At 43.3% G+C, this 72089-nt stretch overlaps 1 protein-coding gene across 2 annotated transcripts; it reads left to right on the top strand.

Moving 5' to 3' along the window:
• Positions 1-21759: 21759 nt before the first annotated feature.
• HLF (HLF transcription factor, PAR bZIP family member) lies at positions 21760-59162 on the top strand. Of its 2 annotated transcripts, none has more exons than XM_040435553.1 (4): positions 21760-22025; positions 22930-23265; positions 52388-52608; positions 56750-59162. In XM_040435553.1, the coding sequence occupies exons 1-4, from the start codon at positions 21911-21913 to the stop codon at positions 56963-56965; spliced, it is 888 nt and encodes a 295-aa protein (XP_040291487.1). In that variant the 5' UTR covers positions 21760-21910; the 3' UTR covers positions 56966-59162. The 2 variants fall into 2 exon arrangements, with proteins under 2 accessions (XP_040291487.1, XP_040291486.1); XM_040435552.1 differs by having other exon boundaries at positions 56747-59162.
• Positions 59163-72089: the final 12927 nt, after the last annotated feature.

The raw sequence follows: 72089 nt of genomic DNA, 5'->3' as shown, positions 1-72089 counted from the left end.
ATAGCTCTAATGTCCCTTTGCAGTATAACTCCCCTGTAGTGCCCCCTTTATTATAATGCCCTGTATTGTGCCTATTAGTATTTAACGAATCGAGCTTGGGATCAGAGATCCGAAGTTGATTCGTTCAAACACTTCAGTTTTAATGCTGTCTCCGCGTACAGCAAATTGTTTCAGTATATAATGCTCCTCCGCCCCATCCCCATCCCCTGTACTTACCACCAGTATATAATGCTCCTCCGCCCCATCCCCATCCCCTGTACTTACCACCAGTATATAATGCTCCTCCGCCCCATCCCCTGTAGTTAGCACCAGTATATAATGCTCATCTGTCCCCCATAGTGCCAGTATATACATGTATATGATGACCCCCATAGTACCAGAATATAATGCTCCTCCATCCATATAGAGCCAGTATATAATGCTCCCCCTCCCTTTACAGCCAATATGCAATGCTCCCCCTTATGCAGCCAGTATATAATGCCCCCCAGTGCCTTTATATAATGTTCTCCCATAGCATTACCCTTAGTACCAGCAAGTATATAATGCCCCATGCACAGACGGTATATAATGCTCCCCCCATTGCCAGTATATAATGCTTCCCCCAGTCCCAGTATTTAATGCACCCCCAGTGCCTTGATACTCCCAGTGCCTGTATATAATGCTCCCTCCAGTGCCAGTGCCTTGATGCCCCCAATGTCAGTATATGATGCTCCCCCAGTGCCAGTGCCTTGGTGCCCCTAGTATGCCACTTCTTAGTGTTAAAAAAAAACACTTACCTAACTCCCGTTCCCCCCCTGCACAGACAGTATATAATGCCCCCCCTCAGTGTCAGCACATAATGCTCCCCCCATTGCTAGTATATAATGCTTCCCCAGTGCCAGAATATAATGCTCCCCCAGTGCCAGAATATAATGCTCCCCCAGTGCCAGTATATAAAGCTTCCCCAGTGCCAGTATATAATGCTCCCCCAGTGCCAGTATATAAAGCTTCCCCAGTGCCAGTATATAAAGCTTCCCCAGTGCCAGTATATAAAGCTTCCCCAGTGCCAGTATATAATGCTCCCCCAGTGCCAGTATATAATTCTCCCCCCAGTGCCAGTATATAAAGCTTCCCCAATGCCAGTATATAATGTTCTCCCCAGTGCCAGTGCCTTGGTGCCCCCAGTTCCAGTATATCATGCTCCCCCTAGTGCCTTGGTGCCCCCAGTATGCCACTGCTTAGTGTTTAAAAAAAACACTTACCTCACTCCCGTTCCACCACCACCCTTTAGCGCTGCAGGCCACAGACCTCTTCCGATCCGTGGCCTGCGTTGCCGCATCCCAGCGCAGGTAGTCCACATGACATCACGGCACCAGTGACATCATCACAGCCTCTTGCGCCGTTCTACTGCCACAGATGCGGCCATGACAGCGCCCCCTCTTACGGGTAGCGTGGTGGTGATAACTTTGTCATCAAATGTAACTTTTGACGTATTAGGTAAACTCTCTGTCATTGTTCCTTTTCCTTCGGGTCTCTCCATATACAGGATCCTCCAAGCTTTGTATTTGCAAGGTGCAAACATATCATCTGAGTGCACGTCATTCTCTCTCCATTTATTTAGTGGAGAATAATGAGCCTGTGGGAGGGTATTGTCCCTGATTAGCTTTTCTTTTTATACTTGAGTGATTATGACAAAAGCAGGACGGTAATTGAGGGTCTTCATTAAGCTTTTGTGATTCATTCACACTGTGTAATAAATGAGGTGAAAGAGAGTTATTACTAGGCGACTTAGGAGGCAAAGGAGTCGGAAATTCTCCATTTAAACCCGTGTCACAGGGTTATTTCACTGCAACAGAGCTAATATTTATATCATAGCACGGTAACACGGAGAGAGTCAACACCAAGCGTAAAGGGGTCGTCCGCGCTTTTAATATTGATGACCTATCCTCAGGCGGGGGTCCGACACCGATCAGCTATATGAGGAGATGGCACGTGCAGTGCTCCCGTGCTCCTGCTGTGCAGTGTGTCTATGGCGAGCAGGAAGCACGCGTGCACTGCTCGCTCCTTCCCTTCATACAGCTTATCGGCGGGGTTGCCGGGTATCGGACCCCCGCAGATCTGATATCGTTTACCTATCCTCAGGATAAGTCATCAATATTAAAAGCCCAGAGAACCCCTTTACAGGGAACCTGTCTCCAGTTTTATGGTGTCCTAACTAAGGGCAACACAGGGCCGATCCTAGGGTCACAGGCGCCTGGGTGCAGAAATATTTCTGGCGCCCCCACATGGGCGTGGTTATCTTACTAACTCCTCCCCTTTACAATGTAGTGGTAATAGAGTCTCAAGGGTCTATAAAAGCAGCTACACTATTTTTACAAAGCATTGAAACTCTATTAACACTACTATCAACATAAGGTCATCTAGAGAAACCGTAGGTTTTTATTTATTTTTTCTTTCTCTTTAGGTGTTAAAACATAACTTTAATTAGATTGCTCTAACACCTAAATGGGAAAAATAAGAATTTTAAAAACCTGCTTTTTCTAGTCTAGATGACCTTATGTTAATAGTTAATAGTAGTGTTAATAGAGTCTCAAAGGTCTGTAAAAATAGTGTAGCTGCTTTTATAGACCATTGAGACTCTATTACCACTACCATAAACATAAGGTCATCTAGAGAAACAGCAGGTTTTTAAAATAATTTGGGGGATCTGTGGATGACACATTGTTATGGGAGATCTGTGGATGACACATTGTTATGGGGGACCTGTGAATAACACACACTGTTATGGGGGACATTATACAGGGGTAATATAACTGAGGGGTATCAGGTAAATTATACAGGGGGTAATATAACTAAGGGGTATCAGGGTACACTATACAGGGGTAATATAAGTTATATTACCCCTGTATAATAATGTCCCCTGATACCCCTTAGTTATATTACCCCTGTATAATAATGTACACTGATACCCCTTAGTTATATTACCCCGCCCTGTATATTTTAACCTGATACCCCTCAGTTATATTATATAACTGAGGGGTATCAGGGTACATTATACAGAGGTAATATAACTAAGGGGTTATCTATCAGGGTACATTATACAGGGGTAATATAAGTGAGGAGGGCTATATCAGGGACATAATACAGGGGTGAGGGGTAAGATAAGTTATATTACCCCTGTATAATGTCTGATAGTAGCCTAGCCCTCCTCAGTTATATTACCCCTCATGTACCCTGATACCCCTAGTTATATTACCCCCTGTATAATTTACCCTGATACCCCTCAGATATATTATATAACTGATGGGTATCAGGGTAATACAGGGGACAACAGAGGATTCGTAGCACTGTGGGACAGGGGGGGGTACATACTTCTTCTTTTATATGCCCTCACCTCACCAGCTAGCAGGCGGCCAGGCGCGCAGGGTACTCAGATGTAGCGTAACGTGACGTGACCTCAGCCTGCGCCGCACAGCACGCACTCCCTCTCTGCCTCCGGCGGGTCCAAAACTCCGCCCCCCTATTTGAATACTAGCCACCGCCCACCGGCAGCCCACAGCCAGGTATTGTAAATGAACTGGGCGGGCGGCGTCAGCCAGCAAAACAGCGGGGGAATCAGCTGGGGGCCGGCCAGGGGCGTAGCTATAGGCTCATGGGCCCTGGTGCAAGAGTTCAGTTTGGGCCCCCCCTACCCTCAATACCGTTTCATAACACCACCAGACCCTGATTTTAATTGCTAATATATTTACAAATTAAATTCAGGGCGAAATTTGATAGATGTGCAGTGAAAAAATTCTTCAGACAGCACATGGTGTGCAATAATGCTGGACTGACCCATCAACCGGCTATATACGGACGGACTGGTAATATCGTATATAGCCGATGTATGGGTCAGTCCAGCATTATTGCACACAAGGCTCACAGTCACTGCCTACCCCAGGGCCAGTGTCTGGCACACACACACACTGTCATTAATTTAAGTGCCCAGCGCCAGTCAGCAACAGATCATGCTGGGGGCCTGGGCCGCTGCCTGCAGCCTGCCCCTGGCAGGCTGGCACAGTGGCATGCACCCACACTTGCTTGCAGTGCACTGCTTCTCCTGGCTCACAGTAACAGCAGTCGCCAGTGCCCCTGCCTGGTGCAGGCCCACACACTGCCTGCCTGCGGCCTGCCCCTTGGGCCTGGCACACACACACAGTAAGTAGTGTGGCCAGTAACCACTTCAGAGACAGATTTCCACAGAATTCAGAGTGAGAGTCCCAGACTCCCACTGGCCACTCCATGATCCCATTCCATAATGCCGCCCAAATCCCATTCCCATCAAGTGATTCCCATGATCCCATCCCATCATCAAGTGATTCCCATGATCCCATCCCATCATCAAGTGATTCCCATGATCCCATCCCATCATCAAGTGATTCCCATGATCCCATCCCATCATCAAAAGTGATTCCCATGATCCCATCCCATCATCAAAAGTGATTCCCATGATCCCATCCCATCATCAAGCTGATCTGATCCCTGGGCTGGGCTCTGCACTGCCGCCGCCTGCCACTCAGAGATCCCAGATTCCCAGGCCATCCCATCATCAAGCTGGGCTAGCTAGCGCCTCTGCTCACTGCGCTGCCGCCGCCTGTCACTAGTCTCAGACTCAGAGTCAGAGAGAGTAGAGCCGAGGGCCGTGCCGAGGCTAGTCAAGAAAACTCACCTCGCGCCGCACAGTCACTGCCGCTGCCGCCTGCTGCTTCTTCTGACAGTATCTGACTGGGAGCCGGAGATGCACGGAAACCACGCCTCCGGCTCCCAGACCCAGTCACTCAGACCTCATGTCTGCTTCCGGGGCCGGCGCCGCCCCCTCTGACACACGTGGTGAGCTGAGCTGCCTAGTGCCTGCCTACTAGAGCCTGCGCTGCGCCGTGCGCAATGCCCCGGGCCCCGGCACTATTAGATAACATTTTGAATAGGAGGCGGTGGGGGGGCCGTGGGCCCCCCTGGCTCAGGGGCCCGGTCGCAATTGCGACCGCTGCAACCCCTGTAGCTACGCCACTGGGGCCGGCACAGCTGAGTGAGCGGGCATTATAAAATAAAAAAAATAAAAAGTCAAAAAAAAAAAAGTTCCGGCGGCTCGCTCGGCGCCTTTCGGGTGACAGCGCTGGGGTGCGGGGCACCCACTGCACCCCGTGTAGGATCGGCCCTGGGGCAACATAAATAAGTGATTGATTCTCTTAGCACAATGCTGGGTCACTTTCTTTAATTGACCCAGTCAATCTGCCAACATCTTGTATTGAAAAGCTCCAGCTGATAATGATGAGTCCTGAATATTCATGAGCTCCTGACTCTCCCCGCCCACCTGCTGCTGATTGACAGTTATTTTCTATATGAATCAGCAGCAGGTGGGCAGGGGAGTGGCTATAGCTGTTAATTAAATAAACGCTGGACTCAATGACATCACGCTGGACTCAAATCAGCTCATTAGCATGCGGCATCTTTGTGTGTATATTATGAGGTAACCATGTGTCACACCAGTAAGTGAATACATCTAAGGCACTTTTTAGTAGTTAATAATTGTATATAATTAGTTAGATTATAATCAAATATCCACATGACAGGTTCCCTTTAAGGCCTCTTTCACACAACCATTTTTTTTCCCCGTTTACTGGCCGTTTTTTGCGTTCCATATATGGTCCGTATACGGTCCGTATACGGAACCATTCATTTCAATGGTTCCGCAAAAAAAACTAAATGTACTCCGTATGCATTCCGTTTCCGTATTTCCGTTTTTCCGTTCCGTTGAAAGAAAGAACATGTCTTATTATCGCCCGCAAATCACGTTCCATGGCTCCATTCAAGTCAATGGGTCCGCAAAAAAAACGGAACACATACGGAAATGCATCCGTATGTCTTCCGTATCTGTTCCGTTTTTGTGGAACCATCTATTGAAAATGTTATGCCCAGCCCAATTTTTTCTATGTAATTACTGTATACTGCATATGCCATACGGAAAAACGGAACGGAAATGGAAACACAACGGAAACAAAAAACGGAACAACGGATCTGTTTAAAACGGGCCGCAAAACACTGAAAAAGCCAAGCGGTCGTGTAAAAGAGGCCTTAGGCTGGGGCTGCTCGGTGATCTTGAGCACGGCAGATGTTGCATGACCAAGGATCGCAGCTATAGAAGTGAATCGGGTCGCAGCTGCGACCGTGACCCCAGAATTGCAAAAAATGCAACCCTGCTGGATTTTGTTTTTTTATTCTGGGGTTGCTGTCACATCAGACTTGCGATCCTGTTCTTTTCTATGGTTGCACTGCGATCCTTGATCACGCGACTGCTGTCACGCCCAAGATTGCTGTGTAGACCCAACTTAACCCCTTTCCACACCGTACTGGTGCTGACAGGATGCCGGTAATATATAGCGCTGTATAATGCTGTGATTGCACGGCCACAGAAACCGTAAGAAGAATTAGCGGGGATCAGAGGTTTATTATTGCCACAGTCAATACTGACCATGATATAATCAAAGGGATCTCATAAACAGTGATGGCCAGTTCGCAGTGTTCACCAGCGAACACATGCGGGCTGCCATCTTGACTCACAAGTCCGGCGATGCACAGGTAAGCCCTTACCTGTGTCTGTGCCGGGAGCCGGTCTGAAATCAAATGCGGTCACCGGGAGCAGGCAGTTCAGAGAACAGCCGCCGGGGGCCTTCATCGGGCTGTTCTCGGAACTGCCTGCTCCCGGTGACCGCATTTGCAAGGGCTTACCTGTGCCTCGCCGGACTTGTGAGTCAAGATGGCAGCCCGCATGTGTTCGCTGCCGAACACTGCGAACTGGCGATCACTGATCATGAACAGGGAATAGCTATATACAGTTATGCCTGGGGTCCTAGAAAGGGCCACTCAGAATACTTAGATTTACAGAAATTTTACATAATATTTAACATAAAGCAACATGCATACAAGGGGTTAAAATGCTGAAGGGTAAATCCTCATACAGAAATTAATATGATATATCGCTTATTTAGCGTGTCATTTTCTTAACGCACTTCATTAGCAGCTTTTCTTTTACTTTTGCAGATATGTCAGCCTGTATCTTCAGTGATCTGTGCTGCATGCCATTCATAAGGGCTCGTTCACACGACCGTTGGTGTCCCGTTCCCGTATTGCGGACCGCATTTGCGGACCGCAAGCAATTTGCGGTCCACAGCTTCACACGGTCGTGTGAACGAGCCCTAAATCATAGATTTGGCTCAGGATCCTTACACAGAATCTATCACCAGCAACCAGCATAGTCACAGAGCTGTGGTTCACCTGATTAAAACGCTGTTTTTCTTTTCTTAAGGTCCGAAGCTCCGTTCCCGAGTTATTATACTTTCTCTTAATATTGTTAGTGTCAGATAACCCCTTTAGGCCTATTGCACACGACCGTATGACTTTTTCAGTATTTTGCTGTCTGCAAAAAAAAACGGATCCGCAAAAAAATACGGATGACGTCCGTGTGCATTCTGTTTTTTTGCGGAACGGAACAGCTGGCTCCTAATAGAACAGTACTATCCTTGTCCGTTATGCGGACAATAATAGGACATGTTCTATCTTTGAACGGAACGGAAAAATGGAAATATGGAAACGGAAGGCATACGGAGTACCTTAATTTTTTTTTGCGGATCCATTGAAATGAATGGTTCCGTATACGGACCATATACGAAACGCAAAAAAAACGGAACGGAAACGGAAAAAAACGTTCGTGTGCATGAGGCCTTAATAAGATCTTCAGTGCCCAAGTGGCGGATCTAGCCCTCCGAGCACTGCCAACCTCCCCTTCCCATTAGTGACAGGACCAGACATTAACATTGTCTTCCTGTCTGTCCCTCTAATTCTTGCATTTCCTGGTGAATTTTCAATCGGCGCATGCGCAGTTAGAAATTCAGCATCGGGGAAAGTCGACTGGGATGTGCTGATTGAGGAATCCCCAGCATGTGAGGGGATTACAGGGCCTAGCAGGAGGACAGTGAGTATGCCTGGCTCTTGTGAGGTGTGTCTAAAGGGTTAAGGTGGAGGTGCAGCGGTGCTCTGAGGGTCTAGACCTACTCCTCGGTGCACTCCAGACCACATATGAAATGAAAAACTATCTTCTCAAAGGCCTCTTTCACACAGTCAGTATTTGGTCAGTATTTTTGCATCAGTAAATATAAAATAATGTCGCACTAGAATGAGGTGGGGATCCAACAGAGGTGCTCCCACTGACAGACAACACCCAGTCTGAAAAAGTAGGATAATTATAAAAATGGAAGTGGGCCACTTCCATTTTTATAATTTTTGCATCAGTATTTGTAAGCCAGAACCGGGAGTGGGTCCAAAACACAGAAGAGGCACAAATATTTCTATTCTACCTTTACTCTATAAGTTCCACTTCTGGTTTGGCTTACAAATACTGACCAAATACTGATGCAAAATACTGACCATGTGAAATAGGCCAAAACCGGAGATATGGATTTGAACAAGAAAGGGGTCGTTTCTCTCAGCAGGATTAACCCTACCAGGCAGCATGCCTAGTTTTCCCAGGGTTGATCCTGCTGACAGATGTTCTTTAAGGTGGCCATACACTTTAGATCAATGTCGGCCGAATTCGTCAGTTTAAGCAGGAACGGCCAACCATCCAATGTGCGTGCGTGGGGTCTCAATTCTCTCCCAGTGGCTGATGAATCTGAGCCTTAGGGCTCATTCACACGACCGTATGTATTTTGCGGTCTACAAAAAATACGGATGACGTCCGTGTGCATTCCCTATTTTGCAAAACTGAACAGCCGGCCCCTAATAGAACAGTACTATCCTTGTCCGTAATGTGGACAATAATAGGACGTGTTCTATTTTTTTGCGGGAACGGACATACGGAAACAGAATGCACACGGAGTAACTTGCGTTTTTTTGCGGACCCATTGAAATGAATGTTTCCGCATACGGTCCGCAAAAAAAACGGAACGGACACAGAAAGAAAATACATTCGTGTGCATGAGCCTTATAGGAATGAATAGACAAAGTTACTTCTGCTCAACACAAAGCGCTGATGGTGTATTATAATCTCTTCAGTCATTTTTGACCATTTTATCATTTTTGACCAGAGGAATAATTTTACGAGTAATTCCACCCAACTGATGTAGGAAGGCTACATAGCGCTATCATTATCCTGCTAGTTTCCCTTTCTTCCCAGTCGGAGCAGTCTGAGGCTACCTCTGCCAGGCGTCTTGAACCATGCATGTGGTAGTGGGTGGAGGCGCCAGGCCACCGATTGTCGGGCTGGAAGTGCAGCTTATTTTCTCATCGATTTGGCCACTGAAGTTCTTCTGGCCCTACAGCGTTTGATGACCATCTTTAACCCCTTCTACCCAGGAGGTTTATTTTTCATTTTGCGTTTTCGTTTTGCGCTCCCTGCCTTCCCAGAGCCATAACGTTTTTATTTTTCTGTTCACATAGCCGTATGAGGGCTTTTTTTTTTTTTTGCAGGACAAGTTGTACTTTCCAACGCCACCATTTATTATTGCTTATGATGTATGGGGAAGCAGGAACAAAATTCCTAAATGGGGTGAAATTAGAAAAAAAAAAGCAATTCTGCCACAGTTTTAAGTTTTTTATTTTTTTTATTTATGACGTTCAATGTGGGATAAATCTGACCAGTTACTTTCATTCTACATATCAGTACAAATCCAGCAATACCTTATATGTATAGCTTTTCTTGTGTTTTGATAGTGATAAAATAATAAAAATGTTTAAAAAAAATCAAATTGTTGCTATAGTTTGACCCCTATAACGTTTTTGCAGTTATGTGTACGGAGCTGTGTGGGGGCGATCTGTACTTTTCATTGATAACATTCTGGGGTGTGTATGACTTCTTGATGTTTTGTATAAAATGAAGCTACCAAAAACGGCGAATCCGCCATTTTGATGCTTTTTGAACATTTTGCCGTTTGCCATATGAGGAAGATATTTTTATATTTTAATTTTTTATTATTTTATTTTTATTTTGGGGAAAGGGGGGTGATTTAAATTTTTATGTTTTTTTTTTTACTTTATTTATTTATTTTTTACACTTTTTTTTTAGAATTCCCATAGGCTATTCTCATAGACCCCAATGCATTAGCATTGTATAGACATAGCATACATCACCGGAAGCGGAAGCATGCGTTTCCAGCATTTTGCCCACTCAGATGCCATGGTCAGGATTAACCACGGCATCTGAAGTGTAAAATGTAACATTAGCCTCAGGTGTCTGCTGTATGTAACAGCAGGCACCCCGTAGCTATGGCGCTCATGCCGCTCAGGAGCAGGCGCCATCTTTAAAGACCCGGCCAGTTCCGTACTAGTAGAGTCGAGTAGAGTCGGGAAGGGGCTAAAGGGATTTTCCAAGTGTTTTATACTTATGACCTATCTTCAGGATAGCTCATCAGTATCTGATTGGTGGGGGTCTGACTCCCAGCACCCCTACAGATCAACTGTTTGAAGAGGCTTCTTCTTAGGCCGATGACGTTATGGTCATCGGTCACATGGCTTAGGCGTGGCCCAGTCCCGTTCAAGTGCCTCAGGCAGCACCAGGGGGGCAGCATAAGGGGTATTATCTGTTTCTGCAGTATAGTATTGGGAAGCACAGTGGGCACAGTATGTGGCGCTGTATTATCCTGTATGATTTGTAGCTCTGTATGAAATGTTTTTCAAGTATGTCTTTAACAGTAGGGCTGGATGGAACGGGTTAGGTTTAAAAATTGGCATTGGGGGGGGTGGGAGGGGTAGGGGGGGGGGTGGGAGGGGTACGGCGCCGTTTTAGTTTTGTTTCTCAGGCAGCAGGAAAAGCTAGATGCACCCCTGTCACAGATGTATGCTGTCAGTGTTTTCCACCGACAGCACATGGTACCCATTGATTTTAATATGTTTATTCACACATCAGTGTTTTCCACTGCCCATAAGTCTGTGGAGACATGCACTACTGTGGTCCATGATGTGGACCAAAAATGCTTCTTGAAGTCTGGGTCCATGAAAACTACTGACACAACACAGATGGCCTCCTTATTCTGTCGGTAGTATTCATGGACATGCTCTTTAAACTAATTTTCAGATGAGACACGGACCAAAAACAGATCCTTCATGGATATCTTCACAGATGAACCACTGACCATCTTGACACAGATGTCATCGCTGACACGGACGTGTGAAAGAGGCCTAACTCTTTTGACAATCTTCTAAGAACTGAATGACTTTTTTTTTATTCAGAATGATTTAGATGTTTCAGTCAGCGCAACTAAATCCCAGCCGTTCCAGCACCATGAATGTGAAAATTGCATACTCGATTGTCGACATTCTGTAGAGCTCTTATACTTCTTGATGAATTTGATTTAATAAATAATTTGTACCATGTAAATCTGTTAATGAAAGTCTTAAGAGCGAGTGCTTTGCCTTTTGTGGTCCTGTCTTTGCAGCAGAACCTGCTTTTGTGTTCTCCATCGCGTCACCGTCTTATAAATCAAGTAAAGTTGATGAGGAACTGAAGAATCAACCCTGGGTCTTCAAACTGTATCCATTTGATTTGCTTTTTAACAAAGTCAGAATAAATAAACGCTGTAATCAGTAAAAAGATTTGCCTACAGTTTTTGATGGCACTGTATGCTTTGTATTCAGGGAATCCAATTACAGGTTAATGTGTTTCTTTAGAGCCACCAAGGTTCCTATTTTATCTCTCATCGAGGATTGGAGATCTCAGCAGACATCTACGTTTTCAACAGCCTAATAATGGTTCATAATTACACTCAAACTCTGAATATTTTCAGCTGGGTATTTCATGCACCTGTTCCAAAGCAAAACACTGTGATTTGGTCTTGTAGGGTCTTATCCGTAAGAACTCTTTTTCTGTTTTTCATGCTTGGACTTGGCTGGGTTCGAAAGGAAAAGCATCAAGCTTTTTTTGCATCCATGAGTCACAAACATATTACTTTTCCATATATACAGGTTACTTTGCACTTGACATCAGCATAATTTGCAGGCAGGTAATAATAGGAAGAAGAAGGTTTTTCTTTTTACAAAAAACAATTAAGCTTTACTAGCAGAAAAGAAAACCAGAGGTGCCACTTGACATGCACTTAACTGCCCACTGGGCAATTGTGAGGGGATTGAAGAGTTAGGCAAAATAAATCTCTTAATTTCATGGCAAAAACACTGTTAGTAGGAGGGAGATATGTAGTATCACAACAGAAAAAAATATCTCCAACCCTCCTTTATGCATGGTTTTAAAGTTTACCTACACTATCAAATGAATTTTTAGATTAAAGTGGCCATGTACGATGGCCATTATGTCATGTGTATCCTGCATTTTGCAGCTTTTACCCTCTTCAGACGTTATATTTAATTATCAGTTCTTGAGCTGGTGGGTGGAGACTGCACATGGTAAAATCAAGAAATTCCACTTCCTAACTTCCATTCACTCACTCACTCACCAAAAATCATTTAGAAGCACCATATAGAGACATATATAGAAGTTCTGAACAGTAATGATGTGAATAAAGCACTTGTGGGCAGATATAGCACTATTAGTGTGTCTCTCACTGTATCTCATTCCTCCTCTCCATAGACTTGTATGGGCATATGTTGTTTAATTCTTCAGAGAACTAATAGTCAGTCTAGTCTTTCAAGATGGAATGAACAGAGAAATCAGAGTGGGTGTTAGTTTAAGATAGGGGGAGGAAGAAAAGAGCTGATAAGAGGAGAAGCAGGCATTTTTCCTGTTATGAATTTTCTTCTTTCTTTGCCCGTTCTAAGGATTTATGCAAAACAGCCATTTAAAGAGGTCGTCCACGATTAGAAACAAGGGTTCCTGAAATAGTGCCACTCATATGCTTAGATTGTATCTGGTATTGTAGCTTAGCCATATTTAAGTCCATTTTGACTGCAAAATTAGGGAGTCATTTATTAAGACCGGCGTTTTAGACGCCGGTGTTAATACCCATTTAGTTGGTGGTGGATGCTCCGAATTTATGTAAAGACACCGGCCTCTACATAACTTTGGTGTATCCACCCTCTGTCTAAATCTATTCCAGCTTCCTTTCAGGTGTAGATTTAGACCATTTTTGTGCTTAAAATAGGTGTAGAAAATGATAAATCAGATGGCCCTGCCGGCCCGTCCCCTTCCCTGCCCACGCCATGCCCCCTTCCCCATCCATGCTATACCTCCTTATTTAGACCTGGCATGAGCTGGAAAAAGTCACAGATTGCGGCGCAAATAACTTTCTGTCACAATCTGCGACAGATATACGCTAAAAAGTGGCATATATCTGTTAGTATATGACCCCCTAATAGTCTAGAATAGATACTCATAGAAGACAGGCAGGAAATTCAAGGCTCAGGGCCCATGTGAAAAAGTTCAGTTCAGCTCCCTTCCCAAGGTGAATATTATTCAGGCTGATTGCGGCCTGCGTGTAACTAGCCATGTTCGTTTTTGTAGCTGCAAAGTGGGGCAGTTAGGGGCCTTTCTCTAAGCTAGGCTAGTTTAGTGTCAGTTTTATTGGTTGTCTAGGGCTGTGAAAGGTTTTATTCCAGCATTCATGGAGGTCTAAAATCGTGAAGGGGTTAAAGCAAGGATCCTCGGTGGTCTAGAGTAGTGAATGGGCCAATATTTGGATCCCTGGTGCAGCAAAGTTAAAGGGTTGATGCTCCAGTGGTCCTAGTGTTTGTTTACCTGTCCTCCAGGGATGATGTCACTTACTAGTGAATGCTCAATCACTACACTCAATAATTTTATGCGATCATCAATGCTGAGGTCAGGGATGGCTTCAGTGATCACGTGGATGTACAGCCCATCATCATTGCAGCAAAATTCACAAAGAAAGATAGGGACCATTGGTGAGTCTACGCTGGAGTGGTGGGGACTCTATAGAGGTTCTGCATCCCGGCAGGATCTTTACAAGCAGAACTTCCTGTTTTCATCAGCTTCCTGTTTGGTTGTCTAAACAAACCCAGCATTGTTTCCCCTGTAATGTTTGTTAAAGTCTGACACCCCGCCGATCAGCTGTTAGGGTGTAGCTCCGGCACTGAAGGCCAGCTCCAGAACTACATTGCTATGTCCATTGTGTGGTAGATGGTTACTGCAGTATTCACTTCAACAGGAGCAGTTCTGCAGTAACCAGCTCCGTCCACTACACAATGGTTGGAGCTGTGTAATTCCAGCACTGGAGCTACAAGGTAATAGCTGATCAGCATATAAAAACCCTGGACAACCCCTAATGAATGTGGTGCACAGCATGTCTGGCAAAATTCTGGCACATTTCCATAAGTAAATCTGCCCTTCTGACTCCTTCTTTCAGAAATATATACTTCCAAACTATACCTCTGACAGAAGGCACTAATGTATGTCATTATCTATACATACAGAGGCATATATGGTTCCATTGTAAAAAGAAAAAAAAAAATTAAGGTGGAATGACGCAGTAAGGATGAGGGGGGGCACTCTTAAAGGGGAGGGGCCCTGTGCAGGTCAATGTTTAGGGGGCGGGCCACTGTGCAGGGCACTGTGGGGGGTAATTGTTAAATGGACGGGTCGCTGTGGGGGGGTCACTGTTAAAGGGAACCTGTCACCGGGATTTTGTGTATAGAGCTGAGGACATGGGTTGCTAGATGGCCGCTAGCACATCCGCAATACCCAGTCACCATAACTCTGTGTGCTTTCATTGTGTCAAAAAAACTATTTGATACATATGCAAATAAACCTGAGATGAGTCCTGTCCCTGACTCATATACAGGACTCATCTCAGGGACAGGACTCATCTCAGGTTAACTTTCATATGTATCAAATAGTTTTTTTTACACAATAAAAGCACACAGAGCTATGGGGACTGGGTATTGCGGATGTGCTAGCGGCCATCTAGCAACCCATGGGGGCGAGCTGCTGTGGAGGTCAGTGTTAAGGGGACGGGTACCGTGGAGGTCAGTGTTATGGGGTAGTTTGCTGTGGAGGCTCACTGTAAAGGGTGTGGGCCACTGTGGAGGTCTGTATTAAGGGGGCGGGTTACTGTTGAGGTCAATGTTAAGGGGGCGAGGTGCTGTGGAGGTCAATGTTAAGGGGGCAAGGTGCTGTAGAGGTCACTGTTAAGGGGACGAGCTATGTGAAGATCACTGTTAAGGGGACAGGGTGCTGTAGAAGTTACTTTTAAGGGGGCAGGGCATTGTGGTGTGACTGTTAAGGGGGGACTGTGGAGGTCACGTTTAAGGGGTGGGCCACTGTGTAGGTCAGTGTAAAGGGGTAGGGCACTGTGGAGGTCACAGTTAAGGGGACAGGGTTCTGTGGAGGTCACTGTTAAGGGGGTTAGCTGCTGTGAAGGTCAAAGTTAAGGGGACAGGCCGCTGTGGAGAACACTGTTATGAGGAGGGGGGCTTTGAAGGTCACAGTTAGTGGGGTGGGACACTGTGGAGGTCAAAGTTAAGGGGGTGGGCTGCTGTGGCGGTCACTATTAAGGGTAAGGGGTGCTGTAGAGGTCACTGTTAGGCTGGGTTCACACGGGCGTTGCGGGAAAATGTGCGGGTGCGTTGCGGGAACACCCGCAATTTTTCCGCGCGAGTGCAAAACATTGTAATGCGTTTTGCACTCGCGTGAGAAAAATCACGCATGTTTGGTACCCAAACCCAAACTTCTTCACAGAATTTCGGGATTGGGATCGGTGTTCTGTAGATTGTATTATTTCCCCTTATAACATAGTTATAAGGGAAAATAATAGCATTCTGAATACAGAATGCATAGTAAACTAGCGCTGGAGGGGTTAAAAATAAATAAAAAATAATTTAACTCACCTTAGTCCACTTGATCGCGTAGCCCGGCATCTCCTTCTGTCTCCTTTGCTGAACAGGACCTGTGGTGAGCATTCATTACAGGTAAAGGACCTTTGGTGACGTCACTCCGGTCATCACATGATCCATCACCATGGTAAAAGATCATGTGATGGATCATGTGATGACCGGAGTGACGTCACCACAGGTCCTTTACCTGTAATGAATGCTCACCACAGGTCCTGTTCAGCAAAGGAGACAGAAGGAGATGCCGGGCTACGCGATCAAGTGGATTAAGGTGAGTTAAATTATTTTTTATTTTTTTTAACCCCTCCAGCGCTAGTTTACTATGCATTCTGTATTCAGAATGCTATTATTTTCCCTTATAACCATGTTATAAGGGAAAATAATAATGATCGGGTCTCCATCCCGATCGTCTCCTAGCAACCGTGCGTGAAAATCGCACCGCATCAGCACTTGCTTGCGGATGCTTGCGATTTTCACGCAACCCCATTCACTTCTATGGAAGAATATAGGCATGCTGAGATTTTCACGCAACGCACAAGTGATGCGTGAAAATCACCGCTCATCTGAACAGCCCCATTGAAATGAATGGGTCGGGATTCAGTGCGGGTGCAATACGTTCACCTACCGCATTGCACCTGCGCGGAAATCTTGCCCGTGTGAACGCAGCCTTAAGGAGAACACTATTTATATCTTTTAACCTCACAGACAAACATTAAATGAAATAGTCGGAATATTCCCATGCGAAGCTGGATCATTATGCTAATATATATATTTCAAAGGTTTTCACTTCACAGGTGTGCCCTGTCAGGTTTAATAAGTGGTATTTCTTGCCTTATAAATGGGGTTGGGACCATCAGTTGCGTTGAGGAGAAGTCAGGTGGATACACAGCTGATAGTCCGACTGAATAGACTGTTAGAATTTGTATTATGGCAAGAAAAAAGCAGCTAAGTAAAGAAAAACGAGTGGCCATCATTACTTTAGGAAATGAAGGTCAGTCAGTCAGCCGAAAAATTGGGAAAACTTTGAAAGTAAGGGCTATTTGACCATGAAGGAGAGTGATGGGGTGCTGCGCCAGATGACCTGGCCTCCACAGTCACCGGACCTGAACCCAATCGAGATGGTTTGGGGTGAGCTGGACCGCAGAGTGAAGGCAAAAGGGCCAACAAGTGCTAAGCATCTCTGGGAACTCCTTCAAGACTGTTGGAAGACCATTTCAGGGGACTACCTCTTGAAGCTCATCAAGAGAATGTCAAGAGTGTGCAAAGCAGTAATCAAAGCAAAAGGTGGCTACTTTGAAGAACCTAGAATATGACATATTTTCAGTTGTTTCACACTTGTTTGTTATGTATATAATTCCACATGTGTTAATTCATAGTTTTGATGCCTTCATAGTCATGAAAATAAAGAAAACTCTTTGAATGAGAAGGTGTGTCCAAACTTTTGGTCTGTACTGTATGTAATGACAGATCATGTGACACTTAGATTGCACACAGGTGGACATCATTTCACTAATTATGTGACTTCTGAAGGTAATTGGTTGCACCAGAGATTTTTATGGGCTTCCTAACAATGGGGGTGAATACATACACACATGCCAATTTTCTGTTTTCTATTTCTAAACAATAGTTTTATTTACCGTATATACCGGCGTATAAGACGACTTTTAAGCCCTAGAAAATATTTTCTAGAGTGGGGGGTCGTCTGATACGCCGGGTATGGCGGGCGCTGCAGTGCCAGGATGCCCGAATTATCAACAGAGAGAGCCCGGGCCAGGGGCGGACTGACCGGTCGGGCACTTCGGACATGGTTCGAGGGCCCGGCCGGGATGGGGGCCCGCCCCAGAATAACATAACACCGGGCCCCGCTCACTGTAATAGTAATATTCCTATGCGATCCTCTCCCTCTCACTCTCTGTACTCACAACCTCAGTAGCAGGCCGGGCGGCAGCAGGCAGTGTAATAGGAGCCGACAGTGGAAGCTAGCCCCGCCCCTCCCTGCCGTCCAACCAATCAGAGGCAGCCAGCAGTCCAGCACTGACTCACAGCACAGGGGGAGGAGTTGCAGGGACTAAGAGAATCGTCTGAGTTTATTAGTTAAAAGAATCGAATGAGTCAGAGACTGTGTCACCGAGTCCCTGCCAGGCTTCCTGCTCTGCGGCTCCCTGTCTCCTGACAAGTCCGTTCGGGGGGGTGGTATAGTATTGCATGTAGCAGAGCTGTGTGTGTACAGGGTGCTTGCAGCAATGTAGCAGAGCTGTGTGTGTACAGGGTGCTTGCAGCAATGTAGCAGAACTGTGTGTGTACAGGGTGCTTGCAGCAATGTAGCAGAGCTGTGTGTGTACAGGGTGCTTGCAGCAATGTAGCAGAGCTGTGTGTGTGTACAGGGTGCTTGCAGTAATGTAGCAGAGCTGTGTGTGTACAGGGTGCTTGCAGCAATGTAGCAGAGCTGTGTGTGTACAGGGTGCTTGCAGCAATGTAGCAGAGCTGTGTGTGTACAGGGTGCTTGCAGCAATGTAGCAGAGCTGTGTGTGTGTACAGGGTGCTTGCAGCAATGTAGCAGAGCTGTGTGTGTGTACAGGGTGCTTGCAGCAATGTAGCAGAGCTGTGTGTACAGGGTGCTTGCAGCAATGTAGCAGAGCAGTGTGTGTACAGGGTGCTTGCAGCAATGTAGCAGAGCTGTGTGTGTGTACAGGGTGCTTGCAGCAATGTAGCAGAGCTGTGTGTGTACAGGGTGCTTGCAGCAATGTAGCAGAGCTGTGTGTGTACAGGGTGCTTGCAGCAATGTAGCAGAGCAGGAAGCCTGGCAGGGAGTAGTCTTATACGGCGAGTATATCCCAAACTCTATATTTTCAGTGTAAAAGTTGGGGGTCGTCTTATACGCCCAGTTGTCTTATACGCCGGCATATACGGTATATATTTTTCTCATTTCACTTCAGCAACTTAGACTATTATGTTCTGATCCATCACATAAAATTCAGATTAACAAAACATTGAACTTAAGGCTGTAATGTAACAAAACACAAAAAAAGTCAAGGGGGGTGAATAGTTTTGCAAGGCACTGTAAACCCCTTTTTCTATGTACAGAACCCTGGCAGTAATAGTGCTATAATATAAGTAATAATAATTCAATCAGGACAGTTCGCTGTACGACCTTCCAGGGTGATGCTTCCACTGCCAGGTGTTATTATGGGTGGCTCAGTTCCAGTTTCCTATGCCTTAGAAGGTACAGCTCAGCCACCAGTGACTCAGGAGGACTAATGTTCTGTACACTGTGTAACCTGAGAAATTGCGGATGTTTTCCTTCGTAATGTAGGGAGCGATAAGCCAGAAGAACATGTGCCGGTCGCCTGTGTCACCTGCACGTTTTCAAAAGCTGGATTTCTGCATCAATCTCATATGCAGCAGGGAGTCAAAAACATTTAATCATCCCAACATATTAACTGCTACTCAAACCTCCCCCAGGCAGGGATGAGAATAATTACTCTATCCATACAAGCTATGGCACCACATACTGTAATTTGGCTAATAGATTTTTGGTTAAAAAAATATAACTTTTTTGTACTTTAGACAAAACACAGTTTTGTTTCCTCCTACAAGCAAACCATCCATATTTCCTTATGTTTTGTGTCAGCAATTAAAGGGGAAATAACCAAAAGCTTAAAGGGAACCTGTCATCAACTTTATGCTGACCTCACTGAGGGCAGCATAAAATAGTGACAGAAATGCTGATGTCAGCGGTGTGTCACTCATGAGCTAAAAGTAAGTGGTTGCTGAGAACCAGCATCGTAATCATTGGAGCTCAGGCCTTGAAAAGAGTCACATCTACCTGAGAAGAGTCCTGGTTATTCCTAATCTCCTGCTCTCTCACCCATCTGCTGATGATTGGCAGTTCTCTCCTAGAAAGAAAGGGGGAAAACTAGGTAGAAGACTGTCAGTCATCAGCAGGAGAGCAGGAATTCATGAGTAACCATGACTCTTCTCAGGTGGCCGGGACTCTTTTCCAGGCCCAGTCTGCAATGATTGTGATGTTGGTTCTCAGCAACCACTTACTTTTAACTTTTAAATGACAGACCTCTGAAATCAACTCACCTGTCTCTACTTTATACTGTCGTTAGTATGGGCAGCATAAAGATGATGACAGGTTCCCTTTAAAGGGGATTTCCATTGGAATACATTTATTTAAAAAGAAAGATAGAACAGGTGATCATTACTCACCTCCACCGATCCCCCACCACTGCTGTTCCGCCGTAGCTCTGGTTTCTGCTACTCTCCACTTCCTAGTGTCAGCTTCGAGAAGCAGGAATCCCCGGCTGAGGCAGGTCACCACTACAGCCAGTGATTGGCTGTAGTCAGCCATTTTTTTGCATGTTGAGACTGAGACTAGGAAGTGAAGAGCAGCAGGGACTGGAGCATCGGCAGAACACCATCGTTGAGGGATCGACAGAGGTGAGTAATGACTGTTATTTTTAATCCCTTCTGCCCCGGCTTTTCAAATAAAATGAATCCCCTTAGATGGCTAATAAAGAAAGTGACTAATGTCATTCTTGCCAAGGTTCTCAAGGTGACTATATTCTTAAGATGAATGTTGGCTAAAACCCACAATTTCAGTGGAACCATCAGACCAATGTGCATGGGGCTTCCCTGACCCCCCCGATGGCATTTCTCAGAAGGAAGAAGGGTAGTTCATGGTCAAGCTGTCCAAATCTTTTGCTCTGACAGAGGCATATCCCCCTCTCCCTATTGAGAATACATGCATGCTTCAGCAACCTAAGCGTATATGTATATGGATATGGGGGTGTCTGGAGGAATAGCAGTCAGCTGAAGGAACATTTGTAGGAACAGAAAAAAATGAAACTGATGGACTCAATCTATGCTGCACTATTGACTCAGGCGTATGTGATGGAATGATCACCTTAACAATTGTCCGGGCACATACAATGCAGATGGAGCTGAGCTAAACATGCGGTATCGACGATCGGCACCCTTTTCGAGCAAAAAATCTGTCCGTGCAAAAGGAAACCAAAGTGCATTTTGCAATATCTGTGTTAAAGCTTTAGCACAGGGACATTTGTTTTTCCTGTCTGTAATCTCTTGAAAGAGAAATGGCTGATAACAGAGAACAGTTCATTACGTTCAACAGGTTTTGAAGACATTCACTCTTCATGACCTTCTCTCAGCCATCCATGACTATTATCATAGACTGTGCAGCCCCTTTTAAAAGCATCATATAATTCTTCTCTCTTAAAGGGGTTGTGCCAAGATATCGACTGTAAGCATCTGATCCAAGCTCAGCTCCAGTAGTATATCCGGCAGTCCCAAAGAAATGGTGCAATGCTCCACCTGCCACTTCATTCATCCAGGTGCGTAGGACCCCCATTCTCATGTCGTAGAACCCCCACTGATCACATGCTTATTCTCGGATATTGATATTTTGTCACAGCCCTTTATATAAAATGTCTAAATTGGACCTCAGCCACAGAAAAGCAATGCTTTTCTAACACGTTTTGGGCTTTTAGTGGCCCTTCTATTAACAAGACAGCATGAGGGCAGTCCATGGACCAGTCAGAGACAAGGTGTGCACCCCTGGAGTACATGCAGGCTGAGAACCTAGGTTTTAAAATCATACATTCTAGGGCGTTGTGCATTTTTGAGCATCTGTTATTCAGTCTGTATAATAATGGGCTAGATCTCACTTTTTCTATTCTTATTTACCATAGTGCAGGATGCATGGACTGCAGGGTTAATGTCTAGTAACTAGCAGCTGTAATGTGCAATCAAGTAGCAGCCAGCTTGAGCTAAACAAAAGCAACGAGCCGGCAACTAGAAGCAAGGAATCGACGTACAGTAAGTGGAACAGTAAGAGAACACTCCCAGCTCTTCCTTTTTAGGAGGGGAGGTGTGACTGTGATGTCACGCCTGTCAGCTGCTGCACATGGACATGGGGATGATGATCACAGCCTCGCAGCACAGATCTGCATTTGCAGTGGTAGAAGCAGGAGTAGCAGTGTGACGGGTCACCGGGTTGCGCAGTACCTGTAATATACGGTGCACACTTCAGCCTGCTCTTTCCTGGCTTCACCACCTTGAAATCCCTGCACAAAAATCAAAGATGGAGAAGATGTCGAGGGTCTTACCGCTCAACCCAACTTTTATGCCTCCAACGTACGGGGTGCTGAAATCTCTGCTGGAGAACCCTCTAAAACTACCGCTACATCACGAAGATGGTAAGAAATGTTTAAGGATTACAAATGACTTAACTGTTCGATAGAGATGACATTAATTATGCTAGCCACCAAATGTTGCAAGGGATGTAGCAGAGCTGATGGCTGCATTGCCATGTTGCGATAATGTAGTGTAGTAATCATGGAGAGTTGTGCCAAATACCAGACTCATCCCGGCTATGTTTCTGTGTATTACAAGATGAAATATGAATAAACTCCACATCTTATTCTAGTCAAAGTACCGTAATGTCAATCAGCAGGTAAATGTGGAATCAGTTCTCGGTATGTTCAGAACAAATTGTGATTTTTTTTATTTTATTACAGCTTTCAAGTCATTTGCTTCTTAAAAGTTGACTTTGTGAATGTAGTAAATTGTGGTCACAGATTTCATATGCGACTTTTCTCTTGGTTGCCGCGGTAGGGCAGTCTTATCAATGTTTTTTCAGAAATCTATAGCTTTGTGAGGGCGTTGAATGGTCTGTGCGGCATGGCTATAGTTAACCAAAGGGGTAGAATGTAGCATGCAAGCACATGATTTCCACTTAATGAGATTACAGCCAACTATCCAGCAAATCTGAAGCATAATGTAGGCACAACCTGAAAACTCTGTTCGCTAACTTTTTGGGTGCCTTATCCAACATCCCACAAAATGTGTTAATAAAGACAGACAAAAAGTTTGCTTCAATGAGTGCAAAGATTAGTTCTCTCACTGACGTATGAAAAGCAACATCTGACATTGAAATATTTCTATATGTCTTTCGATGTTTTCGTATTTGCTCTACGCGTTTCATTATGTTTCTGTCAGACGGCTTACATGATGAGACATCCACTTTTCTATTCTTTTGACATCTTGCTTTGTTTTAGCATCTTGATGAAACCTTAAACGATTCCATCTTTACCCATTTAGCCTTCTATAAAGAAAAAGACAAAGAGAAGAAACTTGAAGATGAAACCACAGGTTCAACTGTCCCACAGTCGGCTTTCTTGGGGCCAACGCTCTGGGACAAGACCTTGCCATATGATGGAGATACCTTCCAGCTGGAATACATGGACCTGGAAGAGTTTCTCTCAGAAAATGGTATTCCACCAAGTCAGTCCTCGCATGACCTGAGTTCCCATCAGCCTAACCTTCAACAAACTCCGGTGACATCACCCTCTGTCATTGATCTGAGCAGTCGAGCATCCACATCTGTCTTACCAGGATTGGTTCCCCAAAACTGTATGCACAGTCCAGTAAGACCTTGTAAGTATTTTCTTTTCATAAAAAAAATATTTCCAATATTAATATTGTAGAAGACACTATAGATGACCATGACAACTCTGAAATATTGTGCCCATAATAATTTGTGAACTATACATGGTCCAGTGCATTACGTACAGGGAAGTATCTATGCCGTACTCTACTATAACTTTATGTCCAAGCTTAACACCCTCATCCATAATTCAAGAGCTGATTCGTAGCAGAATCTTTCTATGTTTTATTACACTTAATATCCAGTAAGAAGATACTGTCATATGTAAGAAGATCACATTGGTGAAGTCTATGATGTTGGACCACAATGGGTTTTCATAATAAAATAACCTTATAGAGAGATCACACCCCTTTGACAATGCTGGACTGTTACTGGAAATCTAAAAAGACACCCTAAAGGTCCACTCTTTAGTATATTGCGTCATTAACAATAACAAAAATCTCTGAGTAGTACTAAAGTGGTATAAAGCCCTTTCTTTCTCCAAATCAGTGGTAGTCTGGGATCGCAGACTTTATGAATGTTAGCTTTTTACACGCATGTCTAACATATCAGAAGAGACAAAATTAAAAAGAAGAAGAAAATCAGACTAGAAGCTATGCTTGAAGTTTTTTAGGCTTTCAGAACTGGACAGTTGTACAGTATTGTACATTTTGGAAACCTGAAGAAGGAACAAGTCCGGTTTAGTTTGTAGCTGTTTTAACTTGAATAAAGTCTTAAAAACTTCAAGCATTACATCTTGATCTTAAATCCATGAGTAACACCAGAAAAGGGTCTAATTTTCTACTTCTCTTTGGTTTTGACCCTTGTTCTGGGCAATAAATGACCTTGAATGGACTTTCCTTACAGGCTTTCTAAGACAAACTCCTCCTATCATAACAACAGTTTAGAATAATTTTACCCTTGCGACCACTACTTGGTTTTATCCAGGTAATGCCCTTTGTGTACATTTGCATCTTTTTTTAACTTTCAAATACAGTCTCTGTCTGACATATCAGAACATCATTTTGAATGCATTTCCCCTTTGAAACTGATCTGGCCACATCCTTAATGAACTATTCAGAAAATTAGGTGTATGTTCTTAGAACCAATCTCCCATATTCTGCACCGTTTTACATGTATGTGACCAGTTACTGTTATTCACAAACAATCATTTTCTCAGCTTGATGGACACATTTTGAGAGATGTACAGTATCCTTCTCAACGCTGGCCGTAACCAAGGATTGCGCACACTCTTATGTAGAAACCACCAAGCTTTGTTGAAGCACCGTGTCCTTATAAAGACATAACTCTAAATAGCTGCATGCATCAAGGCAACTCAAGCACTTAGCTATTTAGCCTTCTCGTAACATACAGTAGGTTATAAGAATGTCTTGGTTGGTCAAGAGTAGCCTGACTTTCAATATGTTATTATCAGCCAATTATGGTTACAGACGTTGTCGAACTTTCATCATGGTGGATAACCCAACATTGCATTAGCTTTGGTTCATAAAATCTCATCGGAAACTGCAGCTCAAAGTGTGATAGCAAAACTCCATGGAAAATTTAGAATTATGTTATGAAAATCTCTAAGGGTGACCATAGACATTAAATAAATGTTGGCCAAACTCAAAAATGTTGGTAAGGACAGCCAACCATCAAATATATGACTTTCCCCCATTGACAGATGTCAGGGGTTGGACATGTTGAATTCCAACATTCCTGATCCTTTTTTCCAAAGCAAGATAAGCCAGTACCAGTAGCTGATCTCCATATGGGTATGGGGAGGTCGGGAAGAACAGCTGTTGGCTAAATCTAAAGTGTGTGGCTCTCTTAAGTGTTGTTGAGCTTTGAGCAACATCATTTTGGAAACTATTGGAAGTACAATCCGATTAGAATTTAGAGATTTCCTCTCTAAATACCCAGTGAACGTATGACATGTAGTAGAAATGATCAAATTTCCTAAAAATTTGTTTTGTTTTAGATTTTTTCGAAATTTGAACAAATCGATTCTACCTAAATCGAAAGTACTTTAATTGGAAAATCTCGCTCACTCTTTAATTTATAGCAATGCTTGTTTTATGTGTATGTTTAATAGGTAAGGTTGCTGTTGGACTATATCATGTAGACATATGTGGGTTGAACTTGCTGCTTGTCCAAGTAAACAACGAGGAATGATGTCACATGGACATACAGTCAAACATAGGCTCTTTTTTTTACCTTGGTCACAGTCAAATCAAAGAATAGTTGTTCAGAAATTTTAATAGCCATATCTCATAAATTGCTGCCATCTTTGAGTAAACACATGTTTTTTTTTATTAAAAAAAGTATACATGTCAAACTCATATGTACATCCACATATCTACTGCACAATTCTTGGCTTCAGTGCAAAGCTAAAAAAGAACCACCACTATGTCAGCGAGTCAGCCATTATCTCCCAGATACTTGTTAAATCACTCATGATGTTTGTATGTACTTTTCACCAAGACATGGTTATGCAATTTATGAGTCAGATAGTGTATAGTCAATGATACGCTCTACAAATATCTTAGTACAAAATATATTGTCCACATGGCAGAAAGTAGCCTTTAGGCTAGAGCGCTATTACTTTTATTAGCACAGTATAATAAAAGAACTATTCATGAATACTCATGATCTAGGATGCATAAAGTGGAAATGCAACAAGGAAATATTGATCTTGGTTGCATCCATAAAGACAGTGATGACCCATGATTTTTGTAGATTGCATTCTCTTCTTATGCTGTTCACTCTAGGTATAGGCGGCATCTTTTACAAGTATGTATATGTATGTTGTTTTTACTGTTGTACAGATTCCCAAATTACTTTCTAAGTGATTTGTCCTTGTGATAAATTGTACTTCTGTAGCTTCTATTGGAACAACTGACACAGTAATTTAAAGTTTCTTGAGACTCTCTAGATTTCAAGGTTGATGTAAATATATTTTATTTATTATATTTTTAATATTACGCAGAGCATTTTGTTGGGAGAAGCATCTCAGTAAATCTTGGAAAGCAAGACAGAAATTTCCCCTTAGGATAAAATAAATACCTGGAGCTATAAATCTTCTAATCCGAAATGTTCTAAAATACAATGGGGTTTTCTTGGTCTTCAAGATGTCTAAGAAATTCCATGTAAAAACCACTAGTGAAAACTATTATTGAGGTTGCCACCCAAGTGTCCAGATGGAAATGCATGGATAACGATTGTATCTCCAGCATGTGACCATTAGATCTTTGGTAATCAGTAAGGACATTAAAGTTAGGCTCAGCTAAGAGTTCATGTTCATATCAATAGGTTGTCAGGGTTCTGGTGTAGCTAGGGAAGACTGATGAGGTATCTACAGTACTCCACTGGGCTAGGTGTCAGAGGATTAACAAGCCATTCTGCCTTGGTCACAGGATAGCAAAAACTGAATCTTTGTTCCTGGTGAGCAGGGTTGTCACCGTTCAAAAATTTATGGACAGTCCGTAAAAATAGAGCACTTTTTTCCAGTGTCCGTGAAAAAAAAATGGATGCGTCCATGATTTTGTTGAGGCTAGTGGTACATGATTGGATCATTGTGACTGTAATTATCATCATTTTATGGCTCACACTAAAGACTGCTATGAGCACATATCAGTATGTTGAGTCGTAGACATGTATTACTTAAAAGCTTTACCATTCATTGTGGTTTCCAATCTGTCCATAAAAAGTGTTAGCTGTCCCTGATTTTTGGATACACTGTCTAGAAAAAAGAAAAAATCAGGTTGGCAACACTGCTGGTGAGGGCTGAGTAAATGGCAGCACCTACAACACATAAAGGTGACCATATCCTTAAGCGCAAAGTTGGCCCAACCTGTTGAGATCTTTTATGTATTGGGTGTGCCACCTCTCCTTAGACAGATGACATGATTTCGGGGCATGATGCCCTCTCAATTTAGAACAAGAGTTTTAGTATATCTGGGGGAGGGAGGGAGGGAGGGAGAGGGTTGTTAAGAATAGTCAAGTGAGCATTCCGTTTTTGAAGGTTTATGGCCACCTTAAACATTGACTTTGAACAAATTAGTCAACTTTTTTTTTGTTTTTCTTGGTACCTGCAAGGTTATTGATTTGTCATAACCAACCAAAAACAGTAGAATCCCTCAGTGTTCACTATACAGGCAAGGTCTATAGCACATATAAAAAGAGACGATTTTTAAACACTTTTATATACAATTCATGATCGTATTCGTATACTTTACTGTCATTCAGAACAAAACCAATTTGGCTTTTGAAATACAAGGCTTAATGGAGCTGTGAGCCAAGACACCACTCTCACTAATCACCGCTAAGTATAGCTCTGTGCATAGCTATGAATGGCTGGATTAGACGTAAATCTCTCTTTAAATATACTCTGGTGCCCAACAGTGCAAAACAATTAATTGTACATTTTCAAAACAGATTATGACTGAAGAATAGAAATAAAGTAAGAAGACCTTCCCTTTTTAAGCCTTATTTGTAGGGCAGGGTAATTAACAGGTGTACGACCACACTTTACACGCCCCTGCCGTGTTTACTTTCCCAGCCTGTAACTGAGACATGTGTGAGCGCATGGTCCTTTAATAAGATGGTTCACATTTCATCTCATGTGAGTACAGGATTATTACAATAGCTCTATCCTGTGCTATCTCCAAAAACTGCTAGTCATAGAACGAAAGCGTCACACAATTTTGGCCAAATAATTGCTAGATTTGTTGAGGCAACTTGGAAGTTCTCCAGGAAGTAGTTTCTTCAGACTGACCTCAGAAGGCAGGTGAGGAAGTCAAGAAGAGTCCTAAATAGGACTACTCTACTGAAATGATGAGAATTTATATTTGGCTGGAGTGCTTAGTAATGTTGTGTATCTCATAGTTGAGCTCACCAAATGTTATGAAGAATGGGGTCTAATGGAGCCAAATTTGGTCTCCAAGTGTAACGCCTTTACCTTCAAAGAAGTAGAATGTTTGTGGTTGGTCCGTTTGGACAACTTCAGATTGTGGGTAAACTGAGACAAGTGAGAACTCTTCTTGATGGGACTGGAAGCCCCTATGGTCAACTTTTGACTTCAGAGGTAACCATGGTGTCTGATTACTGAAGGTCTAATCGCTAAGACCACACCAATCATCAGAACATGAGTTCCATGTCCTGCATTAGAATGAAGTGGCAGTCCACTGAAGTTGCTGCTGCCACTCAATAATTTTTTGTGTGCACTGATGTTTTTTAAGCATACAGTATAGTGGAATATAAAATATATTACATACAGTGCGTTTTGGTTTATGACATTTTGGTAGCATTCTTTTGGATCAGTGGTATTTTTTCAAAACACAGCATGTTCTGTTTTTTGTTTATTTTTGTCCCATAAGCTCCTCTATAGGAATTAATTTTTTTTTAACAAATGTAACAATGCTAGGAAGAGCCTTACAAATGTGTGTGGTTTTCTAACATTTTACGCTTATTTTGGTATTTCCCATAAAGTCAACCCCTGGACTTCTAGGGCATATGAGTATCATGGTGAGGTTCCTTAGGCTGTGCTCGCACTGAAGGCTCTGTTTGATCTGTCGCAGAATCCCTCAGAAGCTGAAAAGTAGAGAAGCACTTATATGAGGTTTTGGATGCATTTTTTGTTGCTGCAGTATCTGAATACATTTTCAATTCTCTCATTTCTAAAATGCATTCAGAAACCACTTCAGTAAAATGCATCCAGATGTAAAATTTAATTTTTTATGCCGTTTTGTGTTGCACGGTCCAAAGCAACCCATGCAATTATGTCCTTAGCCATGGCAGAGAGCTGCTAGATAGCAGCAGGTCCCAGTGTGATGGACCCAGCCTGTCCATGTAATACAGCATTCATGGTGAATGCTCGACTAGTCACTCCATCTATTTCAGGGTATGGTTACCCCATTCTCGTGAGTAGTGGGGGGTCCCAGCAGCCAGACCCTCACGATTTGCTGTTCTGGGCATCTGCGGCACCAGAAACTAACAGCAGGGTCCGTACACTGTGTAGTTTCCTGCACCAGCCTACTGAAGCTCAGCTCCTGTTCACTTGAATAGGAGCTGAGCTGCAGTACCGCAACATGGCCTCGACATACTGTAGAATATGGAACTGACTGCTTCCAGCTCTATGTATTGTCAGGGCCTGGTGCCGCAGCAGCCCAAAACAGCTGATCGATGGGGTTCACTCCCAACTGATCGATGAAATATCAGACCCCCATCAATTTGATACAGACGACCGATTGGTAAGGCCCCAGTCACACTACCGTGGTGCCTCCATGCCAGTGTTGCGGACTGCAAACTGCGGGTCCACAAAACACGGGCACTGGATATGTGCACTCTGCATTGCAGTGCGGACCCATTGACTTCAATGGGTCCATGATGCGCTAGATGCGGTAAAAGATGTCCTCTCTTTTGCAGAGCGGAGGCATGGACCCGGAAGCACTAGGAAACACACGGAAGTCCTTTCAGGTGCTTCCGGGTCCATGTTTCCGTGCCGCAAAAGATAGAACATGACCTATATCCTGATATACGGTGTACGTAATGGCTTTGATAAAAGTTAAAATCCAACTTGAGATGTCCTTGTCGACGTAGTCCATAACTTTGGGGTTGGGGGTCACCTTTTTCAGGTCGTTAGTTTGGAAAACACAACAGAGGTTTTATTGTGGTGGCGGATCAACAGTCAGGACTTATTGAAAAGAATAATCCTGTCCTTTGGGGCTACAGCACTGCGTCACGAGCGTCTGACCCTGGTCACAAGGCCTTCACATTCAGTTCAATTAACCTTTAGTAGGAGAAAATGTGAATTCATCCTGGAGCACACAGGCTCATGGAGAAACTCTTCAAAGAACAAAAACTCCTTTCTTATCATGGCCCACCTTTTTGCCAAAAGCAACTGGCCTGATAAGATTATATAATGTGTGTCTCCTCACTATCATTCGCATTCATCCAACTTGCTGTGAACTGCAGCACGTCTCTATTCAGCCAGCTGCAGTTCCATGCCGGGTGGCTGGGAGTGCTGTGGTGCAGGAAATCAGTCAGATAGCATGTACCCTCAGAAAATCACCAGTATATAGCCATGTCTTAGCTATATTTTATCAGAACAGCTGCGTGACTGCCAGTTTGGTTGACATTCCAACTCTTAAAGGGGGTGGTCACAGGGCTAGACTTAGGTGGGTGGCAAACCAGGCTATGGGATATCTTGGCTCCTCAATTACTAGAAATGGGAAACTCAGGAACAAACTAAAATCTACCATTATTAAGCAGTGCTTGGTGGCCTGGATTGAGTACAGAACTGCAGTACTGTGTGGGTACTATATGGGAGTATTATATGGGCTCTTTAAGGAAGTACAATTTGGATCCTGAACATTATTTAGGCACCATGTTGTTATATAATGTGACCGTGTATTATGTGGGTGCTATAGGGCAGCGTGTTGTGGCTCTCTAAGTAAAATTTGGAGACTGAATAGTATTACGGTACTATAGTTGTATGATGTAGACTGTTTATGGCATTACTATGTGGACTCTCTAAGTATTATTTGGATAGTGACTATTATTACATCCTTAGGATAGGCCATCAATATCTGATCGACCGGGGTCCAACCCTCCACACTCCCTCCAATAAGCTGTTTCGGGGTGGCTCTGGCACTGGATCTACACAGCGCCGTCCGTTTTGTAGTGGACCGAACTGGTTACTGCAGCATCCACTTCAACAGGAGCAGCAAGCTCTGTCCATTAGACAGTGGACGGAGCTGTGTAGTTCTGGCATCAGATCTACCCAAAACCAGCTGATCAGCCGCAGTGTGAGAGGTCAGGTCCCCTGTGATCAGATATTGATAGGCCAAATAGTAACATCCTGGACAACCCCTTTAAGGGTATGTTCGCAGGGGATTCATGGAGTTTTAAATGAAGTGAATCTGTATGTAGACTAGGTGCAATTTTTGTAAATTCATACCAAAAGTATTTGGTCCGTATGAATTTCCGGCCTCTGGATAAGGCTTCCATTCACTGTCTGCAAGTAAAAGTTTTGAATTCTGAGGAATCGAAGTTTCATGATTTTCGTACAACCCCTTTAACAGTCTAATTGGCACCAATCATTACGGTGTGGATAGCTGCTATCTGGACGTATTTATTATGCAGTGTACTTTTTTATTGGCATGAACTATGTTTGCTTATTATAGATAAAGAGGCCTCCGCTCATAGGTAGCAATTAGCTTCTACACGAGGATCCCTGAGGAAGCGCTGGTACTTCCTGTACAGTGTGTACAGTGCATGGGTGCCCGGCGAGGTGCCAAGTCTGGATGTACAAGTACGCTGTGTGCCCCGGGTGTGGGAGCAAACCTGATGATCTGCTGTCACGTGGACTGACTTGTGCTCCGTCTTCCACTCACTTTCACTGTTAGCAATGATTGCTGCACCTTGTACAGTACATCATGTACAGTTATGGTAATCGTCCATTGTTCATTCGCTAATGATCCGATGCCGCCGGCGGCTATAAACACCTAAATCCATGTGATCAGAAGTAAGGACTTTAACCGGCGACTTGTAATTAGTCTCCAATCTTAATGCCGGGTCATATGAATTGAAGAAGCCGTCAGAGACATTTATAAAGTAATAATATGAGACTAAAAAATTGAGCGAGCAATGCTTGTCCAGAATAAGAAAAGTTCCAGTTTTTGATGCAGTTTTTGGAGCTAAATACAGGAGTCCCGTATGCAAGCTCAGACGGGGGAACACGGAAATCTACCAGAGGGCCCCTCAGAACTGTGGGCCCCCAGTCTACTGAAACTAACCAGTTTATTATTATAGACACATCAGGTGGCTGAGATGACTTAGGCCTCATGCACACAGCCAATGTTGTCTTGTGCCTGTGTCGAGGACCGTAAATTGCGGTCTGCATTGCACAGGCACCAACCGTGTGGCCACCGTATGCGGAGGCGGACCGCGATGGGGTCCGCGATCTGCATCCGACAGTCCACACTGCAAAAAAGTAGTGCTTCCGTGGGGTTCCGTGGCTCCGTTCCGCACTGCACCTTCCAGATTGTGGACCCATTCCAGTGAATGGGTCGGCATCCATGACGCAGTGCACAAACGGCAGGTGCCAGTATATTGTGAACCTACAGGCACAGGCTAACGGCCGTGTGCATGAGACTTTATAGGTACATAGGTAGGTCATAAAGTGACCCCTATAAGCCCAGGGACCCCTATAATCAATCATCTTGAATGTCTTGTTGCTGTCTGCAACTGTGCGAGCAGGTAGCATTTGTATGTAGTCAAACAGTGGGCCCCTAGAATGAATTTTACTGGCGGGCCCTAGGGATCCCAGTCCGGCACTGCCCATATGGTGGCAGCTTAGGATGCATGCCCAGGGGTGCGGGTTAGGCCTCATTCGCATTTTCGTGTCCATTTAACAGCCATGAAAAAATCAGTCCGTGTTACATCCGTGAAGATGTCCATGAAGCATCCGTGTTTGGTCCATCTGTCCGTTTTTTACCCTCCGCGTGTCATCTGTATTCCACGGATGCTGTTTAGCTGAAAATTAATTTCCAAAGCATCTCCTGTCAGTGGTCAGTAAAAATCATGTGTTGTGTCCGTAATGTTCACAGACCCAACACCCAATGGGTGCCTTTGGTCCGCATTATGGACCAAAGCAGTGCTTGTCTCCGGGATTTTTTCACTGATCTGTAGTCAGTAAAAAAAAATACTGATGTGTGAACAGACACCTTGAAATAAATGGGTATGTGTGCTGTCCGTGGAAAACGTGGACAGTACACGTCAGTGAAAAACGGAAATGTGGACGAGGCCTCAGGCTGTGGTTTTTCTGTTGGAAAATCTGCATGGACAAATACACAAGTAATCCGCAATATGTACAGGTACCTTTACTGCACTGTCTCCGAGCTGAGAGTCCGTGAGCATAAGGATTAGAGCTGAGCGAAGTATTGGAAAATTTTACTTGGCTGCTTTGGCGAATTTTACAAAAAAAAATTGGTTTGTGATGAATCCCTTCGGTACGAAGCAGATTTCTTTGTAAGTAGTGGGTGCAATGACAGGGAGCGGCAATTGCACCACCCCCTCCCCCGTCTTTGTACCCCTCAGATGCCGTGTTCATATATGATCGCAGCATCAGATAGCAATAATCCATTGTGAAATAAAATTAAAAAAAACATACTTACCCGCTCCATTTGCTTGCGATGGGCAGGCCACCACCATCTTGCTTGATGATCTGGAGCGAAATCTCGCGCGGCCCAAGATGATGTCATCAGCCGCCCGGCGTGCTGACGGCATACGTCACCGCGCACAAGATTTCAGCCTTCAAGCAAGATGGCTGCAGCCGGCCCGTTGCAAGCAAATGGCGCGGGTAAGAATGTTTTTTTTGCACTATTTCAGGTTAAATCGATTCACTACCACGAAGCACGAGGAAATTTGGCTTTGAAGGCAAATCTAATTTATCCTGAAATTCAGATCGAAGTCTTCTTCGTGGCCTTTGATTCGCTCAACACGAATAAGGATGTCAGAAGTAATGAATATCCAAGTGTCCTCTGCAAAAAAAGGACCCCACTATGTACAGGTACCCTAAGGGCACCTTTACACACGTTCGGTTTGGCATTTTTTTTTTGCATTGACATAGATGTGTGGAAGAGATATTTACATGTGCAAGTCTAGCATAAAATCCGGACACAGAGCAAACGCAGAGCAGACCACAGGAAGAAACTGCTACTTAGGGCTCATGCACACGAACGTATATTCTTTCCATGTTGGTTCTGTTTTTTTTGCGGACCGTATATGGAACCATTCATTTCAATGGGTCCACAAAACAAACGGAAGTTACTCCGTGTGCATTCCGTATGTCTGTATTTCCGTTCCGCAAAAAAATAGAACATGTCCTATTATTGTCCACATTACGGACAAGGATAGTACTGTTCTATCAGGGGCCAGCTGTTCCATCCATGTTTTTTGCGAACCGTTTTTTGTGGGCCGCAAAATTCATACGGTCGTGTGCGTGAGCCCTTAGATTGAGAATTCACATCTGACCTTGTACTCAAGCTGATTGGAGATTAGTGAACCACGCAAGAAAAGAAAACCTATTTGCTTGGGTCAGATTAAGATATTTACAGCCCTCTGCCCTAAAGAACTAGAAAACCTTCACCGGGCTGGGAGGAAATCACTTGTCTGCAGTAACACGTTGCCGTCCAGGTTGGCTTGAAGAACTAACGTTGTTGCTTTCAGATGAATTGCAGCAGAAAATCTGACTGATTCTGCACACAACAAAATTCCAGACCTTTCAGCCGCATCTGTCCTTAAATGGTTCCATGCTTTTAAAAATATCCACTGCCAAGCGAAAATCCTCCTCTGAATCTATCAGTAATGAATTCAGGTTTTGGCTGCATACAGCAGAGGCAAGCAAGTGCAGACGGAAAAACAAATGGACATGATAGGAATGGAAAATACTGAAATCATGAAGCTTGACCTTTTCTAACTGTTCTAGGGCTGGTTTCACAGTGCTTCTTGAAAAAACTTCACGGAAGTTTTTGGCGCAATATTTTGAGTCAAAGCCAGAAGGGGGTTCGGAAAGGCTTAGGCCCGTGTCCATTTGGCATCAGTGTTTGGCTGCATATCATTGCATCCAACCAGCCACACCGTGGGGTCACACCCTAAGGGTACAGCCACATAATCAGGTTTCTTGGTGCAGTTTCGGAAGCCAAAATCAAGAGCAGATCACAAAAGGAGAGAAAGTCTACAGGACAGATACAACTTCTCCACTTTTTGGAATTTACTCCTGGTTTTGTCTTTCAAAACGGCATAAGGAAGCCTGACCGTGTGACCGAGTCCTAAATCTGTTGGCCTGCGGAGGCCCAGCCCACTTCTCTCAACACTTTTAAAAAGTGGCAAAAGAGGCTGAAAGTTGCATGTGACATAAATTACAACATACACAAACCCGACAACCAAAAAATTGGTGCAAGGAACTTGATCTATCTGCCCTATTGTTTGTAGTGCTTATTATATTTCACTATTGGCTTTCTGCTAACATCTGACTGCAGGATTTTATTTTTGGGTGGGGATGCTGGATTAAAATCACTGAAAAATGGCGTGTTTTTTCCTAAAAAATTGTGTGAAACCACCCTATTGCCATTTTTGATGCAGTTTTTTGAGCCATGCGCAGGACTGAAGAGAGCAGATGGATCAGTCTTTCCTTTACACTATTCCTTCTTTTTGAATTTGTTTGGCTCAAAAAAAAAAATCAAAATGCGTGAAAAACTACCGCAAAAAATGTCTGTGTGATTCTAGATTAAAGTGTCACTTTAGAATGCAATCAGCATTGAGATTCAAACAGTAGATATGAAAAACACCTTGCCTCTCCGCTGAGCAGGAACACATTACATTTTTTAAAGAATCCGAAAATGTGCAGCTCTTTGCTGATAGAAGAAAAATGCAAGTGATGGCTGAAATGTCTGAGTCTATCACATCATACATTTCCTCGTCTTCGGAGGTCGTTGCAGTTTATGTTACCACCGGTTTGTTGTTGTTCCAATTATTCTCTATTTACATTGTTACACTGTGACTATGTCTTAGATGGGTAAAACGTATCCCCTATCTACAAGATAAGTATCTGATCATCAGGGTCCCGACCAATGGGGCCTTCACTGAGATTCACGAGAACAGAGGCTCATGTTCCTCCATTTGAATGGAGCATTGGCCACCGCACTATTCAACTCGGAGATAGCCCCTCACAAGTGCTCAAGCTTGGCTATCTCCAGCAGTCCTGTAGAGCTGAAAGGACATACAGGGTTATGTAACTTGGTAAATACAGTACATTACATTATTTTCCTTGCACTTTTCTTGAGTTACAGCCTAGTCCAGAGCTGAACTCACAATTCTTAGGGTAGATTCACTCTTGTTGCTCGAAATGCTGCAACTGTCTCATTCATCTGAAAGGGGCTTGAATATTTCCATGTACTTATCATCAAAAATGATTTTCGGTCTCAGACATTTCCTTGATTTCCGCTGTCTGGCACAAGACGTCATATTCTAAATGAGTAATTACACTTTAAGATTTTTTTTTTCTCCTCAGTCTTCGTGCATAGAGAAATATCTAAATCTAGAGAATGGATCATGGTGATAGGTTCAGACATCTGCTGGAAAGTTCTAGTCGGGGCAAAGTATAGCCTGTTGAATGGATCTATTTCAATGTATACTGTCAGCTCTATTGAAGTTAAAGGGGTATTCTGATTATGTAAAGTTAACTCTTATCCACAGGAGAGGGGATAACTATTAGATCAGCGAGGATCCTACCACTGGGAGCCCCAGCAATCACGAGAACTGTGACCCCATAACCTGTGGAGGGCACCCCTCCATCCGAAATGAAGGGAGGCTGGTCGGGATGTGCACAGCTGCTCTCTTAATTTTTATGTGAGTTCTGGAGATGGCAGATATCTTTAGAACTCCCATAGAAATGGATAGAGTTGCTGTACCGATGCCCAATCGGCCGCTCCATTCATTTCAGGGGTCTCCACAGGGTCCCAGTTCTCATGATCGATGGGGGACCCTGTGGTAGAATTTAATAGATTTGTGAGGATTTTAATAATGATGAGCTATCCTCTGGATAGGTCATGAGTACTGATTCGACAGTAATTCTTCTCAATCCCCATAAACTAAACGACCACCCACCCAACCGCTCCCCATAAGTAAGCCAGTTCCAGACACTGGTGGCAGGGGTTTACCTGCCCTGAGAACAAAAAAGACATTGAAACTAAGCTTGATCCTTCTCAAAATCTCTCCCTCCAGTCATATCTGCTGTTGATTTTGGTCCTGCCAAAATCTCCAGGTTTGGCTGACATTTAACAGATGTGTATGGATAACTATAGAAAGAAGATGGGGCCAAATAGCAGAGAGTTGGACTGCAGCACCAGACTACACAGAATTTGTAGTCTGTTACTATGGAGACACAAAGATCTGCAGAAGAGCTGGAATCTTTTTGCATGTTTACTTAATTTATCAGTTTAGATGCACTGAAGCAATAAAAAAATGGTAGACATGGTCTTTATTTTAAAGCCTATGTAATACAGGAGGTTGGGTTAGTATTTCCACAGTTTGAGTTCTTCTCTAACCACCACTTGACTACTGTCTATTGAAACCTAGAATCGATATCAGGTGTTGATTCCATCACCAGAGACACAAGAGGAAAGCAGTGACTGGCTAGAGCGACCATATAGTCATGAAATAGCTGTCTATGGCAGCTGACTGGTCAGAACTTCCACTCCAGGCAAAGAGTAAAAGAAAAAGTAAAACTGTTTTATTTTGGAAAATTGTGGCTTTTACTTGTTATATAATAATCTTTATCCAAGGACCTGGGAAATGGCCATATGTGACTAAAGCTCTTGATAAGGAGTGGAACTTCAAGGTTGCATAAATTGTTGTGTACGGTGGACAACTGGACACAACACCTTAATAAACCTATCACCTATCAATGGAGGGATTTTTTTCACAAGAACTTTTTGGTCTTCTCATAAATCTCTGCAACACGATCATCTACAGATGTGGACACCTTTAGGTTAGAGTCACACTTGGCGTAGCTTCTGGGAGTTTTGGTCCTGCATTAATCCTGCAGTTGGTCCAGGACACACAAACATAATCTGGATGTGTTAATGTGGCCTTACCTTTCTACTCATTTGGTTGGCCCATCTCATACTTCAGTGGCATATCGCAATAGGTGCAGGACCTTGTTCACTTTGGGGGTCCGTTATAGAGATAGATGTGGGTCCCACACCTATCAGATATTGGTGGCATATCCTAGCGATATGTCACCAATGGGCGAGATGGGCAACCTCTTTAAGGACTCCAAAGTCTTATGATACAAATACAATACATTATCACAACAGGCCCTTGTAACCATCTGTGGGCTGCAGCTCACATCGCAATCGCAACCACTGGGTGGACCCATATAGACACATATAGCATAAATATCTTCCAGTTGGTCATCTAGGGATTTATTGAGCAAAAAGTAAGGAAGGTCACATCTGAACATCTTCAACAATAATATCCATTCAGTGGTAAAAAAAAAAGAGCAGAGATTTAAATGAATAAATATGAAAAGTTATACTGAATCTTTTTCCGCAGAGTTATATAACGATCTGCTCAGCTCCTCCTGCTCTATAACATGTTGCCTGTAGATTGCACTGCATTTTCATGGTGAAAGGTCCCCTTTAAGGTGTGACTGACGTGCCAGAAGCACAAGATGGAAGTAGAATCACTGTTGATACCTTCAGCTAGGGTAAACACAGTGAAGCTGGGTGCACCTACTTTGACTACATCCGTGCACTGCGCATGCGCCGTAAACCGTGAGACATGATATCCCATATGTTTTTTGCGTTTACATGTAAAAGTACACATAAAATACAAATATACTCTTTCAATTTGTGCACTTTTCTCATTTTCCGAAAAATATCCGCAGATAATGTTCCACATACTGTAGCGAGCACATACATAGAATCTGCGTTATACTTGTGCAAATAATCACAGAAATATATGTGGCATATGTTAAAGGAGTTGTCCAGTCTCAGGAAATGACGGCAGCTTTCTTCTTGGAATGTGAATGGTATTGCAGTTCAACCCCTGCTCACTCAATGGAAATAAGCTACAACACCAGACGCAACCTATGGACAGGTACGTTTTTAGAGATAGAACCCACCCCCCTGTTAAGTGTTGGGGGTTGGTAATTGGTGTCCTTTGATGGTCAGGAAAGGGGAATCATACTGGTGAGAACATCGGAGACGATCACCCGTGCAGCTATATCCTATTAAATGACTTCAAAAGACTGATCTTTCCACGGTCAAGATGTCTAACGATGTTGGCAAACAAGCAGTTAAGAAAAGATTGTCAAGTTTATCAGCAACTAATTTTACAAAAGAAGCTGAACATTTTCTACTTTCATTGTCTCCATGGAAACTGGCGAGTTTTGACTAGTGGCTTAGTAGCTGATTTTGCTGTGGACTGTAGTGTTATAAGGTTCTCAATGACAATAATCTGAAGCATCATCCTAAAAAAAATATATATGTAAGAGGTCCATAGTGTTATCTATTAGAGGAAGTGTTAATCTATTCAACTTCTGTCATTCACGTGGATGTCAACTAGAGCTGAACTTAGTTACAACACGTTTGCTGTATCTTTCCTCTCGTCTCAAGATGAAGCATTGATGATGTGAAGGTCTCCAAGGGAGAAGGAACAATGCACTATGAAAAAACCAATCGAACTTGATCAACTTGGTTCATTTAGTTCGGTTAGTTTTGTATGTAAAGTGTCTGCCATCACTTCACGATGAGAATTATTGGCAGCCCAGATCTGTCCCCACTTGTATCCCTCAGTATATTGCATTATAAATGAGTGCATTGAAGATGGTTTCCCGTAACTCATATAGTGCCAATCCGTTCAACAGTGCTGTTTATAGGTTGGAACCTCCTAATAATAGGGGCACCAAAGAGTTCATTGCCTCTGTGCACCTCCTTGGATAGTCCCCCATTCGTATATATACTGTATATAGGACAAGATTCTTTTGTTGATGTCCTTCCAATTGATTGAAATTTATGGAAGCCCCAGTATAAAGGTGGCTAGCAACATGATGAAAGTTGAACCTACTGATATTGGTGGGACGGCCAACCATCTCATGTATAGTAGAGTACCCTGACTTTCTCCCAATGGCAGATGGGGGAAAAGAAGGATCAGGAATGTTGAATTTCAAAATGGCTCAGAGGAGATAAGATGCCAACAGAGTTGTTCAGCAGCAGCCTTCTCCCCTATCTCCAGAACACATTCATACTTGCCCTAGAAAAGCGGGGGTCAGGAGGAAGTTCTGTCGGCCAAATGAGCCTCTCGCCAACACTTGTCTAAGTGTATGGCCAGTATAAGACAGCTCCATGGCCTCTAATCTCTGGTGGTATGTCCCTCAAACAGCTGAAACGTATTAAATCATCTGCAGAACCCTGGAACCCAACTTAAAAAACTGATCTAAAAGGATTTTCCAGGAGCTCAATATTGATGACCTATCCTGAGGATAGGTCATCAATATCTGATTGGTGAAGGTCTGACTCCTATTACCCCTGCTAATCAGTTGTTTGAAGAAGCTGCAGTGCACTGGTGAGTACCACAGCTTCCTCACAGCACACCAAGCACAGTGCTATACATTGTACTGTGGCTGTGTTTGGTATTGCAGCCCAGGCCCATTCACTTGAATGGGATTGAGCTGTACCCAGGCCATGTGACCAATGAACAGGACATCACTTAATTTATGAAAACTGGTGAACCAGGAGGAGATACAATTTCTAGTGGCTAATCAGATGTCATTTTCTAGTAACCCTTAAACTGACCATAAACATAAGAGCAGAGTTGGACAAACCTGTCAATTTTGACAGGCCTGTCAAAAAGTATGGGGGAATGCCCATTGCCCTTGAGTCCAACAAATGAGGGACCATCAATCTTAGATAAATGTGGGCCAAACATGTCCATGTTGGTGGGACCAACTGACCTTCTAATCTGTGGTGGTGTCCTGACTCTCCTTCGACAGCAGATATTAGTGGTTTGGTTGCTGTAAGATAAATGTATAGTTGATAGCAACTTCCACACAGGATCAAGGACGACAGTTTATGCAGAAAGAACTTGGTGATTTTGGTATTCATTTAGTAGGTTAGGATACTAGTGTTCCTGTGGTCATAGGCTCTTAAAGGGTATTGTATGTATCACCTATATTTTGTTTACTAATCAAAACCAGATGATGATGATAAATATTCTTTTTGGTGGCCATCTTGCCTGACCTTCTGTATAAGCTTTACACATTCCACAAGGCCCATAAGCACACTAGGCAGGACATGAGTCATTGACTTCTATGGAAGAGTGTTGAGCAGGGGCCTACATAAAAATCATTTGGCCTCCAGGTCCGGATGCGCCAGATCTGACACTACCGTGATTTTTGTTTTTTCTGCTCCTATGACAGAGCAGGACAGCGAAAATCACTAGCACAGATGTGAACAAAGTCGAATATACGTATCAGTTGCTGCAGAACATTATTATAATAATAAAAAAAAACAACAAGTCTCATTATGAAAAGTTTAGGCCTGTTTCACGCTGCCAGTAGAAGTTCCAGCAAACTGTTCCAGCAAAGTATGGTCTGCCAGAGCTCTCTTGGCACAATGGGGCCAGCAGGCATTCCGGTAACCTCTTCTCTGCCGGAACAGTTTGCTGGAACTACTGTAAAACAGGTGAAAATTTGTGGGAAATGCATGGTAGGGTAAAAGAGGAGAGGACTACAACTTCCAGCATATCCATGCTGTTATTATGGAACACAAGTTGACATTACAGGGAGAGGGTATAAGAGGAGAGAACTACAACTCCCAGCATGCCCAGACTGTTATTGTAGGGCATCAGTGAATATTACATGAAGGGGGATACAGTAGGACAAAACTGCAACTCCCAGTTTTAGGATGTTATGGGCTATCCCAGGACACCACTCGCCTCTCCTCTAGGTACACACACAAGTTCCTCCCCATGTACATTTTCCTCTCCAGGGCTGAGCTCCATCTCCCTGCCCTGGTAACATGATGATGATATGATATCATCACAGGTCCTTCAGCTGTAAAACTACTGACTCTGTACTCTGTAGAGCTGCCCCGATCACATGCTAATGACATCATCGCAGGTTCTTCTGCACAGCTAGCTATGTAAGTCTAATTGGAGAGGGGCTTTCCTGCAGGGCCAGGACCCCTTCCTCCCCGGACCCCATAGCAGCTGCGTGATCTGCGAAGTACACCACTGATGTTGAGAGCATGCTCTGTGAGCCGTGCAGAGGTTGTTGAGCAGGGAGGGGGAGTTGATAAGCTTTGACCATCAAATATTGTGAATGGTGGATCCTGTGTTTTATTTATATATATACAGTGGGATGCGAAAGTTTGGGCAACCTTGTTAATCATCATGATTTTCCTGTATAAATCGTTGGTTGTTACGATAAAAAATGTCAGTTAAATATATCATATAGGAGACAAACACAGTGATATTTGAGAAGTGAAATGAAGTTTATTGGATTTACAGAAAGTGTGCTATAATTGTTTAAACAAAATTCGGCAGGTGCATAAATTTGGGCACCACAAAAAAGAAATGAAATCAATTTTTAGTAGATCCTCCTTTTGCAGAAATTACAGCCTCTAAACGCTTCCTGTAGGTTCCAATGAGAGTCTGGATTCTAGTTGAAGGTATTTTGGACCATTCCTCTTTACAAAACATCTTTAGTTCATTCAGGTTTGATGGCTTCCGAGCATGGACAGCTCTCTAAGTCACACCACATATTTTCAATTATATTCAGGTCTGGGGACTGAGATGGCCATTCCAGAACGTTGTACTTGTTCCTCTGCATAAAGGCCTTAGTGGATTTTAAGCAGTGTTTAGGGTCGTTGTCTTGTTGAAAGATCCAGCCCCGGCGCAGCTTCAGCTTTGTCACTGATTCCTGGACATTGGTCTCCAGAATCTGCTGATACTGAGTGGAATCCGTGCGTCCCTCAACTTTGACAAGATTCCCAGTCCCTGCACTGGCCATCCAGCCCCACAGCATGATGGAACCACCACCATATTTTACTGTAGGTAGCAGGTGTTTTTCTTGGAATGCTGTGTTCTTTTTCCTCCATGCATAACGCCCCTTGTTATGGCCAAATAACTCAATTTTAGTTTCATCAGTCCACAGCACCTTATTCTAAAATGAGGCTGGCTTGTCCAAATGTGCTTTAGCCCACCTCAAGCGGCACTTTTTGTGCTGTGGGCGGAGAAAAGGCTTCCTCTGCATCACTCTCGCATACAGCATCTCCTTGTGTAAAGTGCGCCGAATGGTTGAACGATGCACAGTGACTCCATCTGCAGCAAGATGATGTTGTAGGTCTTTGGTGCTGGTCTGTGGGTTGACTCTGACTGTTCTCACCATTCTTCGCTTCTGTCTATCCGAGATTTTTCTTGGTCTGCCACTTCGAGCCTTAACTTGAACTGAGCCTGTGGTCTTCCATTTCCTCAATATGTTCCTAACTGTGGAAACAAACAGCTGAAATCTCCGAGACAGCTTTCTGTATCCTTCCCCTAAACCATGATGGTGAACAATCTTTGTCTTCAGGTCATTTGAGAGTTGTTTTGAGACCCCCATGTTGCTACTCTTCAGAGAAAATTAAAAGAGGAGGGAAACTTACAATTGACCCCCTTAAATACTTTCTCATAATTGGATTCACCTGTGTATGTAGGTCAGGGGTCACTGAGCTTACCAAGCCAAGTTGAGTTCCAATAATTAGTTCTAAAGGTTTTGGAATCAATAAATATCACTTTGTGTGTCTCCTATAGGATATATTTAACTGACATTTTTTATCGTAAAAACCAACGATTTATACAGGAAAATCATGACGATTAACAAGGTTGCCCAAACTTTTGCATCCCACTATATATATATATATATATATATATATATATATTCCATTGTAATCCTGCCTTTGATGATTTTTAGCATCCCAGCATGTAATTTATATCATTGCAAAGACCTGCAGCACTGATTTCCACAGTCTTTAATTCTGGCAGTATACTGATCACATACCAAACCAATATATAATTTCCTTTCATTCCACGACATTACATCTGACTGTTATAATAAAGGTCGTAGAAGTCAGGTTGGTAATCGTCTCCTTTATCCAAAATTCTTTGTGACTACACACTGTACATTATTGAAAGACATTTTTTACACACCTCCCATTTTACTTCTGCTGTAAAGACTGTTTCATAACAAGATGTTTTTGAACAGACTTAGCCCAAATTTTTCAGCTTAACGGATCAGACTTCCTAAACAATGCCTGAGTGGCATTTTCTGAAAATTATTGAAGTAGATGGAGCATACTCTGACCTACATCTTAGCACATATATTAACTGTGCACTGCTACGTTTGCTACGTGACATCCTACCTCAGTTCGGATAACAGGCCGAACTAGATGGACAAATGTCTGTGAAGGTTCTCATTTATCCAGGTCATGGTATATCTGTAAAGAATAAATCAAGGCAACTGGACTTACTGTAGATTTCTTGTACAGTCCCTCAGAATTGAGAAAGCTTGTTGGAAGAACGAGTGAAACGTTTTCAAGAAATCTACAGTAAGTCCAGTGGCCTTGATTTATTGTTTACAGATATGGATGGACAAATGTCTTTTTTTTTGGCCTTATGTACTATGTTAATTGTAGATACAGAAGATTTTATTGACTTATTATGAGCTAGCTGCATTCAATTTTTTTGTGATTTGTAGTTTACCGAACAAATATAAAATAAAAAACAAAAAAATGGACTAAAGTTAGGTCGCAGGGGAAGAAGAGAAAGAGGAGGAGAAAGGAAGGGGGTCAAGCCGTCTCATACATCAGAAAAGTCTTAAGGGATAAGTGGCCATAGAAAGTTCTGCCAGTTGTAATAGAGCAGGCATCCTCAAACTGCGGCCCTCCAGCTGTTGCAAAACTACAACTCCCAGCGTGCCCGAACAGCCTACAGGTATCAGCCTACAGCAGGGCATTGTGGGAGTTGTAGTTTTACAACAGCTGGAGGGCCGCAGTTTGAGTATGCCTGTAATAGAAAGATGCTGGGTTTCCAGATGTTATGGAGAACAGATGGAAATGGAATGTTTGGCCAATAAAATTGTTAAAATCAGAATGGTTTAAAAAATATTAGAAGTCATACTCACCTCACTGATCCTACGCCGATCCCATTCCGATTCCCGCTTCCAATTCTCTCACCAGTCTACTTCGTGGTCCCTCTCAACATAGGAAGATTGCCACCAGAGAGCCAGTTTCCACCTGCTCTCCACAATATAAGGAAACTCTGGACTCTCCACTGGAACTGTTAAAACCTTCTATAGCCACTTATGACTTTTTTGATGTATGAGACCTCTCACCCCCTTTCTGTCCCTTCCTATTCCCCTTTTACCTTGCGACCTGACTTGTTTTATTTTTTTATCATTCTGACCTTTAAAAAAACCTAGTTGGACAACCCTCTTAAGGGATCAGGATTGAGTAAGGAAGAAGGAATGGACACAAAAACCTCCAGCCCAGAAAGAAGGTCAACGGTCTTTCTTGAAGTTGATAGATTTAGTGGGCAATGCATGGAATTTATTTACGCAACCATGGTTTAACACGGTAAGGCTACTTTCACACTAGTTTTTTTGCTAGATCCGGCAGGGCTCAGCAAAAAATCTTCAGTTACTGATATTACAACCATCTGCATCAGTTATGAACGGATCCGGTTGTATTATCTGTAACATAGCCAAGACGGATCCATCATGAACTCTATTGAAAGTCAATTGGAGACAAATCCGTTTTCTATTGTGTCAGATTGTGTCAGAGTTACATGGATCCGTCCCCATTGACTTGCATTGTGAGTCATGACGGATCCGTCTTGCTCCGCATTCCCACAACGGAAATAAAACTGCAGCTTGCTGCGGTTTGCTCTCCAGTATGGGAACGCAACCAAATGGAACAGAATGCATTTTGGAGCAATCCGTTCTTTTCAGTTACATTTTGTCCCCATTGAGCGTTTTTTTTGGGGGTATTGACTTGAGACCCTATGACGGATCTGAATAGCGGAAAATAGAAAAGCTAGTGTGAAAGTAGCCTAAAGTAGAAACGTGTTGGACTAAAAGTTCTTCTTCAGGCTTCCAAGAGAGCAGTGAAATTCATAACAAAAACCTAGATCTCTAGAGTCTTGTATGTTTGATAGGTCCCAGGTGAGCTGAAAGCTACTGAAAAAATACTATTGAATGTTTCTCATCAGTTTAATCCTTTTCTTTTGACAATAATGCTAAATATACAAAGTGCCCCATAGTGGTTCATTAAGTCAATTGTTGAGTTTTCAGATCATCAATAAGTTGCATGACTAATTTGCAAACAAATATTTTGAGTAACATCAACCAAAAGAACGATCCTTGGAGGGTGATGGTGCATAAGGCCATGTAACAGTACATAGATTTACTTAACAGAGACCCACCTATTGCACCCAGTAATAAGAGGAGACTCATGCTATATGCGCGTGCCTCTAATTTTCATAGGCTTGACACGTGCCCCGAAGACCAAATAAGACCATTTATTTTAGATACCTCTGGAAGCCATCTAGATTCTGTAAGAGAGCTTGGCCTTCTCTCCTTTCTCAGAAAATTCCCAGTATCTCCCCATCAGCTTTATGAAAGCACAGTCTGGTAACCATTTACTAAGTATAAACAGAAAAATCTCTTTCCTAAAAATAGGATCCTATGTCTCATAGAATGTTAAACCCTTATGGTCACGTGCTCATTTTACTAATAGTCGGTGCACGGTTTGCTACCACTTCAACACTGTCCTACCGTGATTGCAATCTAATATGAAGTACGTGTTGAAGGGACAAGAACAAAAATACATATAAAATGACATACAGACTGGTGCTTCTGAACCAGAGACTGGGGCAAAGCACGGTGTTGTGTTACATAGGAAGAAGTTTATATTGAGATGTTATTTTATTCCTTTATGCATATAGACTGTTACTGTCAGTATCTGTGGTTTAGAGGCTTTTCATAAACAGCAATTTCCTGACATATTGTTATTAAATGAGGTCTAGATGAATCCCAGGAGCCATATGGTGAACTAGCTCAGGCACCTACATTTTTGGATGCTCTTACCTGGCTCCCAGAATGGTCTAACTGGCTCCTAGACAGGATGCCGTCAGTCCCATAGGCAGTGAATAGAGAGGTGGCCCAACATTCACAGTAACACTTCATGGATAGGGGACTCGGAGACCCTCTGTCCTTGGGATTGCTCATGAACCCCCAGCAATCTGACATTTATCACTTACTGTATCCTATGGATAGGTCATAAATACTTTTAATGGGATTAACCCCTCTTAAGCCGTTGTCATATTAGGCCATGTTTCTCGTGCAGAATTTGGTGCAATCTCCGCAATCCATGAAGAATCCACTCCTAGCCCTTTCAAGACCCTGCGAACTTCCATTCTTTCTTTTTACGCTCTGCCTTTATTTTTCCATACACATATCCGTATGAGGTTATTTTTGGAGTTCTACTTTAAATGGCACCAGTTAATGTTGCATAAGGTGTAGTGGGAAGCTGAAAAAAAAAATCCAAAAATGACTTATACGGTACTTCTTCTTCCTTTTGGATCCACTTTTTGTTTTGGCTTGAAAAACTGCATCAGAAACTGCGTGTGTATTTCCAGAATAATAGAGAATATGGACTTCATTCGGGGTGCTACATTTATCAGCTGCTCTTTGACCTAGGGAGGAGAGGGCGTTCATCCTAGCTTCAGAATGGGTTCTAGTTGTTGTTCATTATGGGGAAAGGCACTTGGGGTGAAGGTATCAACTTTGTATGTCAACTTGCTGGCATAAAAAAGTAAAAAATTTTGGCACATACTCTTTGTGCCAAAATTGGCAACTTTTTAGTCTTTTTACAACACCCTTACCACTTTTACAAGTGGTCATAGTTAGGTATGTTAATTTGCCTCATGCTGGTGGCATGGGAAAACCGGAGTAGCATTTGTAGACATCAGTGTGAGTTTTAAAAATTTGCCTAATTTAACAAACAATGTGCGACATTTGAAAAATTTGGCACAACTTTCGGCGACTGAAAATCAAAGCAAAACTGACTTCAAAAAGCCCTAACGTGGTGCATTCCCCCATTCATGTACTGTGTCTCTAATGTTAGCTTTTGTATATTACTTTGTGTACTGCTCTTTTAGATGATGTTTCACTCTGACTACAACAGCATTGGCACCACCACTGGCGCAATGGTAATGGACTCCAATTCCCTGGGATTTGTACACGTGACTGATCTCTCGCCGCTGGGTGGTGTCTCTTGGGATGTTCCCTCCTGATAAGCTCTTCTAATCTGCCACCTGTCTGACTGTTCCTATCTGCTGTGCAGCCCTTGCTCCTTCAAGTAAAGGTTTAACATTAGAGAGGATTAAAAGTAAAATTAGGATTATGAACTGCTTTTAGCAGCTCCACCCTGAATGACTGGACCCAGCGTATAAGACTGAAACATGTTGAGACTGCAAAGAGCTTCTCAGCTAGACCTAGATATGTAGAGTGATCATAAGATATTTCACTATAAAATAAAAATCAATCCAAGGAAAATATGCAGGTCCTTGGTTTCTGCCATGTTCGCGAAATACTATCCCATCCATGTAACTTCAACTGAAGTATTCATCCAACTTCCCCAGGCCACATATGGGTAATTATGTCTCAGGATAGGTGATAAGTGTCTAATTGGTGGGGGTCCTGCTGATCACAAGAACAAAGACTGTGTTCACCTGTTTAAATGGATCGGTATAAGCCCCATAAAGGTTAATGGATTGGCACTGCACACATATGTCTGCCATTCCATTCAAATGGGGGACCACAAGCCTCCGTTCCCATGATCCCCAACAGTGGAACCCCCACAATCCAACTTAACTCCTGTTAAGTTGTAATGGGACAATCCCTTTAAAGGGGCTTACTACTAAATCTCCGTTCATTGGGTGCCCAACCATTGGGACACTTACACATTTTAGAATAATGGGAGTAATAACCTAGTTTTAAAAAATTATACTAATGGCAGGAAATATTTTAAAATTAGAAAAATGCAAGGGTTACTCTCCTGCTACAACCTCTGCTGTTCTTGTTGCCTACCGCAGCCAATCACTGACCTCAGCTGATGTGTGCCATACATGTAAGCATTATTGCTAAGGCCAAGAATTGGCTGCAGTGGTCTTATGGGTGTAGAGCATGTTATTACTGGAAGAGAAGTAAAGAAAGACTGATGGGATCCACCGGAGCATCAGTGCTAGAGCGGCAGGGATTTAACAGGTGAGTAACATTTGCTGCCATTAATTTGACTTTTAAAACTTTTGGACAAGCACTATAAGCTTTCCCACTCCCTCAATAATTTTTGCTTGAACGGAGTCATGTTGCACTTTCCTTCAGAGCAGTTGAATGGGAGCCCCCTGCGCAGGAGCAATGTCATAGAGACCTTCACCCTTTCATTTCTAGGGTTGAAAAAGGTCCCGAAGTCCAGAACCCCCTTGATCAAAGTGATATGCGATTTCCTAGCACAATGTCATAATATTATATGCTGGAAATCTGTGAACCCATAATGGTGGCCAAGTCAGTTGTCTCCCAGTTTTCATAAAAACAGATACAGACATGTCCATCCTTACCTTTCCTCTTGGCTTAACACATCCCAAGATGAATGACATGGGATGACCAGCTTTAAAAAAAATTAACATGATTTTGCGATACTTTGTCGGAGTTGTTTATGCTATATGTTTCTATAGGTGGTCACCCAGTGGTTGTGATGTGGTTAGCAGCCCGTCAAGAGTTATAATGGCAATGTTTCGAATTTGCATCGTGACCAATTGTAGCCCGCAATTTGTGGAAAGGTAGGGGTGGACACGTCTAACAAGTCAGGGTCGTTGATGTAAAAAAATTTTGAAGGGGGATCTGCTCTTTAAATCCAGTACAAGATTTCTCATCTGATTGTATGCTCTGGTTGTGGATCTTGAGATGCCTGAGGAAGCACCAGCATGAGCAATGTTATCAGGGAGCTATATGTATATGGCTTTTATATAGTCAAAAAAGTTGAACGTATCTCTGGCGATACATCTTTTTCTTTTCCATAATTAGCTACCTGTTACCATGCCAACCTATGAAAGTGGTCTAATCAACCGTCTGTCCATCGGTGATGAAAGTAACAGTCCCAGAATGCCCAGAAGATCATATAATAGCAGAACCTGCCTCAGCCTATATATGCCTCATGGAGGCATAAAATGGTGAAGACATGGTCAATTTCATGGAAAACCTCAATACTGTGGGTCGGGTGGGCTGTGCACGAAATACGTATCCTCGTATCTAGGTCGCCGTTATTGCGGTATCGAAGAGGTTAAACTGGGAATAAATCAAATGTATCGAATCTCTGAAGAGATCACGTGATTTCATCAAAGCTATTTCTGTCACTGGCAAATTTCAGAGTCACGCCAATCAAGCACTTGGACGACTCCTTAATCAGGCTGCTTTCTCTACCCTTTCGGTTTGATTGCTGCCTCCAGAATAAAAGGGTGTTTTTTGTTTTTTTTTAATCAGGATTTTCAGCTGTTTAATGACATTGATGCGGCTGAGCAGTAAACTAACCGACTGGTACCCTCCACTGGAAGACACCGGGATGTGCGCAAGAACTTTGCTTCCGGGGGGAGATAAAAAAATAAAATATTAAAAATATATGACATTTATGGAATTTATTGGTGATTAGCAGGATTTTAACAGATCAGAGTTTCATAAGAAGTTTCTCGGGTATATTCACATGGGGCAGGTTCCAGTTTCTAACCATAGAAAATATGGGCATATCCACTTTTAATAGCATTGTCATTTTTTTAGACAAATGTAGTCATTTTTAATGCATCGTCACAATTTATAATGCAGGCAAATTGTATATAATAAGATCTAATTGATTATTTGGGAATTAACCCATCACACCTTAGTGGAAAGATCAGGTCCACATGGGGCGTCATCTGCTGGATGTTTGGAGCCTGGTTGTATTAGGGGCCAATTATTATGGTGGATCAGTCTGACCCTGGATATAGCAGAAAAAGTTAATTTTTTTCTCGTTTTTTGCAGATCTTCATGAATTTTCTGTATGCCCAGGGAAAGCTTCCCAGAAATATGTTAACCATACCCACAGGCCGGCAGAGATGGAGTGTCCTCCTGGCCTCTGCCGGTTTGGTTTACGTCGGTGTCCCTTCTTTCTGCTGTATAAATAGTGCATTCTTCTCCATGGGGTATCCAGAAAAACGGGTGGTATAGGTTTATGGGCGATGATGGGTATGACTGTAGGCCTATACACTGGCATCCATCAGAGGTAGATGCCAGGAAATCCTCAAGTCATGACTGCAGACATGGTGTGAGAGATCTCACATGTCCTTATAACATTATTTGAAGCCCATGGAATTTAGGTTGGTGTAAGCTGTCGCTTTAGGGGATGGAGAGGTAAAGAGACATGAGTAAAGCTCAAGGATATCCGACGTGCAGACTGGAGAACATCCCATAGTAACAAGGTAGAAAATAGAACAGGCTTAATGTACTGGAAAGATGTGCAGAGCACTTGGAGAATCCAGCAAGGAAAAAAGCTCTGTGTATAATTCATATTGTCCACGCTGTTCAGCGTAGGAAGGGCTCCAAGAGACCATAATCATCTCGCTTAGATTTGTCTCTAGGAAAGGATTTTATTTTTCCCTGTAAATCACGAGTGAACATATATTGTGTGCAGCATTTACAATTAATAAAAGTTACGCATCATGTACAAGACTCTGTCCGCATCACGGTCCGCAAACCGCAGAGCCACAAAATACAAAGTAAGAGCCTGGAAGCAGATAGCTCCATAGACTGCATGGTGGCCGTGTTGGGATACTGTGGTTCAGCTCCCATTAAGCTCCCCTTCTACTTACGCGCCATGCACTATTTGTTTCTGGCACTGTGGCAACCCAAAACAGCTTTTCTGTGTGGGTGTGCCAGTTGTCGGACCCCCAATCATCTGATATTGATGACCTATTCTGAGTATAGTTCATCAGTATCTGTAACCCGGAGAACCCATTTATGAGCCAGTAGCCATAACACCGAGGAAGTCAAGTGCACTAGACAGAGCGGCTTCACCCACAGTGCACTGGAAACCTTATTTGCATAAAATAGAAAGAAGCATGTCTGAGGACTTGAGGATTGGATTTTCACATGTAAAGAGGGGTTATGTTTTGTGGCACCTAATCTATATGGCCACATACTCTGAAACGGATTTTTCAGCAGTATTGGCCGATCATAACTTGCATTGATGATGATGTTCGTTTGGCAGATTGAAACAAAGGATTGGGTATGTTGAATTTAATATGTCCAATCCTTTTGTTATCAGAGAAGATAATCTACTCTCCCCATTCAGAATATATACATACTCGAAAAAGCCAAGGGTTTGTGCATTTGGGGAATCAGGAGGCATAGTTGATGTTTGTGTATGACCAATTTAGGTACGCAAAGAACTGAATCTAATGTTATAATATGAGGTAATTTAATTGGGTATTATCTTTCAGGTCAGATTTTGCCTGCAAACCGCAACACGCCAAGTCCAATAGATCCAGAAACTATCCAAGTGGCAGTAGGATATGAGCCAGACCCAGCTGATCTTGCTCTGTCAACCATCCCAGGTCAAGAGATGTTTGACCCCAGGAAACGCAAGTTTTCCGAAGAAGAGCTAAAGCCTCAGCCAATGATTAAGAAGGCCCGTAAGGTCTTCACACCAGAAGATCTGAAGGTAAGTTGGAACCGGTGTACAAGGTGTTCTGATGTCAAAAAGCTTTGCCTGAATGCTAACATTTCATGTTAAGAATGGGACTGAATTGCATCCGACATAGCAAATACTTTATCCAAAGAAAACTTTTTCCCTGCATTTTTTCCAGTAGAATCCAATCCCATTCTTGGTACTAAATATTCACCTAAGGAGCCATATTATGGAGATCTGAATACAACCATAAAGGGGCTTCCTGAGAGTACAATATTGATGACCTATCCTCAGGATAGGCCATCCATATGAGATCAGTGGGGGTCTGACTCCCGACACTTCAGGTGTATGAAGAGGATGCAGAATTCCATTGAGCATGCTGTGGTCTCTTCCTAGACTTGGCCTATATGCAGCTCAGTTGCATTCAAGTGACTGTATCTGGGCTGCCATACTAAGCACAGCCACTATATAATGCACAGCGCTGTGCTTGGTTTGCACTGGTCCAAGTGCTGCGGCCCTTTAAAACAGCTGATCAGTAGGGGTGTTGGACCCCCATCCAAAGTATAGGTCATCAATATTGTACTGTACTTCCAGAAAACCTCTTTAAGCAAAGTCGAGATCGGTGGCCTTTAAGCTGGGAGGAATGCTGCAAACATTTTCAATGATTTTTTTAGCACTAAAAGTAAAAAAAAAAGAACAAAAAAACTAAGTCTGCTTTGATGGTCTCCTTGCACAGGATTGAACATGTGAGAGTATAAATATGCATCCACTGTAAGATTAGTTCTATGATGGGCATTTAAGAAGGAAAAAAATATTGGGCAGGTGGCACATATGTTGTAGGAGAATATTGTTATACAGTAAGTGGGTTTGTGTTCACTGGTGCCTTTGAATAATTCTCTTCATTATTCTGAGGAGATATTAATAGTTGGACTGTATCAATCTCTATGGAGACACAAAGGAACCCTATCTACAAGCATGTCATCTAAAATATTAGTGATTTGAACATGGGCAAAGGGTTTTTTGTCCTGTTTCTAGTGGGGTCATACACTTGACCATGTTGATATAAATATTCTTTCTATCAGTTCATCTGATGGAACATTGCTGATGTTTTGTATAAGTAAAACACAGAGAAGACTAGTGACCAAGAATTATTTTTCAGAGACATTGGGACTGGTAGGGACTGTCACCATAGACATGCATATAGGCCAGACCTGTAATGTGTACCATCACAAAAATAATTGACCATCAAGTCGTCTACTCTTGAGAATATAGAGTGGAGCAGTTTTCTGATGAGGCCTTCTTCTCAGGGTGGGGTTCCAAGTGGTTCCCATCCTATCCAGTGAGCACCAGGCCTTGTTCAGCAAAGCAGCTGAACCATTACCCTCTTTTTTAAGACTAGCTCCAACACTTCAGGCAAAACACTACCCAGATTCTCCTCAGATTCTTCCTCATGTTTCCCAGACTCCAGTCCACACTAACGCTACAAACCTAAAGCCATTCCAAGCCTCTAGTTTACCACTACTCCTGATGTCTAAGCCCACACCAGCCTTTAGCACATAGAACATTATATCAGTTTGAACAGGTCTCAAGCCTAATTGTCTGGCCTATAGCCACTCCACATTGCATGTAGACCGTTAGCAGTCTGCCCTATAGGTACATTAGTTCTCCTTGTATTTCCTACTTATCACAATGTAGTGGGGTAATGTTCAAGAGGGTTAGAAATGACCATTAAATGATACCCTACTTGAGGATGGCACAGTGACTCACAAGGACACCGCAAGGTTTACCTTGAACACCAGTTTAGTCAGTCGGAGACAACCAGCTTATGGTTATAGTCTCTCAGAGAGGGCACAAGCTTGATGGTTACATACAGTGCTGTGGAATCAAGCTTGGCTGTTAAGCACACACAGATGTGAGGCACAAAGCAGTTTCTATATGCAACTTGCAAAGTAACTCTACAGGCATTTCCCAGGAGGATAGGTCGGGATATGTTTTGCTATAAGGGGGTGGGTAAGTCTTCATTGCGAGACCCCTTTACAAGAAAACTGGCCTCACCACCTACATCTTCCCATCAGTACCAGGCTCCTGCTGGGCCTACTCCAGCATCCGTACCTCCCGCTGAACAGTCTCTTAGTTGTAAAGGTTATGTATGTGGGAGAATAGGCTTCACGCCCAGTAAGGTTTTCGACTCAGAGAAACTGGGTTGAAAAAAAAACAACCTGACCAGCACCTACATAGCATGTAGATAGTCCTGTGATGAAGCTCGCAGTGGGATAACTTCCGATCACTTCCGATCTACTACTTGTATAGTAGAAGGTTACTATATCATATGGCTTTTGTCCCAAGATGGTTCCCAGCTTTAGCACTAATCCTCACACGTGTACATTACATGCCCGTGAATCTGTCTTCATGTAGTCTTCAACCTTCCGTCTGCTCATGAAACTGATACCTTTGGAAGGATATCAATTTATTTTCTGCAATAAAGGAAAGAGAAGCTAATTAAAAATGATTTTATCATTCACCACCAGTGAGTCAGCAAAGCATCGCCACCAATGTGACAAAGAGCCTTCGTTTTGCTTTAATCACATCAGTTGCTCTGGGAATACTTAATCCTGGCTCACTCTTTTATTACAGCAGGCTGATTGGCGGTTTGATTCTAGGGACAGGGTAAGAAGATTAAGCCAGTCAATCGCCTCTGGAGAACATGTGATCTCTTCTGGCCAACCTCGCATGGAGCAGGCCAGGATTAAAAGATTTTGCTTTTGCAATTTGTTAAAATAAGGATGGACATGGCTCAGGTGACTGCATAATAAATTGCTTTAAAGCACCAGAAATAGAAAAAGGGTGGAAGCCTATACTGAGAAGAGCACGTTATCATGATGTAAACGTCTCCTATTATAAAAAATACTAATAAAAAAAATTAATGCTATAGAAAAAAACTAAACGTTTGCACCCTTCTAAATGCTGAAAGACTGTTGCCTCATGTGAAAAGCCGGAAAAACATCATCTAGTTCATTAGGTCTAATTTCTTGTTGATACTTTTCACCTAACGGATGGTTCATCCACAACATTATTATAATGATATACCGGTATTTAATTCTAAAGAGACGGCCGGATGTCATGGCTGGACACAAGCTGCAAAATCCACCCGTGTCAGCCAATAGTCATGTCACCTGGCCGCAACCTAAAAGATAATTCAGCTATGAAGCAACTCTTTAATTGTCATTAAAGGCAACCTGTCAGCGGGATTCTCAGCACTAAACTGCCACTACCACCATGTTATGGAAGGAATTGTGCAGAACATTAGCTTTTAAAGGGGTAGGCCAGTTGTGGCAAGCTATCCTCTATCCACATAATAGGGGTAACTAGTAGATTGGTGGTAGTCCTACTGCTAGGATCACAAGAACATGGTCCCTATAACCACTAGAAATGAATAGAGTGGCAGGTAAAGCTACCTTCTGCAAATAGAATACCCTTTTGATCATGCATGGTTTGTATTTACATCCATTGAGGCATTAGTGGTGCACCAAAGGGGTTCCAATGTCGGCAGTACTGTACTCTCATACATACTCTGTAGATTTCTCCTTCCAGGCATGCACAGTGCAGGTGTACTTATTTCGGCTTCATATGCGCATGTGTCAGAGACAGAGTGCATGTACACCCGGCCTCACTCTGCATGCCTCGAGATTGGAGTGGTGATTCTGCTGACATCAGATCCTCTTTGGCATGTCAATCCTGCCCCAGTAGGTGTGATTGTAGCGAAAGCTGCCTGACTAATGAGATGACCGTCTCTGCCCACATGACTAGTCCTGGTTAAGTATAATACAGATGGAACTATTCCTTAGCAGTCAGTATAACTGAAAACATGCTAGTGGAGCTATTAAATAGGCCCATAACATGGTGGTGGTGGTGGCTAAGAATCGAAAATCCAGAATACAGATTCCCTTTAATCTTGTACTTGAGGTAGGATAAGTTGAACCATGGATGAATTCTACAAGCTTTTCTCGCTAGACAATGTCACGTCCTGAACTTTGGAAGCTTGCAGTAAAGCATCTGGTCATCATGAGATATCTTGGATGTCTACACCAGGATTATAGTCTTGTTTTCTGTCATCTCCTTTTCCCTGTATCCCAAAATCTAACATGTTCCTTTTTCTCTTTCAACAAATGAGCAGGATGAAAAATACTGGGCAAGGCGTAAAAAGAACAATATGGCTGCCAAGAGGTCAAGAGATGCACGCAGGCTAAAAGAAAACCAGATTGCCATCCGAGCCTCGTTCCTCGAGAAGGAGAATTCCGCCTTACGGCTGGAGGTTGCCGACCTCAGAAAAGAGCTGGGCAAATGCAAAAACATTTTGGCAAAGTATGAAGCCCATCATGGGCCTGTGTAAGGGACTGACCGGCTATGGATGACACATGGACACCTTTATTCCTGCCGAGTAGCACTAAACACATACCAACCTACTTCTGTCATCAGCACTTTACTGGAAGATGAAAAAGACTTGCAATGTCTCTTTTTTACCATTATTTGTTTAGTTTTTCTTTTATTTCTATTTGTTTTTTGACCTTCGCATATTCCATACTCTCAAGCGCTTTATAAAGGGGTAAAGCTTACCTTGACAATGTCAAAACCTGCTGTAGCAAATGTTTTCCCAGTACCCTCACCATCTGCTCTGGATTTAAACCACGGTGGAACACGAAAATCTTGGAGCAAGAAGGACTTACTATTAACATCAAGAGTGACCTAGACTACTACACAAGACATTTTTTTTTTCAGTGAATTAGTTTTCCTTGCCATAATCCCTAGATGTCAACAAATCTGTACATATGTGTGATTTTACTGAGAAGTATTCTGTTGTGTATTACCATTGTTTAATAAGAACATTCACCGTGACGTTATTTCCATTATTTAACTTTTATAACCGATTTGGGGTTTTGGTTAAACTTTGAGAGATCGTTAGGTCTCACAGGAGCTTATGATCATCATTACATTTTCCATATGCTTAAAGCAATAATCTTTACTGGCCAAATCTCAATTTACTTAAATTATACAGGCTAGAAATTAAGTGGTTGCAAGTGACGTCGTGTCCTAATACCATTCAGTAGCTTCTCTATTCCTTACTTCTAAAATATCTCAACTGAAAAGGTAAACATTCAAAAATGAATGCTATTCATATGGCATATGTAAAAAAAACATATCAAACATGCACAACAACCATAAGAGGTTTCCCTTCATGATGCACATCCTCAGTTTCTCCACATCAACAGTCTAGTTAAAGAGTTGACTGCTTTTTAAAATACATTTTTACTAGGGAGAACCCCCCAAAATAATCAATTAAGTATACTCCGGGAACAACCAGTGATCAGTTATGATCAGGGAGAGAATTCAGCAACAAGTCTTCAATTTCCCTGAAGCACCACCACAGGCCAAATGAAGTATTACATTGTGCCGCCATAAATCAATACACTGTGTAATACCTGGACATGAGGGGTCCTCCTAAGAGAACAAAGCTCTTGGTAACAGTTCTCTACATGGCTTATTTTATGGACATCTCAAACGGATGATTGTCACCTCTTTTCACATAGAATGCCATAATAGGGATTGTTTTTCTAAACTCAAGTACCCCATTATTTTTCACAATTTTAAGCACCTAAATTCTAATTTCTACACTGTCTCCAGAGTAAGACATTTCTAAATTTCCTATAGAATTATATGATAGTAGTACAAAACCATTCAAAGCATAGCCTAATATTATCTGACCGAAAAAAGTTACAACTGTAAGAAACATTCCTTTTCCACCTTTCACAAAGCCTTTTTCGTACTGCATTTCACAATTGTACAGTTTTCACTTTTGTAAAAAAACACTGTGATTTTAGTGTTTTCGGACTCTTTGTATTTTTTTGGTGATATCATTTTAAATCTGGTAGCTGTGAAATGGATATGACTTGCAGAAACTTATTTATTATGTCAATGGAAAGAAAAGCAAACTTGTGCCCTGTGTGTTGTAAATTTTTGTTTTATGATGGAGTTTCGTATTTATGACATTATAATAACATATATGACAGGAATATAAAATAATGATATTCCTTTACATGGTGATGCCATTTTTGGTGACTCTACAGTTGTGTTTGGAAGATCAATTAGGTTTAGATAACAGGGCATATCCAAATTGCTAGGAAATTACATAGTAATTAATACTTTGGGAGGTCAGTTCCTCATGGGAGGTGCCAATCTGCACAGGGCTTAAACTCTCCCCAGAGATGCAGCCATGATAACAAAAAAAAGCGAAACTGTCCTTAGGCTATGTTATCCTTTTCGATATGAGTTGTATAGTGAAATGGCCCTATTATGGGGCCCCTTCTCCTTAATCCCATATTATGGATTTTCCAAAAACACAGAGGGAATATCCTTCATTTTGCTTTATTATACAGTCAACATACACCTAGCCTCAGTTTGCTTTTCTGAACGAATGAATGTAAAAGAGGCATGTAATATAAGGAAGGTCATAGTGTTGTCTTATATGGTGGTTCATCTGAATAATTTGGTGTTTTTCAGCAGATCTTTGTAAGATTTATATTATTCAAATGTACAGATTAAATGAATATGTTTTGAAGTGTTTTGCACAATGACTTCTATATATGTGTTTTAATAGACATCTTCTACACAGGAGATAAATTATAATAAAGCTACAGATGAGGTATAAAGTCTGAAAATAATTATAGATGAGATATACTATAGTACAAATTCTCTCTTAAATATGTAAAGTATGGATTTAAAGGGGTTGTCTAGAACTAGAAAAACATTTATTTTTTCCCCAACAACAGCTCCCACTGTAAGGGCTAAGTTAAAGGGTTTGTCTGGTTTCAAGATTAACCTGCACAACATAGGGGATCCACCTGTAATAAAAAGCTGATCATTACTGACCTAGCAGATCCCTCACCACTGTGACCGCTGCAGGCAATCACTGGCCTGGTACAATGGTGAAGCCAGTGATTGGCTGCAATGGCCAATGCCAATATCCTGACGTGTTATGTGATTTTACATTGCTCCAGACGTAACTGGTTCTCAATAAGGAGATCTAACTGGTGTATAGAATTTTACCAGCAATGGTTCATGGGAAAAAGCATATGCAAATGAGCACTCCTTTAAAAGGATAAAAACTGTCTCCCTAATGCCACCTACAGGCATCTTCCCTGTAAGTCAATATCTGGCCCATAAAAGAGACAAAACACAATTAGAAATATAAGCCAAACCAGAGCTCCATTTGTTCACAGCTGTTTTGGGGGACAGAGTAGCGTATTGGTTGACCAAATGAGATGCCTTGATGAAGCACTAGGGGTATTGGTTCTCACTGATCCATCTAAATTATAATGTCATCAAGCCAACCTGTCCCCTGCTTTGTACTGATAAAGGGCAAGAACCCTGATAAAAAGCTGTCTACAACTGGATGTCTGGTTTTGGTAGTATCTCTATCATCTTTCAAGGGTTTAGATAATATCTCTAGTCATCTTTCAAGGCTTTTTAATGGCTTAAACATTGACTTACAAGTAGATGCCTATAGGTAGCCCTAGAGAGTCAGTTTACGTCCTTCTGGTGGAAAACTAATTTGCAATAGAGAAGGGGGGCTTACACTACTGGAAGGGTGAACCTCTCAGAGATTCAAGGGGTTATGCCAAGTATTGAAGTCATCCTTTATCCACAATATAGGGATAACTAACTGACTGGTGAGGATCTGACCACTGGCACTCCACTGATCCTTCTCCCCCATCCTAATGGAGCTGTCAGTTGAGCATGTGCCCTGCAGCTCCATTATTCTCTATGGGACTGCAGGAAATACCCTGCTATCTGGGCAGTCTGAGGCAGAATAAATGGAAAGGAAGGGTTCATGTTTGACGTGCTGTTCAACTGGGAGGTGTGAACGGGGTCCACGTGTAACAACTGTAGGTAGGGACAGACAAGAACAGTGAGCCCTAAGGTTAGAACCCAGAATGCTTTACCTACCTACTTGCAGTGCAAGCCCTAGATACCTAGACCGCAACATGTCAACGGTCCCTACGCTATTTAAGTGCAGAAACGGATGACAAACAAAGACAGAAAAATACAATACCAGAGTGGTAAGTAAATGGGTTAGAACTAGATAGGCTACACTGTACCAAAGAGACAGAGAGTAGTCAGAAGACAAGCTGGGGTCAGAAGCACGAGCAATTCAATAAAGCACATGAAATAAAAAACAGGAACGCAGCTAGTGAGTCCAAAGACTATCACTGGCAATGGTGTATGGCAAGGAAGGGATTTAAATAGAGCTCTGAGACCCTGGATCGGAACCTGATAGGTCCATGACTCTACACTCCATTAGTGAGAAACACTAGTACACAGTAATAGAGCAGCTGAGCAATCAGCCCACTGTTAGTCTCCAGCACACACCCACTGCAGGGAGAAACAGAGCATCGTATCCTGTTACTAAGGATGCGGTCCCTTCACCAGGGGCTCAGCAGCCTAACGCAGCCGTACTGAGGCTGAGGGTCCCGGAGCCCAGACAGGTAAGTTTATTGCACCACGTTTTTGGGATCAGTGTGGGTTCCAGTCCACGATCAGTTAGATGCAAACCTTGGGGCATCATACTCAAGAAGACTTGAGCCTGTAATCACTGCAAAAGGGGTTTCAACTAAGTCCTGAGTAAAGGGTCTGAATAATTATGTCCATGCTAGATTTTAGTTTTTCCTTTTCAATAGATTAGTAAAGATTTCTAACATTCAGTTTTTTTTACTTTCTCATTACAGGTTATAAAGTGCAGATTGGTGGGGGAAAACTATATATAAATTTTTTTTTATTTAGTACAAGGCGGCAACATAAAATGTTAAAAAAGTGAAAGGGTCTGAAGAATTTCCAAATGCATTGTATATTTCTATTCTTTTTTAGGTCTTTTCTAAAGTGTTTTTATTGTGCAAAAGTAGTAAAACAAAAAAACACATATAAAATTGGTATGTAAGTAATCTTACCAACTCGAAGAACATGTTATATACACTCACCTAAAGAATTATTAGGAACACCATACTAATACGGTGTTGGACCCCCTTTTGCCTTCAGAACTGCCTTAATTCTACGTGGCATTGATTCAACAAGGTGCTGATAGCATTCTTTAGAAATGTTGGCCCATATTGATAGGATAGCATCTTGCAGTTGATGGAGATTTGAGGGATGCACATCCAGGGCACGAAGCTCCCGTTCCACCACATCCCAAAGATGCTCTATTGGGTTGAGATCTGGTGACTGTGGGGGCCATTTTAGTACAGTGAACTCATTGTCATGTTCAAGAAACCAATTTGAAATGATTCGAGCTTTGTGACATGGTGCATTATCCTGCTGGAAGTAGCCATCAGAGGATGGATACATGTTCTCATTCTGTTTACGCCAAATTCGGACTCTACCATTTGAATGTCTCAACAGAAATCAAGACTCATCAGACCAGGCAACTAATTTGCAATAGAGAAGGGGGGCTTAAACTACTGGAAGGGTGAACCTCTCAGAGATTCAAGGGGTTATGCCAAGTATTGAAGTCATCCTTTATCCACAATATAGGGATAACTAACTGACTGGTGAGGATCTGACCACTGGCACTCCACTGATCCTTCTCCCCCATCCTAATGGAGCTGTCAGTTGAGCATGTGCCCTGCAGCTCCATTATTCTCTATGGGACTGCAGGAAATACCCTGCTATCTGGGCAGTCTGAGGCAGAATAAATGGAAAGGAAGGGTTCATGTTTGACGTGCTGTTCAACTGGGAGGTGTGAACGGGGTCCACGTGTAACAACTGTAGGTAGGGACAGACAAGAACAGTGAGCCCTAAGGTTAGAACCCAGAATGCTTTACCTACCTACTTGCAGTGCAAGCCCTAGATACCTAGACCGCAACATGTCAACGGTCCCTACGCTATTTAAGTGCAGAAACGGATGACAAACAAAGACAGAAAAATACAATACCAGAGTGGTAAGTAAATGGGTTAGAACTAGATAGGCTACACTGTACCAAAGAGACAGAGAGTAGTCAGAAGACAAGCTGGGGTCAGAAGCACGAGCAATTCAATAAAGCACATGAAATAAAAAACAGGAACGCAGCTAGTGAGTCCAAAGACTATCACTGGCAATGGTGTATGGCAAGGAAGGGATTTAAATAGAGCTCTGAGACCCTGGATCGGAACCTGATAGGTCCATGACTCTACGCTCCATTAGTGAGAAACACTAGTACACAGTAATAGAGCAGCTGAGCAATCAGCCCACTGTTAGTCTCCAGCACACACCCACTGCAGGGAGAAACAGAGCATCGTATCCTGTTACTAAGGATGCGGTCCCTTCACCAGGGGCTCAGCAGCCTAACGCAGCCGTACTGAGGCTGAGGGTCCCGGAGCCCAGACAGGTAAGTTTATTGCACCACGTTTTTGGGATCAGTGTGGGTTCCAGTCCACGATCAGTTAGATGCAAACCTTGGGGCATCATACTCAAGAAGACTTGAGCCTGTAATCACTGCAAAAGGGGTTTCAACTAAGTCCTGAGTAAAGGGTCTGAATAATTATGTCCATGCTAGATTTTAGTTTTTCCTTTTCAATAGATTAGTAAAGATTTCTAACATTCAGTTTTTTTTACTTTCTCATTACAGGTTATAAAGTGCAGATTGGTGGGGGAAAACTATATATAAATTTTTTTTTATTTAGTACAAGGCGGCAACATAAAATGTTAAAAAAGTGAAAGGGTCTGAAGAATTTCCAAATGCATTGTATATTTCTATTCTTTTTTAGGTCTTTTCTAAAGTGTTTTTATTGTGCAAAAGTAGTAAAACAAAAAAACACATATAAAATTGGTATGTAAGTAATCTTACCAACTCGAAGAACATGTTATATACACTCACCTAAAGAATTATTAGGAACACCATACTAATACGGTGTTGGACCCCCTTTTGCCTTCAGAACTGCCTTAATTCTACGTGGCATTGATTCAACAAGGTGCTGATAGCATTCTTTAGAAATGTTGGCCCATATTGATAGGATAGCATCTTGCAGTTGATGGAGATTTGAGGGATGCACATCCAGGGCACGAAGCTCCCGTTCCACCACATCCCAAAGATGCTCTATTGGGTTGAGATCTGGTGACTGTGGGGGCCATTTTAGTACAGTGAACTCATTGTCATGTTCAAGAAACCAATTTGAAATGATTCGAGCTTTGTGACATGATGCATTATCCTGCTGGAAGTAGCCATCAGAGGATGGATACATGTTCTCATTCTGTTTACGCCAAATTCGGACTCTACCATTTGAATGTCTCAACAGAAATCAAGACTCATCAGACCAGGCAACATTTTTCCAGTCTTCAACAGTCCAATTTTGGTGAGCTTGTGCAAATTGTAGCCTCTTTTTCCTATTTGTAGTGGAGATGAGTGGTACCCGGTGGGGTCTTCTGCTGTTGTAGCCCATCCGCCTCAAGGTTGTGCGTGTTGTGGCTTCACAAATGCTTTGCTGCATACCTCGGTTGTAACGAGTGGTTATTTCAGTCAACGTTGCTCTTCTATCAGCTTGAATCAGTCGGCCCATTCTCCTCTGACCTCTAGAATCCACAAGGCATTTTTGCCCACAGGATTGCCGCATACTGGATGTTTTTCCCTTTTCACACCATTCTTTGTAAACCCTAGAAATGGTTGTGCGTGAAAATCCCAGTAACTGAGCAGATTGGGAAATACTCAGACCGGCCCGTCTGGCACCAACAACCATGCCACGCTCAATATTGCTTAAATCACCTTTCTTTCCCATTCTGACATTCAGTTTGGAGTTCAGGAGATTGTCTTGACCAGGACCACACCCCTAAATGCATTGAAGCAACTGCCATGTGATTGGTTGACTAGATAATTGCATTAATGAGAAATAAAACAGGTGCTCCTAATAATTCTTTAGGTGAGTGTATACCTCTATGTAAAACTGAATTTTTTTTGTAGAAATGCTGTTTTTTCTGTTCCCTCGCAGATAGAGGTAATAAAATGCCACACCGACAAAGAAGCATGTTACAGCCCTCGGAAGATGAGGAGAAAAAAAAGAGAAAACAAGCATTTTGAAGAGGAATTGTCCCCCTCTCTCTTAGAAAGAAATTCACAGCATCTTTTTCTTTAACTCCATGTTGTTCCATTCTTCTGGTATACCTACTACAAATTTATGAATAAATTGCCAACCGGGTGTTACCTTGTGGGGTTGGGTTACTGCACATCCCCACACTATCCAATCAGTGCTGTCAGTGTCAGACTGTGTAGGGACACACCTCTTTTGCAAGGGAACTGGTAACACACCCAGTTGTCAATTTATTTATAAGTTTCTAAGGGGGAATAACAGAGGAACGGCACAAAACAGAGTTACAAGAAAAGATGCACCAGCATTGTTACGCGATGGGGAATACATTTAATAACTAAAACAGACATATCAGGATTGGCAATAGGTCCACTTCTGGGGATATTTTGGCACACCCCTCCTCGAGGCTGGACTTGCGGAGGGAAGAATACTTATCTGCTCCCCATCGCTGGGTCCTGACTCCTTCGCTCCCTTGCAGCGCTCGTGTCACCCGCTGTGAACATCCAGTTTGATGCCTCTGACTGGCCGCAGTGGTGACCTGCCCATCTTGTGTCATATCAGTTGGTCGCATGATGCAAGGAGCATCATGCAACAGTTTTTGCAGCAGGAGAGCAAAGGAGCCGGAACACAGTGGCGGGGAGCAGGTAAGTATGCTTCCCTCCACAAGTCTGGCCACAAAATGGTGGGGGGGAGGTCTGCCAAAAGACCCCCAGAAGATGAACAAACCCTTAAAGTTAGTATTTGCTATATCTGTATCTTTAGCATGGAAAACACAGGCCACACCACCCAGACTCAGGTCACTGTTATGTAACTGAAGCTCTCCGAGAAAATAAATGTATGGAGTCTCAGGGCAATGTATGTTTTTCCTATGGAACAAGATTAATTGACCTGGGAAACAACATGTGCTCCTGCTTATATAGTGTATGTTTGTGTGGGGAGAACGATAAGAATAGGCTTTTAAAAACTAGTCCTCAAGAAACCCCAACGTTATGTGCGGTAGCTAATCATTCACTATATAGGCTTCTAAGACATATTTATGGTACAGATGTGTCATATATATGCCTACTTCATATCCTGTTATAATATTTGATACTAATTTATTAATCACTGAAAGTAACTCTCTGCAGGAAGGCGCAGGGGTCCGTCATTTACGGAAGGTACGTGTCACCGAGGATTCCTGGCCTCGGTGAGATAGGAACCGGTAGTTTAGTGTGTCAGCAGCAGCTAGTGCTCGCTGACACTGTGTTTTTACTTAGTGTGGCTGTGATTTAAGAATATTTTTCCTACCAAAACTTTTCAGAGACCTAAAATTCCTTTTAAGGACTATTTTGTGTGGCAGCAGCAAAATATTTTTTTTAGTGCAAACTGCGCTAAATTGCTAAAAACTTTACAGACCCAAAAGTCCTTCTACGGTCTATTGTGTGTGGCAGCAATATCAATTTTTAGCGCATCCTGCGCTAAATAGCGTACAATAGTTAGGCCGCTGCAGACAGCGACATTAGCTGTACCACATGTCAAGTGTAAAGTGTGCGCATCCCAAAAATATCTGTGACATCCAGTGTACTTTTTCCGTAGACGGTGTCCGCTGTGGACTGTGACATTAGCTGGACCACATCTGCAGTGTAAGGTGTGCGCTTCAAAAAAATATCTGTGACATACAGTGTACTGTGTCAGTAGACGGTGTCCGCTTCTGACAGTGACATTACCAGGGGCACATCTCCAGTGTAACGTGTGCAGTTATAAAATGTATCTGTGACATACAGAATACTTTTCAATAAACGGTGTCCGCTTTTGACAGTGACATTACCAGGGCCAAATCTAAAGTGTAACGAGTGCGCTTCAAAAATGTATCTGTGACATACAGTGTACTTTTTTGCGTAGACGCTGCGGACAGTGACATTACCGGTAGTACCTCTCTTGTATAACGTTTCCTCATCCCAAATACCTGTGACATTCCCTGTAATTTTCATTAGCCGCTGGTGACAGCATTGACATTATCTGCGGAATATCTCCTGTGTGACGTTTCCACATCCCAAATACCTTTTTAAATTTGTTTGAGCATATACTTCCAAATCCTACGCTACTGTACGTGTGACAGACTTTCAATCATATATAACATTTAATATTAAGCAGGCGAGCAGTAAGAGATGGGGCAGTGGCCGTGATGCTGATGGTGCACACAGAGGCCGTGCCGTGGCCCTGGGCGCAGTGAAACTGTGTCTGCTGCCAGAGCACAAGAAAAACAATCATCCATGATACTTAGCTTCATGTCCCAGTTTTCAGGGCGGCGAAGGACACCACTCTTGAAGTCAGACCAGTGTGACCAGGTGGTCGGTTGGATTGCAGCAGATAATGCTTCCAGTCGGTTAAGCACCACCCTGTCTTCCACCAAGTCCAGTCTCAGTAGCCAAGAGCCTGCTCAACCCAATCCTCACCATGATCCTCCTTCCTCCCAACATGGAGAGTCTGGGCAAACAAGTGATCCCACACTCGGATATTCCGAGGAGCTCTTTTCAGTGCCATTCCTTGATTTGGCCCTCTCGCCAAACACGCTTGAAGAGGGACAGATCTTGTGCCCTGATCCCAAACTCTTGAGCATCCACAATCACAAGAAGATGATGGTGCGGAATGGCAATTAATGAGGTGGATGATGATAAGACACAGTTGCCAATAACTCAACGGCAATAACTGTCTCAAGAGGTTGATGAAGAGGATGAGACACAGTTGTCAATTTACTGAGGTAGTGGTTACATCAACAAGTCAAGAGGATGAGCAGTTAGGAAGTGGAAGAGGAGGTGGTGGACTATAAAGTCACTGACCCACTGAAGGTAGAAAGCCGAGCGAGGACAGCAGTACAAAGGGGGAGGGATCTGCTGCACCGCAACAGGCTGGAAGAGGCAGTGGGTTGGCAAAAGGGAGAAGGCGGGCCACACTAAACAGGCTCGCAATTGTTCCCCGGAGCACCCCCTGCGGAAATCTCCCTTACCAAGAGGTAGGTGTTCCGCAGTCTGGCGCTTTTTTGAGGAAAGTGCGGACAACAAAAGAATTGTAATTTTCAACCTGTGCCATACAAAAATGAGCCAGGGCGTGAACACTAGCAAGCTCACCACCACCAGCATGATCCGCCACATGGCATCAAAGCACTGTAATAGGTGGGCCGAATGCCTGGGTCCACAATCTGTGTCTGCGGGTCACACCACTGCCGCCTCTTCCCCTGTGTTACGTGCTGGCCAATCCCCTGTCCAAGACGCAGGCCCGAAGGCCTCCCGCCCTGCACCTGGACTTTCGCAAGTACCATCAGCGACCACATTTACTTCCGTGTCCCAGCGTAGCGTACAAATGTCCTTACCCCAGGCATTTGAACGCAAGTGCAAATACCCAGCCACCCACCCACAGGCCATAGCACTAAATACGCAGCTTTCCAAATTACTGGCCCGGGATGGCACACTGGGTGAATGGCACACTGGGTGAATGTTGTGGAGGCCAGAAGCAAGTCGTACCCTGGGATGGCACAGGTGCTACCGACGCCAAGGTTTGCGGGCCCTACTTTGATCAGGGTTTCCGCCAGCACCTACGTTAGTGGCTCCAACCCCCACTTCTCCTCCTCCGCCTCCACTTCCACCTCCGAATTATCCACATGCAGCACCAGTCAGTTATCAGTTGGTGAATCAAGGAAGGAAACAGGCCAGCACTTCGCTCAAAATTGCACGCTGCACGGGAGAGGAGCAACCTCCAAGGGTAATAGAGCAATAAATCCCAGCAGCTGTGTCTTTTGCAAGTAGGTTTCTTTTTATTTAATTCAAAAAGGAAATGTCCTATAACCAGGATGCGTTTCGGCATGCAAGCCTTTCTCAACAGGTACAACCAACAAAAGATATCACAGACTATATATAGGTCTAGTACCGCCCACTGGGACGTCCCCACACTTTTTAGTTTTTATCTTTTGTTGGATGTACCTGTTGAGAAAGGCTTGCATGCCAAAACGCGTCCTGGTTATAGGACATTTCCTTTTTGAATTAAATAAAAAGAAACCTACTTGCAAAAGACACAGCTGCTGGGATTTATTGCTCTATCAGTTGGTAGCTGGAAGCATTGTAGCACTGCAGTGGGGAAGCGGCAACAGGCCGCACCGAAGCTTAGGGGACAAACAGCACACTGCCGCAGAGCTGTGGCAGGGGATAAGAGACCAGACTGAGCTGTGGCTCTCGCCACTCAACCTAGAACCAGGCATGGTTGTGTCTGATAATGGCTGTAACTTGGTGGCGGCTTTGGAGCTCGGCAAGCTCAGACACATCCCATGCCTAGCCCACGTCTTAAACTTAGTGGTTCAGCGGTTTCTCAAAACCTACCCCAATTTGCCTAAGCTACTGGTGAAGAAGCGCCGCGTGTGTGCACATTTCCGCAAGTCATCGACAGCTTCAGCAGCAGAGGGCAGTAGTGGAATACCAGATGCAACATGGTCGTCGCCTTTCCAGTCAGCTTAGGGAGTGGGCATTGATGTCTGACCTCTGAGAGGTTTTAAGAGACTTTGAGGAATCAACACAGATGGTGAGTGGCGATAACGCTATTAGCGTAACCATCCCACTTCTGTGTCTACTCAAACGCTCGCTGCTCACAAGTAAGGACGACGCTTTGCATGTGGAAGAGGTGAAAATGGGGGAAGACAAGCCAGACCACCCTCAGTTCGTCTTCAGCGCGAATTGGATGATGAAGAGGAGGAGGAGCAGGAGACAGTTGCCTCCGCTACAGAGGGTAGTATCCATGTAAGTTTAATTCCATCTGTTCAGCGAGGTTGGGCAGAAGAGGCAGAAGAAGATGAGGAGATTAAGAGTGATCCTCCTGATGACGACAGCGAAGTCTTGCCTGTTGGTACTCTGGCACACATGGCTGACTTCATGTTAGGCTGCCTTTCTAGCGACCCACGCGTTATATGCATTTAAGACAACACGGATTACTGGTGGTTCACCCTTCTCGACCCCCGCTAAAAACTTCTCATTTCTCATTCCTCTGGTGGAGAGGATGAGCAAAACAGTGCAATACCAGAAGATCCTTGTTGAAAAATTGCTCCAAAAATTTCCATCTGACAGAGTCCGTAGTTCCTTGGCCAACTGAGGAGGGGAGACAAGGGGAACACACAGCAGTTCCAACAGAGGCAGGGCAACACTCTCCAAAGCCAGGAACAGTTTCATGACACCCCGCCAGCACCCTCATACTGATGCGCTGCCTAGTGTCACAAAGAGGTAAACATTTTTGAATATGGTGAAGGAGTACAAAGCAGACCGTGTCAGCGTCCTCAATGAATCATCAGTGCCTTACAACTACTGGGTGTCCAAGCTGGACACATAGCACGAACTGGCGCTCTACGCCTTGGAGGTGCTGGCCTGCCCTGCTGCCAGCGTTTTGTCTGAGCGGTTATTTAGTGCTGCTGGTGGCATTATAACAGATAAGCGTATCCGCCTGTCAACTGAAAATGCTGACAGGTTGACTCTTATAAAAATTAAGGCCTGGATTGACTATGACTTCTCGACTCCACCAGAGGAAAGCTGATGAACATAAAGGCACTTTAAATGTGTTGTTTATAATGTACTGAATACACCGTATTCCCATGCACCCCTTCCACCACAAACAAGGGTATATGGTTGAATCTTCCTTTTTTCATCCTCCTCCTCCTCTTCCATCATATCAACATGCTTATTTGTCGCATATAATGCCCTCGCATATATGCCCTTCGCATATAATGTTTTACAGGGTCAGCTCAGCTGCAGGCCCTTGCATATAATTTTTTAGAGGGTCTGTTTACCAGCAGGCCCTCACCTACAATGTTTTACAGGGTCAGCTCACCAGCAGGCCCTCGCATATAATTTTTTAAAGGGTCAGCTTACCAGCAGGCCTTCACCTACAATGTTTTACAGGGTCAGCTCACCAGCAGGCCCTCGCATATAATGTTTTAGATGGTCAGCTCACCAGCAGGCCCTCGCATATAATTTCTTACAGGGTCAGCTCACCAGCAGGCCTTCACCTACAATATTTTACAGGGTCAGCTCACCTGAAGGCCCTCGCATATAATTTTTTAGAGGGTCAGCTCACCTGCAGGCCCGCACCTAAAATATTTTACAGGGTCGGCTCACCAACAGGCCCGCACCGTAAATATTTTAGAGGGTCAGCTCACCAGCAGGCCCTCGCATATAATGCTTTACAGGGTCAGCTCACCACCAGGCCCTCGCATATAATTTTTTACAGGGTCAGCTCACCAGCAGGCCTTCATCTACAATCTTTTACAGGGTCAGCTCACCTGAAGGCCCTCGCATAAAATGTTTTAGAGGGTCAGCTCACCTTCAGGCCCTCACCTATAATCTTTTTTTACAGGGTCAGCTCACCAGCAGGCCTGAACTTAAAATCTTTTACAGGGTCAGCTCACCAGCAGGCCCTCGCATATAATTTTTTACAGGTTCAGCTCACCAGCAGACCTTCACCTACAATCTTTTACAGGGTCAGCTCACCTGAAAGCCCTCGCATAAAATGTTTTAGAGGGTCAGCTCACTTACAGGCCCTCGCATATAATTTTTTAGGGGGTCAGCTCACCAGCAGGCCCTCACCTACAAGTCCAGTCTCACAACAATCCAAGAGTCTGGTCAACACAATCCTCACCGCCGGGGGTCACGTAACTAGTTATCAAGGAGGAGGCTCGTTCGTTATCGGAATTAACCAGACAAATTGCTCCACCAACTAAGAACGGCCATGCACCACCACCCACAGAATCTAAAAAGAGCTATCAATCTGTCAATCCTTTCTGTGTCCAGGCCAGGTGAGGTTTCCTGTGTTAAGCCGCTGACTCCACTCCTGGTGGTGCCCTTCCGTCAATTTCTTTAAGTTTCAGCTTTGCATCATACTCTTCCCGGAACCCAAAGACTTTGGTTTCCCGGAAGCTGCTTGGCGGGTCATGGGAATAATGCCACCGGATCGCTGTTCGGCATCGTTTATGGACGGAACTACGACAGTATCTGATCGTCTTCGAACCTCCGACTTTCGTTTTTGATTAATGAAAACATTCTTGGCATATGCTTTCACTTTGGTTCGTCTTGCGCCAGTCCAAGAATTTCACCTCTAGTGGCGCAATACTGATGCCCCCGGCCGTCCCACTTAATCATGGTCCCAGTTCTGAAAACCAACAAAATAGAGCCGGAGTCCTATTCCATTATTCCTAACTGAAGTATTCAGGTGACCCGGCCTGCTTTGAACACTGTAAATGTTTTCAATAGTCAGCTAAGCAGAAGGCACTCTCCCATAATTTTTTTAATGGTCAGCTCAGCAGCAGGCCCTCAACTATAATTTTTTCGATGGTCAGCTCAGCAGCAGACCCTCACCAATAATGTTTTAGAGGGTCAGCTCAGCAGCAGACCCTCACCAATAAT

This window comes from Bufo bufo, chromosome 6 (assembly GCF_905171765.1).
Source record: "Bufo bufo chromosome 6, aBufBuf1.1, whole genome shotgun sequence".
NCBI classification, from domain to species: Eukaryota; Metazoa; Chordata; class Amphibia; order Anura; family Bufonidae; genus Bufo; species Bufo bufo.
Note: the sequence above shows the minus strand (reverse complement) of the source record. Positions and strands in the feature narration are given on the sequence as shown.

Excerpts from the sequence above, each read along its gene's own strand:
- HLF (XM_040435552.1), top strand. The coding sequence starts at position 21,911 with ATGGAGAAGATGTCGAGGGTCTTACCGCTCAACCCAACTTTTATGCCT. Across the intron at positions 22,026-22,929 it reads ACCGCTACATCACGAAGATG|CCTTCTATAAAGAAAAAGAC; the intron begins GTAAGAAATGTT and ends TTACCCATTTAG. Across the intron at positions 52,609-56,746 it reads TCACACCAGAAGATCTGAAG|CAGGATGAAAAATACTGGGC; the intron begins GTAAGTTGGAAC and ends TCAACAAATGAG.